The 72,089-nt window shown below is 41.4% G+C and overlaps 2 protein-coding genes and 1 long non-coding RNA gene across 12 annotated transcripts in view; 2 read left to right on the top strand and 1 right to left on the bottom strand.

The window, feature by feature from the left end:
- Positions 1–16,519: 16,519 nt before the first annotated feature.
- On the bottom strand, positions 16,520–28,469 carry xkr9 (XK, Kell blood group complex subunit-related family, member 9). 10 transcript variants are annotated; one of them, XM_048265694.1, is made up of 6 exons: positions 28,335–28,469; positions 26,015–26,121; positions 23,180–23,688; positions 22,219–22,640; positions 20,612–20,823; positions 16,520–17,841 (listed from the first exon to the last, which is right to left on the bottom strand). In XM_048265694.1, the coding sequence occupies exons 4-6, from the start codon at positions 22,539–22,541 to the stop codon at positions 17,201–17,203; spliced, it is 1,176 nt and encodes a 391-aa protein (XP_048121651.1). In that variant the 5' UTR covers positions 22,542–22,640; positions 23,180–23,688; positions 26,015–26,121; positions 28,335–28,469; the 3' UTR covers positions 16,520–17,200. The 10 variants fall into 10 exon arrangements, with proteins under 10 accessions (XP_048121651.1, XP_048121656.1, XP_048121658.1 ...); XM_048265699.1 differs by lacking the exon at positions 28,335–28,469 and having other exon boundaries at positions 23,180–23,239; positions 23,550–23,688; positions 26,015–26,160; XM_048265701.1 differs by lacking the exon at positions 28,335–28,469 and having other exon boundaries at positions 22,219–22,637; positions 23,180–23,239; positions 23,545–23,688; positions 26,015–26,160.
- Positions 28,470–34,821: 6,352 nt separating this feature from the next.
- LOC125309044 lies at positions 34,822–40,857 on the top strand. The gene is made up of 4 exons (XR_007196051.1): positions 34,822–34,962; positions 36,599–36,752; positions 40,463–40,527; positions 40,641–40,857. It is a non-coding gene; the product is annotated as an uncharacterized LOC125309044 (long non-coding RNA).
- Positions 40,858–70,803: 29,946 nt separating this feature from the next.
- Positions 70,804–72,089, top strand: part of LOC125309141 (leucine-rich repeat transmembrane neuronal protein 1-like) — a 5,815-nt gene continuing 4,529 nt past the window's right edge. Inside the window, exon 1 of the mRNA XM_048265872.1 lies at positions 70,804–71,344. Within this exon, the coding sequence (XP_048121829.1) occupies positions 70,804–71,344 (541 nt within the window). The remainder of the gene's footprint in view (positions 71,345–72,089) is intronic.

Below are 72,089 nucleotides of genomic sequence, written 5' to 3' on the forward strand. Positions count from 1 at the left end.
CACACCAACCCACCCCCCTCCCGCTGCACCCCGGCACAGCACACAAACAGCCACAAGGTAGCCATCGTTACAAAGACGTTATTTTATTCCGGCGGGGCTGACAGCGAATGGTCTAATCACAGTGCGGGGCTATAAGCAGAAGGGACTAAACCCCTGTTCCGTTCTAACCTTTTGTTGATTTATGTGGCCAGGGAGCCAGGGCTATTTGGAGGGAGGGGTGGGAGAGGAATGAAAGTGTTAACACCGGCTGTTGAAGAGGTGTGTGTGCGTGTGTGTGGAAGGGGACAGAGCGAGAGAGAGAGAGTTATGGGTTTTCTCAGCTGAGTCCCAAGCCAAGCTCTCTGGGCTTTTTGGATCACCACTCAGGGAGAACAAGAGAGAGAGAGAGAGATAGGGAGAGAGAGAGAGAGACAGGCCGGAGCGGCGACGGGGCCGACAGGTTTGAACCCCGCAGCTGAACCGCTGACCCCGACCATCCATCAGCCCCGCCTGGCCTCTGACAGGGGAGAGCCACTCAGAGACGCGCGGGGGAGGGGACACCTTTGAGTGACAGGTGAGGGGGACCGTGACGGCCACGAGTGGCTGGAATGTGGAACCCACACTCCCAATTCTCGCCCCCTCACTTTTTTTCCCTCTCCGGTAACGGCTCAGGAGCGGGCACTCTCTCTCACTTCTCTCTCTCTCTCTCTCTCACTTCTCTCTCTCTCTCTCAAAGTTTAATGTACTCCACGATTTAGCCCCCTGAGACTCCCGACTGTGCAGCCATAATCCACGCTTAGACGCCCCCTACCAATCTCAATTCACCTCAGCTGTTCTGAAGGCCTCACTGTCAACCTCCATTCTCAGCCCAAGACATCGTTGGGGGAAAAAAAAACCTTCCTGCTGCCACAAAAGAATCATTGCTCTCAGCTAGCAAGTTATCAGGGCTCACTGCACCTTCACAACACCAATAGTCCGGTCATTTCCACCAGTTAAACGAGAACGGGACAAACAAAAATACTATTGTGCGGCAATAATATGATCCAGCCAGTGGTTCCATTTTAACAGCTGTCCCTCTTTCACAAGTGCAGGGAAAGGAGTGAGCATAGGCTTCATAAATGGTTATTGGGGTGACAGTGTTTGTCTGTTTGACACACTGTAAAAGGGGGTCAGTGCTTTACGTGCCGAGGGGAGACGGTGCTCCCCAGCTCTCTTCCAACATGTATCACCACACCACCAACCCCCCCATCCACACCCAAGCCATTCATCCCAGGTCTGACAGAGGCATACAGTAAGATAAAGAGAGAGAGAGAATGGAATAACAGAGTGATAGAGAGGAAGGGAAGTGGGATGAAAAGATGGAGGTGGAATGAAACAGAGAGAGGGGGAAAGAAAGTGAGAGAGAGTTGAAGGGAGAGAGATATATAGAAATACAGATAGAGAGAGAGAGAAAGAAAGAGAGAGAGAGAGAGAGGTAAAGCCATGAGCCAGCGAAAGCAGCGTTTTTAAATAGCAGGTATCTGGTGTCGGTCCACAGAGCCCCTCTCTGCTCCATCAATATGTTCCTTTGCCCTTGTCTGCGCCTGATATCTTTATCTTGTCAGGAACCCTCCCCTGCATTTTCCACCTCAGTGACTTCCGTCGAGGATCACTTGGTTCGGACCAGACGGGCCAGTAGCACTCTGGAGCACTCGCCCTGTAAAGCTCACAGAGCTATGTCAAATGTTACCTCCCACACACACACACACACACACACACACACACACTTAGCCAAACCTTCCTTATCATGCTCCTTCCCCACCAATACACCCCACACATCTACCCACTGTGGTCTTCAGAGGCTTTGTTATGAAGCTATCACTGGAGTACTTTCATCTACAGCTGCACTGTTGCAGGCTATTTGGGTTAAAGTGGGTTCCTGCGTAAAAAAGTGTGTTGTTTTTTCGTCTTTTTTAAAGTGCTGTATTTGTAAGACGTGTTTTTGTTTCACTGCGTGTATATTTTGCCTGCCCCACACTCGGCCTGCCCTGAGTCAAGGTGTTATTGAAAGTCTGGTAGTGTTCGCCCTGCTAGGCTACAATCATGTAATTTCAGCGTCTGTTTTGCGATTCTTCTGTTCAGACGATGGCGAGGTGAAAATTGAAAGTAACATAACACTTAAATCAATGTTTTCACAACATTAAAGGAACATTTATGGCGACTTGGGCAAAGGCCTGAATGTATGTATGTGTGTGTTTGTGTGTGTGTGTGTGGGGGCATAATTATGGTGTCATCTGGATAAATGGGCTTTTGCTGAATGTGACCACTGTACAAATGTGAATATAAGTGGCTCGAATGTGGCAGTGGTGCCAGCAAATTCAAACCTCTAGGAACACCACTTTTGCTTACTCTGCGCTTTTTACTGACTCCTCTGGAGATTGCACACAAATTAGCACACAGCAGAACAGGCAAGAGTACACAGAAATGATACCAGGGGACTGAGGGCAGTGACATGGGTGCTGTGATTTTTTCGGGTGGGTGTGGGCTGTCGATTGAATCTCCCAGCAGCCCTGGTTCACATCAGCACTCCCCCAGTCCATGGGAGCCTGGCTAAAGGCTGTATAATTGAACCTGGGCTAGACTGAGGAAGACATCCTCCATCCCTTCCTGTAATTTCAGGCTTACACACATGGTGAGGTGGGGTGTGTGAGTGTGTGTGTGTGGGGGGTTGGTTGGGGGGTCTAGGGAGGCATTGTGGGATGACAGATGTGGAGCTTAGGCGGGCATTGAGGAGGAGGCCGCATGTCATCGCAGGGTCATCCGCGACTCCTGTGGCGGGGGAAAAGGGGGCTTTGGCGGGCGTGGGAGAGACACCTGAGAGAGACGCGCCACTAAACAACCCCCCCAACCTCACTCTGCCCCCAAACCCACCCCCACCCACCCATTGATCAGGGCTAGGCCGTGTCTCTCCTTCCCTGCGACAAGAAGACGGACACCTGTGAGACGGCTGGCTCTCTGTCCTGGACAGGCCCCTGGTGGGCAGGATAATCATACAAATTCTACTACCCACACACCACCATCACTACTTTATATAAGTTACAGAGTTTGTGTGAGTGACTTTGTTTATGCATGTTGTGATTTTGTAGTTGGAAGATTATGGTTCCTTGTGTGCATGCATGAATGAATGTACTTGTGCATGTACACAGATGTGATGTATATGCATTCATGCATATGCATGTCTGGGTATGTGTGCATGAACTGTGTTCATGTAAAAATATGTGTGCATGCATGTACATGTATGTCTGCCTCAGCGTGTGTGCATATGAGAGAGAGATAGAGAGAAAAAGAAAGAGGGAGAGAGAGAGTGTGTGTGTGTGTGTGTGTGTGTGACCGAGATAAAGTGTGAATGAGTCATGGGGTGCAGTGGCAAGGCAGATTGTATGCATTTTAACAGCAGTCAGTCAGTTACCTGTTCATATCCGATGGCTCAGTCCGGCTTGCCTTGTGCCGATGGCTATCACTTTCCCGTTGTGAAAATCAAGCTTATGCAAACACTGAGCAGGACGCATTGACTTTCATATCACGGTGGATATATTTGAGTTTGTGTGTGTGTGTGTGTGTGTGTGTAGGCAGATCCTTTAGAAATGTCTGTCAAGGTCCAGTGCTCCTGTGAAAATCATTAAAATTGAGCATTAGGCCGTCACTTCCTGACTGATGGGCAGGTGATCACCTTTTCTTTACTTTCCCTTTCATTCAGACTTTTTATTCCATTTCTGAACATACACAGCCTAATGCCTGCCACTGAAATACCCTTCTGAATAGCAAAATAGCTACATGTATTACACTGAAGCAATTGACAATATTTCCTCAAAAGGTGGTAAATATATTTGATTCAATTTAAGTAAAGACCGTGGTTTTGGGGTAGATTCATTTTAGATACAATTAATAAGTGCAAGTTTGAAGTTAGGTGTGCCCTGCTGTTCCTGCTGTACTGTACATTGTTTTCAACTCACAAAACAAACACATCTGTTAATGCAGAATGCATTGAAAAACAAAGTTTTCATTTTACAAATTGGATGATGTCTTGTTTCCGTGCGTTGCTTATATGTCAAGCATTTGTATGTTTTCTTATGCTCCGTTTATAATCGAGATATTTTATTATGGTCTGAAGATGGGAACTTGAACTGAACTCAATCAAGCGTCCTGAAATTCAATATTCTTTGTGCGACCAGAGATTTGCTCTCGCCGACTCCCTTATGGAATTTGTCATCATGTGATTTGAGTCCCTCATCCTAAGCCACCATGATTATTGATCTGTCTTCTATGACGTTGGGTAGCTGTAACATGGCGAACACGGGCAAGGATGGTTTGTAAACCACAAAACGTCTTCTGTGTCTTTTATTTTGTCAGGACACTGAGAGGGTTGTATTTTTGCCGGTTTACAAAGAACAACATCAACATTATTATTATTATTATTATTATTATTATTATTATTATTATTATTGTTGTTAATAATAATAATAATAATAATAATAATAATAATAATAATAAAGGTTAATAACAATAGGCTAAGCTATGCTATATGCAATTACATAGTTTGCATATATGGACATTTTTAACAACATATTTTATTATCGCCTTTTGTCCATTTTTTAAATTATTATTTTGGTAGGCTCCACGCCTTATTATGCAACAAGAAACCATTGAGAACTGGGATACACGCAAAATATTTCCCTTCATAATTAACTCTTTCCTTTTATTAATATGAAATATCCATAATATTAGCAGTGTGTGTAACTATGTAACTTATTGAATAGGCAACGCGTGATTAAAATCATTTTTATTAATCATTTGGGAAAGAACTGTAACTGAATTAAGGTATATGAAACACATAAAAGGAAAAGAAAAGAATGCATTATAGTTTCTCAATTTAATTCTTGTCCAAAAACATGACACCCGATCCAAGTTGATGAGGGCAGCAAACTCATTTTCCTTTTTAAATGCATAGCGTAATTAAAATATGTAAAATATGTTTTAACTAATTTAACTTTAACTTTTTTGTTTAAACTAATTATCCAGAAAATTACTAATTATTCAGCATTGAAGAGAATTGACCAAAGCTGTCAGCTAGGCCTATAGCTTAGTATTTGTCACTCCGATGAATATCCAAATACCATTTTAAAGCATAATTTGAGATGACCCTTAGGCTAACGCACATATAGCCTACCCGTTCTTCCACATTCAATGTCCAACATTAAATATCCCCCACATAATTAATACTAATGTGAAGACAGGGAAATAAAATACATTTAAATCTAAAAATGTTTTTACATGGAGGTAAATTCTTGAAAAAATCAACAACGGGAGAAACAAATTGCACAAATGTACGCATAGTCCAACCAACTAATCAGGCAGCACGTTTGTAAACACCACCATGAAAAACCTCTCCACTAACCTATAGCCAAAAGATCTTATTATGATAATGAGGCTGTAAGCTATCGTCTTTCTTGCTTTCAATACACTGCCGATTCGTCTTCAGTCTCTGCTCAGAGATGCATGCATATGCACCGCCATCTGCCGGAAAGTTGAAGAAAATGAATCCACCTCTGCATGGACCGGTGTTGTAAACAAAATGGCCGGTGTGTCGTGAGTTTTGAGACCTAGTAAAATTTGAATGCAAGTTAATACGAGACTTAACAGAGTCGAGTTAAGATACTACTTTACATTTACGTTACAAAAATGTTGCGCCCTCATACTTGTTCAATCGAACGGCACATCCGACTGCAGTAAATTAAGAGTTCTCACAATAGGTTCTTAAATGGGGTGGAGAGAGACGTCGGGTGCATAGCTCAGATTGCATTTCATTGTTTAATGGTCTGAGTGCTATTCACTGGGCCACTGTGAAGCATATTCCTGGGAACTGTCCCTTAACCGAAACTCTTGCTGCCGCGACCCCATCTCGCCCCGCAGGCTAAAGTAATGATGCAGGGTCCTCACAGCCACATAAATAACCGAAAGCCCCAAAGGGCTGCTGCCTAGCGCACAGGTGCTATGGGAACTTCAGTAACGACCCCGCGAGCTGTTAAGGGCTCAGTTACGGACTGACCCCTGGGGTCCTTGTCTCTGGTAACGGGGAGCGAGGCCTCCATCAGGCCCAGAGTGGACCCAGGGGTGGCATTAATGATGCATGAGCTTCAAGAGGGTCCATAAATGATAAATAATCATCATAAGTCATGCAGGCCTCGGCCTGGGCCTGTCCCGTAACGTTGCCCACTCCTTGGATGCGCTATCACAGGCTAATTTGTTAATACTGGGGCCCTTGAGAAAGCTGGTGGAACTCCCCGGAGGCCCTTGAAAAACAAGCGCTCCGTCAACGGGAGGATATCCCAGCGCCCCCTGCGTCAGCGGTCAATGAGAAGGCTGTGAGGTCCGTGACATTAGGGCCTCTGGAGGATATGGGGATGGTGTGAGTTTAGTGCATGTGTGTGTGAGTGAGTAAAGTGTGTGCGTGTGTGAATGACAGCGTGAGTGAGTGTGCATGCATGTTTTGAATGTGAGTGTGTGTGTGTGTGCACAAGTTTTGAATGAAGGAGTGCATGTTTGTGTGTCTATATGTGCCAGTGAGTGTTTTGGTCTGGGGGTTCTGGTGGTCAGTGCTCAGGCCTGACATCCCTGTCCAGGGAACTTCAGCCGTGTGTGTGTCAGCTTCAAAGCCTGGGCCTGTGAGCAGAGAGGCCCTGTCTGTCTGTCTGCAGCCCCCACCCCGAGTCCCAGTCCCAGCCCCAGCCCCCCCTTCAGAAGCCCGGGGAGATCAGTGTGGGACGCCGGGGGCAGCTTGTCTGGAAGTGTGGGCTGACGTATGAGGACAGAGTCTGAAACTGCCGTCTGCCTCCTGATTCCCACATGAACCCCAGCTTCTCTCTTTCCTTCAGTCTCACTCTCGCTCGCTCTGTCTGTCTCTCTCGCCCTCTCCCTCTTTCGCCCAGCCTCTGTGTGTCCACTTTCTCTCCATATCACTTTTTCAGTAGTTGCACTCTCCTATTCCTCTCTCTCTCTTTCTTTCTCTCCCTCTCTCTTTCTCTCCCTTTGTCTGGGATCCCTTCACTTTTTTGTCCATCACACACTCACACATTTCCCTCTCCCTGGATAGCCCATAGCAGTCATGATGAACAGCAACAGACTTGAGTGTTCAGTCTATTCTACAGAACATGAGAAAAACAGATATTCTCTCATCCTCAATAATGTGCTGGATGGCACCATTTGCTCTTCCCCCCTCTCTCTCTCTCTCTCTCTCTCTCTCTCTCTCTCTCTCTCTCTCACTTACTCTCTCTCTCTCTCACTCCCACTGTTGTTTTCCCATGTTTTTCAGACTTACAGGTCTAGGCGCTGTGAATGAAAAATGTCTCCCTGTCCAAATTATAGCCTCGGCCCTTCTGGCGTGCACAGCATTCAAACGAAAACCCAGTTAATTGTGGTGCTCCGACCGTCATCCTCCTGATTCGTATTTTGCTTGGCTGCACGGGCACTGCAGCGGTCGAAGCCCAATTGCCCGGTGCGGAGTAGAATACATGATTATTATTCAGATGGCCTGGCCTGGTCAAGGGCCCAGGCTACCAGGGGAACGTCGGGGATTTTTTCCTGGTTGGTGATGTCATGGCGGGTGTTTTCTATCTCAGCGCAGATCAGCACCGTGACATTTCCTCCCCTGGCTTAGCGTGTGTGTGTGTGTGTGTGTGTGTGTGTGTGTGTGTGTGTGTGTGTGTGTGTGTGTGTTGGGGGGTGCTGGCAGGGTAATGATTTTTCAGAGCCCGCACACTCTCTTTCCCGGGGTCGGCATTATTGCAGGAGGCATTTCTTTCTTGTTTTCGAGGGATTAGCAAAGCGCCACATCTTTGTTGTATTACATTCCTGAATAGCAATAAGCCGGTCGAGGTCCCACTGAGACCCCACACTGTCAGCGCGGCGCTCGCAACGCCAGCGTAGAGGGCAAATGCCTGCCTGCACGGGGACGATCAGGAATGCGCTGAACCGCCCCCTGCCGACCCTACCCTGCTCTGCCCTGCTCCGCCATCTCTTTCTGACGACCAACAAAAAATGCCCCACGTTGGGACAACTCCGTTTGAGATGGTTTTAAAGTTATTTGAATACTCCCACAACATGATGCTATGCACGATAAATACAGGGCAGCTAGTCTGAATGTTTTGTTTTAGTGCTTAATAGTATGATACAGTAAGACTAATGTATGCACAAAAACAAGACCGAGAATACCTAGCTCGCCATTTGAGACCGTCCTACGTCTTCCGCTGTTGACAGCAGACTTTGTTGTGTGATGTAGGCTAGGCGGCATGCAAATCACTTGACCTCATGTGACAAATTCTTCTTGCGGCCACCTAAGAACATCTTAAGACAGAGAGACATCCCATAATATGTCAGCTTAGGAGCTCCTAGAAGACAGCAGGGTGATAAGCTGCGAGGAGAACTCCAGTAGGTTATCTACCAACCCGTCAGAACAACCCTCCACATTAGAAAAAAAAAAACTATTTGGCATGCTCTATGCTGACAAGTTTAAAGAAGTAAAGCATCAGCCAGGGGTTTGTTACCTGACTCAGGTGAAGGGGAAGTGACAGCAGTGGTCCTCGTTGGTCCTGGGAGGAAACCAGCCTTTGTCCCGTGGCCGGATGCACCCCTGGCGAGACGCAGGGAGTTTGGTTTTATTGCCCCCCGATAAAACAGTGCAGCAGGGGGGGGTGAAATGGACTGAGTCAGACAGGCAGCCTCCTTGTCTCATGCCTAAGCTTATGAAGAACAATCGGAGAGAGAGAGAGAGAGAAAGCGATCAGAGAGAGAGAGAGAGAAATCACACATCTCATTTCTCACACCCGCCTTTCTCTTCATGGTCAAAATTGCATTTTATGTACATTCCCCCCTTCTCTTCTGCAGATGGGTTAAATATGACATCAAAGGCCCTTTAATGTTTCACAGTTACTCTCAGGTTTCGTGCTGGTATTGAGTTCAAACTAGTGCACAGTGCATTTTTACAGTAGATTTAATGGATCACAATCCATAATCAGATTATCACTGGCTTAATGTATAACAAATTTCACTAGGTAAAAAAACACATTATTCCCGGAGAAGAGGATCTTTTTAAAATTCAATATTTGTACCAGAATTGAAGTAGGGCAGACTACTGGTATGGCAGGCTTGTAACAGATTAAACAGGATATGGAGTAGTCTCATAAGAGGAGAGAAGAGAGTTAGACATACTTTTTGTAAGCAGTTACACATGCAGGCACATGTCTTGACCCCCCCCCAAATGTTTTTAATGTGGAATTTTTACAGACATAATGTCGCAATTTAAGACTCATTTCCTGTAGGGGATTCACTGTACAGTATGTATGCAGGGTCATCCGCATTACGCTGAGTCGAAGCGTGCACACATATCTTCAGAGGATGGTAATAAATGCAGAGGGATAAATAGTGGGCGATCTCCTACGAGCTCTGTGGGAAAATATCACTAATGGTTTGTTTTATCACGGCCTCGTTCGCTATGCAGAGCGGGCCACCCCAGCGGTGCTTGTGTGCGCTCCTCGCTCCTGCTAACAGATGTGCGGTGAGACAATACAGCCAGTTTAATTAGCCGCTCAATTTCCGATCACTCCAACTTCCAACGCCAGCTGCCAAAATGTCGGTTAAAAAACACTTCTAGGCTGAAAACGCCCTTAATTATCTGTTGTCGTTATTTTAATGGACAATACAGCAAAACTTGTCTCAGGAGGAGCATAGCCTACAAATACAGACAACCTCTCCTTTCCAGACCGTGCAAGGCTAAAGTGGTTGTCATGACAATGATCCATAGATCATCACTCACCTAGCAACATGTGGGCTGCCTTCCCTTTAAAACAGATAGATCTGCCTTGACCCTTTTTTTACATGCAGGCCTATAAACATGCTGTAAAATAGTGGGCTAGTGATAGTTTGCCTTCGTCACTCGTGTTAGGCTGGGATGAGCCAGAGTGTTGTGGTGTAAATTGGAAACACGGTGGGAGGATGGATGGCTTCCATGAGTCTGGGGCTGAGGGGGCTGAGGGGGCAGGCTTCCTCTATTGGGACAGGGAGGCAGCATGCATCTCTCTCTCTCTCTCTCTCTCTCTCTCTCTCTCTCTCTCTCTCACACACCCCATCTCTCCTCTGCTGTTTCCCGGTCTGTTACACACATAGACTCACTCTTTTGCCCTAATTATACACACTTGCACTCATACGCTCTCTCCCTCTACTCAACTTCTCTCTCTCTCTCTCTCTCTCTCTCTCTCTCTCTCTCTCTCTCTCTCTCTCTCTCTCTCTCTCTCTCACACACACACACACACATTAACACACATACAACATTTTTCCTTATAACTTGGTGGGTTGCTCTCCCTCTACTCATCTTCTCCCTCTCTCTCTCCCTCTCTCTCTCTCTCTCTCTCTCTCTCTCTCTCTCTATGTTCACCATTTCCCACCTCCTTCAGCCTCCCCTTCATTGGCCCATCGCTCATACATAATCTCTAATCTCATTTAGGTGCTGATTGTGTGTGCACTCCTCGTGGGCAGGATGACATGGGTGGTGATAGTGTTGGTAGTGTGTGTGTGTGTGTGTGTGGGGTGGGGTGGGGGGTGGTGGGCACATGTGAAATCTCTCCATCGTCCCTGCGCTCTCTGCCCCTTGCATAAATAAACAGGAATGTCCCATCATCCATCATGATCCTGATTCCACCACACAGCACAGCAGGAGCATGCCCAACAAAAACAAGGCTTCTGTTTTCCATCTGAGGGAGTGTGTGTGTGTGTGTATGTGTGTGTCTTTTTCTCTCTCTCTCTTTCTGTCTGTCTGTATGTGTATGTGTGTGTGTGTGTGTGTGTGTGTGTGTGTGTATGGGTGTGTGTCATGCAGGGACTGTGTCAAATGCAGAAAACAGGAGGATGTCATAGAGTACTTCAGGTGGCACGCTTTGATAGTCACGGCACTGAAACACAAAACCACAGCTTCTAAACTAGGATTATACAAATTAGTTTCTTTTTTCCCCCTTTCTCTTTCTCCCTCTTTCTCTCCACCTCCGTCTTTCTGAGCTTGTAATTAAGGCTTAATGTACACCCTACTTACAAACATTTACTGTCATTCTGCATTTTAACATTCTTCAGGGGTGTCCACACTGCTCGCCCAGGCTTCAGAAGTGGTGGTTATTTCGAACGTAAGTGGCAGTGATTATGGTCTGCGATTCGGAACGGGTATTTGCGGAGGACTCCCGGGATAGCTGCCTTGGCCAAGGGATTGTTTGGTTTGTCACCAGCCGTCTAACCATCTGAGCGGCGTTTTGCCACAGCCTCCAGGTGCATGACATCTGACTTGTGCTACGAAATTAGCTCTCTTCTGCCATGTCATTCGATGCTAATTCAATGTATATCTGGCTCATGCAAAGCACGGTTCATTTTATCGTGCATTGATGCCAGTGCATTACTGACTTTTGTAATTTACATGAAATCAGATTCGGCTTTATTGGCACTGAGCAAAGTGCAGATACATAAGAAATGAAATGCAGTTGCGATCTAACCAGATGTGCATAAGGAAAACATTATTTAGTGATTAAGAGTGAGGTGTATAAAGTCAATATGTGTACTGTATCCCACAGTAGGCTATGTGTTAAGAGGTAAAGCAGCTTGCGCAAAACAGATCTGAGAGTGTACAGAGTAACTGTAGCTGTGATGTGGAAACAAGAATAATGCATATAGATATGTCCAAATGTACATTTTGTAAATCAGTTTTACAACATTACATTGTCATAGGAAAGGTTTTCTTGTACATATTTACAAACATATGTGTGTAGTAGCCATGAATTTGTTTGTTATTATGTAGTTTTCAATACAGTTTGATGCAGAATTACAGTGTGCTGCAGATTTATATGACTTTAGGCAGGCTGTTTGTGGTGTTTAAAGCATAAGCTATATTCAAGGAGCAACAATCTTTGGATTTGTACTCACTGCAAAGACCATGCTTCATCAAGCCCGTGGCTAGGCCACAACATCTCAACAACCACTATATTTCTCCAGCATCTTTCATCAGCAATTTCCTTTCACGTTTACTGGCCAGAACACAGACATTAAAGAGCTGTACCGCTCCTAGTGGTTGGATGTATAACAGCATGGGATTCAAATGGGGACACATCTAAAAGTATTTTTGCAATGGAACACTATGTATTTTTTTAAACTTCGTTCACTAAGGTACACCAAATACACAATCTATCTTTGAACTTTTTCATAATTATACTCTACAAACAGAATAAACCTATAATAACACTTTTGCTTTTTTTGGCTTACATGATAAAGGTGAAGTCATGGAAACACTAATTAATCTGGCATTATAGTTTATCATGATACATCAGAGTAGCGTTGTTAATTAGTCTAGGAAAATAAACTGTATAAGAACACTTAGTCTTTTAATGTCCATTTGGAAAGGGTAGATATATTTTAATTTATTCTGCAATTAGAATTGTTGAAAACATGAATGTGAAGTCAAAGTGCCTAATTCATAGACCTTATTGCGGAGTGCATCTGATAAAGGATTTAATATAAATTTAAAGCACCATAACAACATTAATGTGTGGTCTGTCACTGTGCAGTTATACTCTTTTAAATCACACAGACACACACACATAAACACACCCACAGAACCCTCCTCACTCATCCATTATGCACACTCGTGGCCAGGATTACATATCTACATATGGACAAAATCTCACACAATAACAGTCTGCACCAGTCTGCTTATTTGTGTGATACTGATCTCTCTCTCTCTCTCTCTCTCTCTCTCTCTCTCTCTCTCTCTCTCTCTCTCTGTGTGTGTGTGTGTGTGTATTTGTTACTGAGAGAGATAGTTGATAAGTTGATTAAACACTGGTTAAATGTGTCCATCATGTGTTTGGACACCTCTCCCACCCACACCCTTCCCACCATAGATGTGTCCTACCGACAGTCCACTCAAACAGTCCTCTCAGACCTTTATGGCACAGAAAGTAGCCTCATGTCTGGGCCGTTGCAGTGACTGATCTCCCCAGATTTCTGTAACACTGCAGGCTTCCTTCCCTCTTCACCCTGAAAGGATGCCAGTTCTTGAAATTCTTTGTAATGATCTGGTTAAGATATCACAGCTGCCACCACTGCTGGGCCATTGTACAGCTATGGGTCCATAAAACAGTATATAAAAGGAGGGAAAACAGTCTGCAGTTCTTCGGCCCTTGCATGTGGACTTTATTTGGAGAACCTCCGAGAGAGGAGAAAAAGAAAGAAAAGAAACAAAAAAAATGCCATGCCACTCTCTGATCAGCTCGGAACGGATTGGATTTAATTAAAGCTCTCCTCATCGTACAATCTGTCACTGACTGCGTTCATTTACCAGCATGTGCTCTGTGATTAAAGAACTCCCTGTGCCCCTCGCTCCTGCGCCGACGAGTGCTGACTACATGCACACACACGCACACGCACACACACACACATATACACACACACACACACACACACACACACACATATGTATACACATACACACACATGCACACACATACACACAGACATGCACATACACATAGAAACACGCATACACATACCCACACACACACAAACACACACATGCATGCATACACACACACAAGCACGCACACACACATGCATACACACAGGCATACACACACGTGTACATGCATATGCAGCATACACATGCACATACTGTATATACAGACATACACACACTCACACATACTGTACAAGCACACTCATACATACACAAAATCAGACAACAAACGCAGCTGCCTCAGCTTGGTTCTGAGGGAATTCTTCAGCAGTGAGGCAAATCCCCACATCATGTTCCGTCGTGTCCCATCATGTTCCGGTTCTGCTCGGCCGACGTGTACAGATCGCTGGTGCCGCTAATGTATCTCTGCCTGCTTCGACAATCTCAGCCATAATAATTAAAGATACGCTGCATCTTGGCCCCTCATTAATCATGGCTTATATGGACTTTGAAGCCATAATGAAAAACAGCCTGACCAAAGGCCAAAGCGCTGGTTTATTGTGTCTATACAAATTGAGGGAAGTGCAAGGCGGTATGCCCCATTTCTGACCAAACCCCTCACCCCCCCAAACACACAAACTCTGTGCACACACACACACACACACACACACTCACACACACACACACACACACACACACACACACACACACACACACACACACACACACACACACACACAGGAAACGAACATGAAAAGCCAAAAAGATAAGACTTGTTGTTTCTCTGAGTGGAAGGGAGTAGTTTGGGGGTAGCATGTTTTATGTTAATGAAAACCATTAAGAGCTTGCGGTCGGAGTTGTGTGCTGTGCTGTTTGGGATGTGTTAATGATGAGACACAGTGCTGCAGCTGTCTTCAGCACCGAGTAAAGTTGGGTCCCGTAACATCAATTGCTGGTGTAATATAGATTTGTGCTTATTCATGAGAGAGATCCATAGGTGATTGATGACAGAAGAAATGCGTAGCGACACAAAGCCCAGTTTTGGTGAGTGGCCAATTCTGGAGAGCCTCGCAATTATTACGCTCAGCCTGGGGATTCTCTGCTATTAAGAAGCATATATTACCCGACAGGGTTGTTGAATATAAAAGGCTCAGGTTTATAACTGCAGAATTAAGTGTTGCTGTCTTTTAGTGGCTCAATGTTTTATCCTCCCAAAACACTGCTTTCCTACTGTCAAAGGACTGACTGAGGCTGTGCTTCACATAACAACAACTGTGCCGCTGTTCGAAATGACTGAAATCTGGCACACACATCGGAATGACTGTAAAAAAATGCATGGGAGACGTATCAGGAAGATGCGGCAGAGAGAGAGAGAGAGAACAGAGACACTGTGTCTTCTCTGTCACCCGTAAAACGTGATATATCGGCTTTTTGTGAGGGCTTTTATTTTGCCGTGCTGCTGATGAAGATGTACAGCACAGTGGTGTGGGGGGCATGGGCCTAAAGGCTCAGAAGGAGATTCTTTAGAGTTACTATGAGTCTGAAGCTACAGAAATAATCTACATTTAATCATTTACTGGACAGCTATCCATGTTGCCTGCTAGTGTTGGTTTGTCCAAATTTCCAGATAAGCGGGCACCTTCATCGAGACCATAACTATCACAGATAGTTTCCCCAAAGGTTGGGTATAGCTCATGAGAACACCATTTGCTTGAAGCAATGAAAATAGCAAAGATGTACATTTGCAGGTATTGGGGAACATGACTTTGGACTGTAATCATTACAGTGAGTTTCCTCCACACCCACCTCCCAGTTGTATGTGTGTAGAGGCCAGTTGGACTCACTCAGAGGCCCAGAGGCTCTGTGAAGTGGGGATCTATTCCATTATAGGGGGGGCACTGTGACCACTTGGTTCTGGCTGTGTGAAGCACCTAGGCCTGCACTGCCTCGGAGCCGAAAAAAGCCTCACAGCCAAAGACAACTGCGTTAACCTCTAGAAAAGGCCAGCGGGCCAGAAGCAGCCAGCGTGAGGGATGTGGCGAAAATACACACAGACGAAAAGGCAGACCTCTCCTCCGAAATTTGGCATGGGCCTGAGAATAAACAAGAGATGAAGGAGGTGTTTTTTTTCTCTCTCTTCATTTCCCTCATTTTGAACATGGATGGAAAAGACATAAGCCCTTCGGCCCGCTCCGCAACAGCCGCGCGCCAAAACCAAGAGCGAGCCGTCGTCGCAACAATTTGCTGGTGGTTTGCCATGGCACCGTTTCTTCATCAAGGCCCCGCCATTTTATAGAGTGATTCTGACAGGAGACAACGGTCAGATGAAAGTTTAAGTGCTGTGCAATTCTTTTTTTCCCTCTCTCTCTCTCCCCCTCTATTCCTCTCTCTTCCTTAAATAAACAAGGAAAAGGCTGCCATCGTGCGCTGGAAAAATGCGGGTGTTTATTTGAAGGCTAACTACTGTTTCAGGAATCTGTGGTTTGTCAGCGTGCCTCGCAGGTGAGCTCACCCACCACCACCGCACATGTCAGGATGGAGGCCAGAGTGAGACCAGTGCCCAGCTCTTTCTCTCCCTTTCTTTCTCTTTCTTTCTCTTTCTTTCTTTCTTTCTTTCTCTTTATTTCTTTCTTTCTTTTCCCTCTCTCATTTTTTTGCCTTCTTCTCCTTCACCACTTTCTCTTTCCTTTTCTCTCTCCTCTTTCCTTCTCCCTCACTCCCTGATTCTCTCTCTTCCACCTTCCCTTTCTCTCACTACCCCCCCCCCTATTTAGCTGGCTCATACAATATTTTGCTGGTAGTCAAAACAAAATTAGATGGGTTTGTTATCTTAAAAATTAGCTCAGGACTCAGAAGAGATCCAGGTCAGCATGGCGAGCTGGTAAGGTCATGTGTTTGTCCATGAACTCACTCTTGTCATCATGAATACACTTTTTTGTGGCCGGTTTCATGGGCCAGTTATAAAGTCATGAGACGCCACACATTCAACACTGTAGAAAACCTCTATTTTCAACCCATAGAGGAATTTATAGATAATACAGACTGAAGGAAAACAAATAAATAAGTAAACACAGTTACTATACACAGAATAAACTTTAAATAAACTTTCTGTAAAAAAAACTACATCCACATAAAGAGTGTCCATGTCGAATTTCATCTGAACCTGGCATATCAGTCCAGAAAGGTGACCAAAACTTCCGATAGTAATTATTGTCTTTAAACAATGCCGCCATCTAGTGGAAACTGGATCTGTAGTCTTGTATTATGCTACAGTTGAGAGTAAGCACCAACAAAACCTGCACTAAAAGTTGATATCATGGGATTTGAAAGTATGTTTTCCAGTAAGCCTGTATGAGAACCACAGAAACAAGTTGAGGTACACGTTCAAAGGAATGAATTCACATTTCGTTATCTTATTGGGTCACAGATGGTTTAGATAGTTATATAGTGCTATTAAGATCCATGTGAACCAAAGCTGATATGAACAGTGCTGAAGTCCTTCAATCCAGCCGTAAACAGTGCCATCAGTCACATGTTGAATACAAGTGCCGAATTAGTCAGAATACTTTAGGAAGTGTGCTTGTAGGTAAGGGAGAAGTAAAAAGTGCCTTTAAAATGCTGCTTAATAAATATAAAGAAATGTACAGTTCAACCCAATAACTGTCACACAATGCATTAAAGTGCTTAGAAAACTGTTTGAGCCTATCAGATCTGTAGAAAGCGTTTCATTCGTGGTGATATGACCAACTTAGGCCCCTGTCTCTCCATGTTGTCCACCTCATCAGCCACTCGCTCCTCTGTCTTCACCTCTTCCCCCTGGTGTAAGCGGCCGTAGTACACACACAGCAGGCCCAGCCCCACGCACAGGCCCGCGCTGATGATCCCAGTGCTGTACTCGTACCTCAGCACCTTTGGCTTCCACATGCACAAGAGTAACGGGGCTGAGAGGCTCTGGAAGACGTAGAAGATGTAGTAGATGGTCATAGGCGCCCTGGTCGCCTGGCCCTGGATGTTGAAGAAGGTGAAGACGAGGATGATGCCGACGATGGCGCGGTACAAGACCTCCAGGGCTTTCGATGTGCAGAAGTCGGTGCGCTGGAAGAAGGCCCACGCCGTGCTGAGGAGCCACACCAGGGCCATGTACAAGATACTGAAGGGATTCAGCACCAGGAGCAAGCTGAGACTGAAGATACGCGTGGTGATGGCGAAGAGCTTGTAGAGGAGGTAAATGATGGTGGGCAGACCGTTGGGCATCTCCTTCAGCTGGGGGAGAGACCTCCGGAGGCAGCGACGGTAGTCTACCACGGCCCAGGCAACGTTGAAGAAGGATGCAGCCATGGAGAAATCTGCACAAATAACACACACCAAAACATAATCAGCTATAAAGTCACTGTGTCCTATGTGTAAGAAATATCTTGCATAGTGTCACTACTTCTCATGTGCTCAGGTTGATATCTGTTCAGTTACTGGTGATTAGAAATAAGAAATAACTAAATATGTCATGGAAAGCACCCAATGCCGTAAACATGATGTCAACATTGGGGGGGACCAAATCTGTGGTGCGGTGTGAATTTCAATAACAGAATTTCAATTCACATTTCCTGCCATGCAAAAATATTATTAAAATCACAAACAAGTCATTAGTTAAGTCAGTCAATTAGGATATACCAAACTTTTGAGGGACATAGGCACGGATGGATTATGAACCTCTGGGCATAGATGCAAAAAAAAACCTCCCCTGTTAAGATAGGGGCGCCCGGGGGCATACTTCCCCGGAAGACTTAAAAAAAATGACCCTTTATAATTATGACGACTTGTGAGTTTTGTGGAAATAGAAGAGAGGGGCAGAGAAGCAACTTCACACAGTCTTAGGCTTCAGGGCCCCCTGAGCTCTTGGGCCCAGTAGGTCCATTCAATAATCCATCCCTGGATATAGACCTGTGGTATGACTCCATTTGTCCAAAATGTATATTTTAAAAGAAAATACAAACAAGAGTATCTTTGATAACCTCTATATATTACACTGAATGCTTACTCATAGGTTTGGACCTATAGCCCAATCATATTTTGTATTTTGATTGTATTATTCTGGCAGCTAATCACACAATTTTAAGGTAGTTTGAAAGGGATGGGATTCAAGATAGGCTAGCCTACTAAGTCAGGTCCCTCTTCTGTCTGACTCACCTCAAGTTACCCTATGCATTATAGGCTGGTTCCTGACAGAAATTACGTTTTGTGTTAACATGTAGAAACACAGCCTTTATTTGGTGAATGGAGGTGGAAATTCCTTTCTTTGGTTATTGTCCGCGATTCACATTAACTGTAGGCTATCACCGCCATTGTAAAAGTTTTTTCAACTTTTGTGCCATCGCCACATTTGAGTGCTATGTTTTGCCTGCATGGATGCGCGATTGAGCGCGCATCTAAATGTAACATGCAAGATGCTATGTAGGGTCTGGGCACTCACCGTTCGCAGTGCTCAGTCCGAGGGGCGGGATAATCAGTTGTATTTCAAATTACCTCTGCACGCAATAGGACGCAATAGGATATTTGTTTTCAAGTAGCAGGGAATTCAAGCCAAACCGTTGCAACTCTGCCATCAATCGTTATGTTAAGCCCACCAAACGACTCTAAACACGATTTCATTGGCCTGATTAAGTTTCGATTTCTGGAGCTCACAAGCCAACGGAGAGTTGCTAGACTAGCCCTAGCAGCAAATTTAATTTGCTGCCGCTAGGGGCGCGTCTAGATTTCTAGGCTAGCAAGATGCAACAACCATTTCTAAGAGGCTTATAAACCGGTTCATTTCTGACATTACTACTAGCATATGAATGCATTATTTATGTTGTAAGACATGTGAAAGAAATTAATGACACAGGCACGCACAAATTCAAATAAAAGGACACATTTCGCTTTTTCACTTTTGCTATCATTGCGAGACAATAGGCTACAATATGGAATTGCTTCAAAGTTCCCTTTGAGTCTGATCAGCTTCAAAAATGAATGGGGTTTCCTTAGACAATGCTACACCTTTCCAACAAGTTTTGTGAGAATTGTACCGTATCTTTTGCGATATTGTTGACAGCCCGCGCAGGGTGCAGGAAGCTTTTGATCGCCTCAAACGATAAACGCAAAATCTCCAGGACAAACCACTCACAGTGTAGGCTACTCTCTCTGAAACCATCAACAGGTCACTAATTTGTGCGTTATTTACATTTGATTGCATTTCAGATGGCGGGACTTGTTGGTTTCCTGTAATAGCCTATAGCGTTTTTTTCTTTATTTATTTTTCTATGTCCGAATATAGAATTCTGTGCTAGCCATAGACTTAGCGCTTTTGAGTCTGTGCCTGTGTTGCTTTGCCACTCAAACTCAAGTTTTAGTTTATACTGTAGCTTCTGCAAATATTTTTTTATATGTAGTCAAGTGGGGGAAAGCACTGTATAAGTGCTGTTTTAAAATCAGTTGACAGTTCACTGTTTTTTATTTATTATTTGATTCTTCTGAGTTCTGTGCTTCTTTCTCACATGAGGCCCAAAGTTTGTTATATGTACAATGCATGCTCTCTTTCTTTTTACCGATTATCTGTCCTATTTTATTTTTGTTAAGCACATTGAATTGTCTGTGTATAAAATATACAAATAAACTTGTCTGCCTTGTCAAAACAGAAGTGTTTCCTACTTTATATGCACCGGTGAGTACAAGAAGTGACTATATATGAAGTGGATGCATATTATATTATATGTAATATGTAAGTTTCTTGGTGTTTTATGCCCCCAATGTTGTCTTCAAGGCAGCGCTGCCTGGAAGGCACTAGGGTTAGCCATGGGTTAAGGTTAGGGTTGGGGTTAGGTTTAGGATTAGGTGAATTTAAGTCAGTGGTGGCAGCGCTGCCTGGATGACGACGTTGGGGGCATAAAACACCATCGGGCTTGTATGTAATAGTGTACTGCATAAATGCATTTAACTCCAACTGAGCGCATTATTTGTCATTTGCTGGTCTTCACTGCAAAGCTGAGTCAAGTTCTGCCGATGTTTCTTTCTCACACAAGGCCCAGGTGTGTGTGTGTGTGTGTGTGTGTGTGTGTGTGTGTGTGTGTGTGTGTGTTTCCTTACAGTGAATGACTGAGTTGTCTCCATGCCCCAGGAGGAAGATGTAGAGCTGGAGCAACAACTGCGGAACGCTCTCCAAGAAGGCCTCAAACAGACGGAGCATGCTCAGATCTGTGGCCTGGCCAAACAACTTGAGGTGGTCCCAAATGTCGTTGCCAACTGTGGTGGATTTGCACCAAACCAACTTGAAGCTTTTTCTGAGCAGCTTGTAATACCTTCAGGTGATAAGTCAGAAGCACACACATTGTTATGCACTGCACATGGAAGAATGCGCCTTTGCACAAGTAGAACAACAAACATCAGATCATTAAAATTACAGTCCATGATTTTAACTCGCTATTAGTCAAATTCAGATCTTTGCTCCACATTCTTCTTTACAGTAAGTGCTTTTAGTATGTACATTCTATATTCTTATACAGTTCTAGATTTGTATGTGGGTAAAAGCATAAGGTATGAGTTTGGCAGTCATGTGTCCTCAACAAATATGGTAAAGCATGCATGGTTTGATAGTTTGAAAAATGAAGTAAAACCTTTCTGAACTCCAAATATCAATTCAGCAAATTACTTTAATGATATAATGACATAATAACCACCACATCCTACTATCATATTCTCAAAAGTACACTCCTGGTTTGAATCCTAGCTCACTGAGCGATTGTTCAATGTGTCATGGCTAGGACAAACATCTGCATCTCACAGTCTCACCACAAGGGGTGCCCCAAGGCTTGGTGCTGAGGCCCCTTCTCTTAGCCGTGTGCGTCACCTAATTGGGCCCAATTATATGCTTGCATCATGGCTTTTTATATCACTGGTACACAGATGATACCCAACTATATCAGTCCTGAAACCCTGACAACCCCACAGTCTAAGCATGGATCTTCGATTGGATGGATAAGCATGGATCTAAGCATGGATCTTCGATATCCCAACACCACCCAGTTCTTGGTACAGACTACGGTTATCTCTTGCCTCGACTACTGTAATGCCTTCCTAATGGGTTATATACTGAAGCACTCTCATCCTCTGGTAGTCTTGTGGTATTTGTATATAGTCTTAACTTTTACCTAAGGTCTCCTTTGCAGTTAATGTCTGAATCTTAATACTCATTTTGTAATTTGCTTAAGGTAAGTGTGCTAAATGGAGACATTTAAATGTAAATCAATGACACTTTTGCTGAAATAGTGGAGTGTACCTTTAACAGACTTCATTTTAGTCCACAGTAGTGCAGAGGCTAAGTAGACCTGTATTGTGTGTTGTGATCACTTTTGACAAATGTTCTTTTGAGCACTACAAGTGGCTGTGTTAAATCAGCGTTACAACATTTGTCCTGAGTTTGAATGGGAAGTCAAGGCTTCCAGTGTGTCACCACGTAAACCACAACATTTTTCACATGCCTGTCTGCCTTCTTCAGTGACATACCAAACGAGCATGTGATGACACATACAGAAGCACTCGTGAGTTATGCAATAGTGTGATGTCAGCATGCCTAACACTTATCTGACTTTTTCATAGTTATATAATGAAACTTTTGACGTTCCACTGACAATGAAACCTGAATAATTCAGTAGTCCCTTTACAAGTCCTAGCCCAGTCTTTCTGAAGTACTGTACCTGGTGAAGATGCCCATGTGTATAAGGTGTAGTCCAATAATAGTGCCACCTCCAGAATCGTCATCTCTGAACCACATGTAGCTGAATATTTGTGTACATACTGACGCACAAAGGACAAATGCCAACGTCAGAATGCCCCAGTTGTGCCCATTATTTATATGCTTGACTCCCAGACAGATATCAAGCACAATGTCCGCGGTGTAGAGGAGACTTCCAATCAGTGTTAGAATCCATCGTTTTTTTGTGAATTGGCTCTCCACATTCATTTTCACTTCTGCGTTGGTTGCTTCCTTTTTGAGAATCGAGATCTCAGCAGTTCCCATCAGATGTCAGAGTCTTTCACGTATAGCTATAACTGTAATTTCTCCCAGAGTCGCAGGCACCTTGCTCTTGCTGTAGATCAATTCGCACAACGTCTGCTGCTGAACACAGAAATGCATTATAAAACTCCTTCCTCAAAATTTCAATTTAAGTCAAGTATTGCATGAAGATGTATGCCTACATAGAGTCAGTACTAATTTCAGAATATTATATCACACATGACTGCATCAAAGACACACTTTACAATATCCAAAGTACAGGGGTAGGTATGTTTGCCCTGTACACAGTAACCTCTTGACGGCAGTAGATAGAATGCCATAAACCACCATAACACAAGGCTTGCATGATTGCATTTATATAACACCCTCAAAGAGAAGGGCACAGCAACAGTTTACACAGTTCAGAATGCATTTGTGCATATAAACTCATATGCATAAACATGTGAATGAATATGGGAAATATGACATTACTATAGTTACCAAGATTTCTTAAGCTAAATTTTGTTATATTCTCCTTTTGAATAATCAGATGCTGGGACTGTTATGTTAAGGTACAGTGCAATATGTAATGTTTAAATAATCTATAGCACATTTGATCACAATCATTAATTTAGACACCAATCATTTCAGAGTTCACTTACCACTTTGTACAGTCTCTCCGAAAATACACTTCTTCACTTCTTCAGTCTAGGGGTGTGTTTCTGTCAGCAATAGGTGAAAAAAAAGTTTTTGATTCGTTCATGGTCCCAGACACAAAATAATGTCTCTTCTCAGAAATCACCTGTCGCTCAAGCCGCACCCTCTCAGTGCTGCTCCCACAAGACATAATTAAACACAGTCTTTGTCTGACAACTGCTATAAAACTAATGATCCATGCACTTGGACAGGCATAATGCTATCTAACAGCCATCTATTTAAATACATGGCATTATTCATAGCTACTGTAGATAAATATCCTGACTGTATTTTCAAACTACAGCCTAAACATCAGCACAGGTAAACTAACCTTACATGTGAGAGTGTGAGAGCATTCTGTCCGGTACAGTGTTCAGGGCACATGGGAGGGGTTACAGGATTCCTTGTTACCACTAGACGGAAACCCTTTTAAGGCGCGCTGTTAAGGAAATCCTGTTAAAGTATGTTGTCTGTCCTGTTCATCATAGAATGGATTTAAAGGAATTACTTCTGACTGTTATGACTCTGTTATTTAGCAATTCCAACGTATATCCTCCCAAAACACTGTCTGTGTGCTTTCAGGCAAGGGTTTCTACGCAACACTGTTGAACAAATCCACCCCAACAACAGTCCACTTCTAAATGGCATGTAAATTAATGTGTGGACAAGAGCCATTCTTTTGGATTGACTTCTTTTGATTAGCCACTCAAGATCAAGATGAAGCCACTTAAGATAAATACTAGGGCTGTCAAAATAACTGATTAATTTCGATTAATTAATTTGAGAAAAAATAACTGATTAAAAAAATTTGTGCAGATTAATCGATTCCTTATGACCTTTGACCCGAGCCGTTCTAGTCAGTAAAAATGAGACTGTAAAATGAAGGAGAGAGAAGAAAATGTGCTGCCTGGATCATTGATTGGAACATTTACTTTTAAAAAACGCCCCGATGGTGTTGAAAATAAAGTCCTTTGCAATATCTACAGCAAGGAATTTGCATATCACCGGAGTTCATCAACTCTATAGTCGCACATCAATGCAAAGGAATAAGTGTTGACATTGAGGGGAGTGTTAATTTATTTTCATTGTGTCCCCTAGGTTATATGTGTGGCCTGAAATGCCTTGTATGTGAAGAAAAAACTTCTTCCCGAAGCAGTTTTGAATTTATTTCCTCAGCATCATATCATAGATTATTATGGTCAGGTCATATCATAGATTATTATGGCCGTTATTTGAACAGTGAAAATAATAATAAGAGTTTTTGAACTTTAATGTCACTAATGCTGATTATTCAATGATTCATTTGAATTTAAATATTTAAAATACTTTCACAGCAAAAATTATATATGGGATTAATTTAGATTAATTAATCACAGAGTATGTAATTAATTAGATCATTTTTTTTAATCGATTGACAGCCCTAATAAATACTATACAATATGTATACTATGTAGGCTATGTGTATAATTACTGTTACTGAAGTGGGAAATTCTCTATTTCTGTGTGTTTAAAGGCCTGCTTTCCTACTCTCTCTCTCTCTCTCTCTCTCTCTGTCTCTCTCTCTATCTCACACACACACACACACACACACACACACACACACACACACACACACACACACACACACTTACACACTCACACACACATACTCTAAGGTTCTCTCTTGTGCTGCTGACACACAAACTCTCTAGGTTACAGAAATCCTTATCTTTGTATTTGATTTGTTCTTTGTGTCATTATAAGTTGCATGTGGAGTACATTGTTTCCAGATGGGAAGCAAGATTTACTTACAAAATGTGTTACTTTCATTTATGTGTTATACAATGATTCTGATATGTACTGATATGCCTGACTGTTCTCTTTGTTAGATGTTCTTCTCCATGTTGATAGATCCAAATGTCCAGCATGATATTACTGTAATACATGCAAAGGTCAATCATTCTGCTATATAAGAGCTATATTCGGAATGCAACTGTGTATTCATTTTCAATTCCAATTTGGTTTCCAAAATGTTATATCCTCCATTTTTATGAAATTTTCATAAATCTTTTTTCTACATTTTGTGTTCCAAGTAGGCTAATTTCAGTAAAACTGTAATCGAGTATTGTTGTTTGATTTATCTTTACTCAATCAAAACAACACAATTGCTATTGTATTGATTATTACCTGAAATACACAATTAAATTACATGACTTTTTAATGTTTTTAAAAAAGGAGATATTGTGTTTTGGAACCAAAGTCTTGAATTACTATTGTTATTATTAGTTGATCGTTATAGAGGCAGTTGTGGCCTACTGGTTATCAACTCGGACTTGTAACCGGAGGGTTGCTGGTTCGAACCCCGACCAGTAGGAATGGCTGAAGTGCCCTTGAGCAAGGCACCTAACACCTCACTGCTCCCAGAGCACCGCTGTAGCAGGCAGCTCACTGCGTTGGGATTAGTGTGTGCTTCACCTCACTGTGTGCTGAGTGAGTTTCACTAATTCATGGATTGGGATACATGCAGAGACCAAATGTCCCTCACAGGATCAAAAGAGTTTATACTTATACTTATATTGGTATTGTCTTTATTTAAGCCTTGTCCATGCAGTTCTATTCACATAATTTGTATTCTGGCGATTTTCAGTTTATCACCATAAACATGCAGTACACGGAGATCTAATCTACTGCACCTGTCCCATAGGATTAACTCAGCCGTTTTTAGCATTTGAAATAAATTGTCCTATAATTCTGTCTGGGTTAAGAAAGAGAAACACCAACTAGACATGAATTTTAAAGACTTGAAAGAAATGTGTACTCACTGTTCTGGAGTTTGTATGTTGTCCACTATGGAGGAAAAACTATCCTGTCTTCTGTTTCTGGGTTGAGGTATTTCAGATTCCAGCCCAGTAGTTCTGAGAAACCTGTACTATGGGACCAAACTCAAGCAGCTGAGTAGAGATGCCAAAGTGTGTCTCTACGCGGAGAAGGTAAAGTACTTTAAAACAGAATTGCACATTATTTATAACAGGGAAGGGCTCCGTCTATGGAGGGTGGTATTAGCTTTCTATTCATCTTCCCTATGGGCGTATGTCATTGTTATGTACTGATTTGCTGGACTTTAAACCTACGTCACTGCAGAATGAGATAAATAGTGGTCAGAAAAAGAGCAGTGTGTGTGTGTGGGGTGGTCATATCTCTAACACAAGACATTTGGAGAAGTGTATGTGTGTGAGCAGGCCTTCTTGAAGAGTGGGTTTGTTGGTGAAGTTGAGGTCAGGTGAAGATATGTATGTGCACCACGGGAAGCATCATTCATTTGAACGCCTTTGTCACATGTCCGCTGGATTTTACCGCAATCCATTAAATACTTCTACTTTCCCATAAATCATAGATCCCAATAAATACATTTCTTTATACACAAAGTTGGGGAGAAGGTGGTCTAACGTTTCTGGAATTTGAAATGGAACACCTAAAGGTTGTGAGTTTGTTCCCCAATGCCACTGTGCCACTGACCAAGGCACCTTACCCTGAGTTTCTCCAGGGGGGACTGTCCCTGTAGATCATTCAAATCATTTTGTATAACAACATTTAGATAAATAACAAATAAATAAAATAATGTAAAGATTTAGTAGATATCCTTCCACAGTAGCTTTGCTTGACAACTAAAATACACCCATGTTGATTTTTGTAGGCTTCTCTAGAATTTATTCATTGGGTGGTGGAGAATAGACAAATAAGGAAATAAGAGAGAGAGAGATGCAGAGGGGGATTGAGAAATGACCTCAGGTCAGACTTGAACCAGGTCACTTGTGCCACAGCTCCCCCCACATGTCTAGTCGTTGATCAGAAGTCACATGCAACAGCTGTAAGATTACTTTGTATGCATGACAAAGCCATCTTGGGTTTGAGGAAGAAGTTAAGATCAGGTGAAGATTTGCATAAGAAGTAATGAGTAAGTAGGAGGAGAAAAGGTGAGTAGGTGTATCTGCAAAATGACTTATAACTATAACATAACATCAGTTGTTATTTCTACTTCTTTGTCACATGGGGCAGTCATGGCCTACCAGTCAGGGGTATCAGACTTTTAACCTAAGGGTCACCTGTGTGATTTCCTAACCGGCAGGAAAAATGTTGAAGGTGGGTATGATTGAACAGCGCTCTTCTACGTCCACATCCAAGTCACGTAAGTCCCCTATAGGCTCCCCTATAGAAATGCTAACCCACTGTTTCAAGTGTGTGTGTGTGTGTGTGTGTGTGTGTGTGTCTGTGTGTGTGTGTGTGTGTGTGTGTGTGTCACACTGGCCAGCTGCTAGGACGTATTTAGTCTACATTTACCTGCACCCTGGAGTCATTAAGCACTTCTACTTTCCAGTAAATCAGAGATTGGATTCATATTGTTCAGGCTTTGTCAGTATGTCTATATTAGTTGAACTTCTTGCATTTCAAGCCTTTGGTTCCTAATAGATACATTCGTCTTACTTCTTTCGTCTTTCGTAAGTTACTCCAAATGAGAATGTCAACTAAATGACAAATAATACAAATAGGGTAAAAAGTCAGTAGATAGGCCTCGACAGCAATTTCACATGCCAGGTGCAAGTCACTTGAAAGGCACTTATGTAGCCTTTTCTCAGAAGTCAGTCACATGCTAAAGCTAAAGCTGTATCATTGTGTAGTAGCATTATGCAACAGCTGTAATAATGAGCGCATGCATTAGCAGGCCATCTAGTGTGGGTTTGTGGGAGAAGCTAAGGTCAGGTGAAGATCCTCATTATTTAAACGTCTTTATCACATGCACCCTGGGCTTCAATGGAATCAAACACTTCTACTTTCCTGTAAATCAGATTGGATTCCTCTTAGTACTGTTTTGTTCATATTTTAAGTGCAGGCTCTTAACTGTTCATATAAATTAGTTTAACTACTAACAGTTATACATCTCAAGCCTTTAAATGTGGTTCCCAATTGCACCCACATTGTGCCCTGCCCTGTGTAAGGCACTTGAAATGTAGTTACTAATAGAGGGTTGTTCCTGCTGTTACACTGTATGTTGCTCTGGATAACAACATCACCTATATGGCAACGAATTTAAAATAATGTATAAAGTTGCAAGATATCCTTCCATGACAGTTTCGATATACTTACTTATTGATCCCTCTGCTACGGTTGGAGCTAGTGGTGTAGTACTTGAGTCTGGTCTTGGTCTCGAGACCATTTTTGCTTACTTGGTCTTGTCTCAGAATTGAAAGCAAAAATACTCGGTCTTTCTTGACTCGGTCTCAGCCTACATTGGAAGGAGGCAGACGCATAATTTTAGAGTGGGACCACAGCGGGAAATATATTGACTATATTTCATGGTATATTCAAAAATATCCACCATTACAAATATTCTTATCTTAATAAAAAATATAATATGGACTGCCATTAAATTATATCCCATGGTGCTATGCTGCGTAGTGTAAAGGTTTTGAAAGATCCGATCTTTGTCCGGATGGCACAGCAGTTATTCTGGAGAGGGTTGAAGTAGCCTGACCTATGGTTTTTGCCTACTCTGTCATTCCAATGAGTGCCTCTGGTTGTGCTAATCGACAAGATGAGTGAGCAATCCACAATAATTAAATTTGGTTACTTGAACCACAATTCAACACCTTTAACTTTAATGAAATGTTGACATCATGCCATACTAAATTTTCACTCCAGCTGAGCTCCTAGTCTTAAAGTATTGTTCAGAAAAGAAGTTTGGTAGACAAGTGTGTGCTAGACTGCTCATAGCTAACAATCCCCATTCTACCCTTAGGGAAGTCATGTCACGTTTTTATTTCTGATCTCTGAAGACTTATAGTGAAGTCAAGTCAAGACAAATCTTCATCTCTGATCAGTGAAGGCTTACAGTCAAGTCAAGTCAAGTCAAGTTTTCATCTCTGATGGGACACTAGAAAGGCCCCTACGTAGTCTTTTCTCAGAAGTCTGTCACATGCTAAATGTCATGTCAAAGGTGTAGGAGTGCACTCTCAGTTTCAGTTCAGTACTCTCTTCGTGTAGTGTAGTATCATGAACCACAGCCTTTGGTCAACAGTCATAATGTGAACGCAATCATTAGCCTGGTCATTCATACGGTGGGAAAAAATACTAGCTGAGATCAAAGACTAAATGCACACTTCAAGTTCCTCAGTCTTTTCCCAGAGGGATGTGAAATGTACCATATTCAGCACACTGTTCAGTGTTCACACATACTGTGCATGTGCATAATGTTGCATAATCTGCGTAATGTTACAGTTATGATGTGTCTGAACAGGCCATCTTGTTCAGTGTGTTTAGTGGGTTTGGTCTAATCATTCAAAACGAAACATGAAATGGAATCTCTGTTGTGGCATGTTGCTCAGCCTGATAAGGTAAGAAGTGGCTCTGTGACTTCTGCTGTTTGGTTAGTGTGTACATGATCTCTCTCTCTCTCTCTCTCTCGTTTTTTTGGGGGGCAGCTGTGGCCTACTGGTTAGCGCTTCGGACTTGTAACCAGAGGGTTGCCGGTAGGCCACGGCTGAAGTGCCCTTGAACAAGACACCTAACCCCTCACTGCTCCCCGAGCGCCGCTGTTGTTGCAGGCAGCTCACTGCGCTGGGATTTGTGTGTGCTTCACCTCACTGTGTGCAGTGTGTTTCACTAATTCACGGATTTGGATAAATGCAGAGACCAAATTTCCCTCACGGGATCAAAAGAGTATACATGTATATACTTACTTATAATTACTATACCTTCACCTGACTTGTGTATATTCTCTCTCCTTTTTATTTCTTTATTGATTTGGACTTTTTACTGGTGCATAAATAAAGAAGTGTGATAAAGCAAAGATGGGAGCAGCCTTAAAAAAAACATTAAGTATAGAATCACACGTTTAAATATCAGGGCTGGGAATCACAGAGTAGCTCACAAATCTATACTGTCACAAAGCTTTGCCCACAATAGCGATACTATCACGACAGAGCATTCTCCAATACTCAATACAATGCAAACGATAAATCTATGATACCACGATATCTCTGTAAATGAAGAAAAAGAAAAGGGCAAAAAGTGGAATTATGCCTATTTATTCACTATGTTTCATATCTCAATTGAAACAATGTTTAAAGTGCATAGAGTTTTAACTTAGTGCCTCATTTCCTAATGTGTAGATGATCACCTGCATTCATTTGAATTTGAAGCACAGTTGGGATGAGTCCATTTAGAATATAAATTGTAAATGTCATGTTCTATATTGATATTGGACACCAGCGAATTGATAATGTATCGAAAAAAGAAGTTATACAATATACAGCGGTATCAATATGTTGTGCAACCCTACTAAATGTTACTTAACTAGATGTACCGCAGAACGGTACAAAATAAATCACGCTTGTTAATTTATCAACATCTCCTACTCCATCTCCTACTTTTGTGTGTGTAAATTAGTGTGTGTATAGTGTGTGTTTGGGTTTGCTTATGAGTGTGATTGTGGGGTAATGGGGTGTGTGTGTGTGTGTGTGTGTGTGTGTGTGCATGTGCCTGATTGCCTGCATTTCCAAGAAAGACTAAAAAGGCTGCACGAAACTTGGTGGGCATGTAGCCCCACAAGGATGCCCATTGTTTTACGTCCCCCCAAAAAGAGGGTAGGCCGAACACAGTTTTCTGTGAATATCTCGAGAACCATAGGGCCTAGGATGACCATTTTCTTGTATCAACCCAATCAACCCTAGGACCGTAGGACCTAGGATTTATTTTTTGTATGTTGGTCTCCAGGGGCTTTGTCAACACATCCCATATCCACTCATTTAAGGTATAGCGCCACCTAGTTAAAAATGAAAAGGCAAAAACGAGGCATTGTAATCGTAGGTATCTTTGGCTGACAGGTTCAAAACTGCACAAAATTTAAAGTGTAGGATCATTATGACACCCTCTGAATGCATGCATGCAAGTTTTGTGGGGGGCCATATCAGCTACTTACACGCACGCGTACACACACACACACACAAACACACGCATGTACGCGCACACACACACACACACACATAAAGACACACAGTACACATGCACACACATTTCTGGGTCATTCCACGTCAATTCAACCAGGGCCCACGCAGGGCCCTGACAACTCCAGGGAGGAGTATTGATGTCAATGGGGCATTTTGCCCATGTTCAGGGTGGAAAATAAAAAAGAAAGATTTGCATAAGACAAGTCAAATTGGTGTTTTTAAAAAGAAGGGATCATGGAGAATAAAGAAAAACATATTAAAAAAATCTTTGTATATTCCCACAAGGTGTTTGGGTGCTCTGAAAATGATAACAAATATTGTTGAATATTGTTTAAAATATAATCCAAAGTAAAAAAGATGGAGGTCAGATAGAGAAAAAAGTTTGGTGGGGAGTCATAGTTGATGACAACTGACAGTTGGAATGGCTGAACAGTTAAATAGTTGAGTAGCCTAGTTTAAATAGTTAAATTATTTACAAAGATGAAAAATGCATTCCACCCCTGTCCTAAGTAAGACCCCACGTATACGCCCAGTTTGAATGAAGTTTCTCACGTTACAAGGTTGAACTTAAATCTTGGGAAAAAGCGTTAGAAGAAAAATAATACGAAGAAGAAATCGGATAACAGTGCACTAATAAGTCAGTGAATAAGTCTCACAGTAGATTAGTTACAGTGTATAAAGTCAATAAATAACTAAATACTATTCACATACACAATCTAAGACACAATCCAATACTGCAGGAGATACTTCATACAAAATGGGCCTTACACACACACTGACACGGGCGTTTCACACTTCACACTAGTGAACACTGCATCTGAGAAACTATCCCCATATGACCGCTGTCCGTCATCCGAAAAATAATCTTTGGTCACCGCTATTGGCGATTTCCGGCTCCCATTGACTGACATTGAACACATGTAGCCTAAACAAAACGTCAATTAGGTGCTCAAACTAACCCTGCTGACTTATGCCAGCAACCATTCCACTTTTGATAAGAAACTGCATTTTATTTAACATATATACAGCAAAAATAACAGAATTTGGATCAAACAACATGGAGAAATCTCAGGAGGAAGAAAATTAACGCTGCATGACGGGGAGTGCTTTGCATTTCCCCTTGTCCATGAGTCACGTATAACAGGTTCTGGCGGCCGTTATTCCTTACTTTTCAGAGTAATTACATTCAAAAACATACCTTCATATTACATTACAATTTATAAATAAAGGAAATTTAAAAGAATAACACAATACATCAGAGGGATTATACAAATAATAAGGAAAAACAAGATTTCTACCACAATTTCCTGTTAAATTCAATATTTCATGGCGCTGTTGAGCTGCACAGCCATCAGATGACGCCGTTTTAGTGCTTGCTTTTCCATCCAAAAAAGGCCCGAAGTGCAGTGAAATGCCGCCATCTAGTGGCATGAAATATGTAATGTAGCCCATTACATTTATTGGCACAAAATTTTAAGTGTAAGACCATTATGTCATCCTCACACACACACACACACATAAAGACACACAGTACACATGCACACACATTTCTGGGTCATTCCACGTCAATTCAACCAGGGCCCACGCAGGGCCCTGACAACTCCAGGGAGGAGTATTGATGTCAATGGGGCATTTTGCCCATGTTCAGGGTGGAAAATAAAAAAGAAAGATTTGCATAAGACAAGTCAAATTGGTGTTTTTTAAAAGAAGGGATCATGGAGAATAAAGAAAAACATATTAAAAAAATCTTTGTATATTCCCACAAGGTGTTTGGGTGCTCTGAAAATGATAACAAATATTGTTGAATATTGTTTAAAATATAATCCAAGTAAAAAGATGGAGGTCAGATAGAGAAAAAAGTTTGGTGGGGAGTCATAGTTGATGACAACTGACAGTTGGAATGGCTGAACAGTTAAATAGTTGAGTAGCCTAGTTTAAATAGTTAAATTATTTACAAAGATGAAAAATGCATTCCACCCCTGTCCTAAGTAAGACCTACGTAACGCAGTTTGAATGAAGTTTCTACGTTACAAGGTTGAACTTAAATGCGGAAAAAGCGTTAGAAGAAAAATAATACGAAGAAGAAATCGGATAACAGTGCACTAATAAGTCAGTGAATAAGTCTCACAGTAGATTAGTTACAGTGTATAAAGTCGAATAAATAACTAAATACTATTCACATACACAATCTAAGACACAATCCAATACTGCAGGAGATACTTCATACAAAATGGGCCTTACACACACACTGACACGGCGTTTCACACTTCACACTAGTGAACACTGCATACGAAGCACTATCCCCATATGACCGCTGTCACGTCATCCGGAAAAATAATCTTTGGTCACCGCTATTGGCCGATTTCCGGCTCCCATTGACTGACATTGAACACATGTAGCCTAAACAAAACGTCAATTAGGTGCTCAAACTAACCCTGCTGACTTATGCCAGCAACCATTCCACTTTGATAAGAAACTGCATTTTCGTACAACATATATACAGCAAAAATAACAGAATTTGGATCAAACAACATGGAGAAATCTCAGGAGGAAGAAAATTAACGCTGCATGACGGGGAGTGCTTTGCATTTCCCCTTGTCCATGAGTCACGTATAACAGGTTCTGGCGGCCGTTATTCCTTACTTTTCAGAGTAATTACATTCAAAAACATACCTTCATATTACATTACAATTTATAAATAAAGGAAATTTAAAAAGAATAACACAATACATCAGAGGGATTATACAAATAATAAGGAAAAACAAGATTTCTACCACAATTTCCTGTTAAATTCAATATTTCATGGCGCTGTTGAGCTGCACAGCCATCAGATGACGCCGTTTTAGTGCTTGCTTTTCCATCCAAAAAAGGCCCGAAGTGCAGTGAAATGCCGCCATCTAGTGGCATGAAATATGTAATGTAGCCCATTACATTTATTGGCACAAAATTTTAAGTGTAAGACCATTATGTCATCCTCTAAATGTATACCAAGTTTTGTGAAATTCTGTTCATGGGGACCATACAATAAATGAATATATGTGTACATTTAGTGACTGTACACTATGCATGTACACACACACACACACACACACACGAAAAAGCACACATAAAGATGGCATGCATGCACAGACTCACACACACAGGCATGCACACAAGCACACACATAAAAACACACACATGTAGGCGAGCAGGTACACGCACACACACACACACACATACACACACACACTCACTCACGAGCACACACATAAAACACACACACATGCAGGCAAGCAGATGCACAAACACGCACACACATACACCCCATTACCCCCCCCACACACACACACAGAAGCACACATAAAGCAAACGTACACATGCACAGTTATTAGCTTTTCCAGGCGAAATGTCTTCCATATTTGCAGATCCAGGAAAAGAGATTGCTTTTGTGCTGGATGGCTCTGGCAGTGTTGATCCTCCTGACTTTGAATTGGCTAAACAATTTATTGCTGATGTAATGACAACAGTTTGGTCAAAATGTTTTAATGTAAGTATGAAGCTTATTTTAGCTGTGGATGAAGTAAACAAATAGACAAATGAATGGGGTTTAATGTAATACTGCCTTTTTAACTGCAGTGCAAGTTTGCAGTTGTGCAATATGGAAACTTTGTCAAAACTGAACTTTCACTGAAGGAAAATGACAACAGAACCAAAGCCTTGACTACAGTTGCAGACATAAAGCAAATCAAACAGGTCACCATGACAGCTTCAGCAATCAATCACGTTCTGTAAGTCCTTCTGAAATCATAATCATATTCACAATCAAGCATCTAATTCCTAATCTGATATGCAACCCCAAAACAGAAAAAGTTGGGACGTTGTGTAAAATGCAAATAAAAACAGAATGTGATAATATACAACTCTCGTAAACCCATATTTAGCAGCAAAAATGACATAGACAGCATATCAAATGTTGAAAATGAAAATGTGGACTATTTCATGGAAAATATATGTTAATTATGAATTTGATGCCAGCAACATGTCTCAAAAAAAGTTGGGACGAGAGCATGTTTACCACTGTGCTGCTTCACTTCTCCATTTCTGTAAATGTTTAGAAACTGAGGAAATCATTTGCTAGAGTTTTGAGAATGAAATGTTGTCCCATTACTCCCCAATATAGGATTTCAGTTGCTCAACAGTATGGGGTATTCTTAGCCATGTTTTTCATTCCATTATGCACCTCATTTGACAAATCTGGACTGCAGACAGTCCATCTTAGCACTTGGGCTCTTCCTCTATGGAAAAATACTATTTAAATATGTGCAGAATTCATTTTGGCATTGTTTTCCTGAAATAGTCAAAGTCTTCCCTGGAAAAGACATTGCCTAGATGGCAGTATACAGTATGTTGCTCAAAACCTGTACACGTCATTCAGAATTGATTGTGCTTTGCCAAATGTGCAAGATACCCATGCTGTAGGCACTAATGCTCCTCCACACCGTCATAGAGGTTGGGTTTCGAACTGAGCACTAAAACAAGTTGGATAGGTTGGATACTTGGTTGGGCCTCTCCTCTTTACCCCAGATGAGTCCATGATTTCCAAAAAGAATGGCACATTTACTGGTCTAACCACAGGACCTTTTTCCATGTTACCTCAGTCCATTTTAAACAAGCTCAGGCCCAGACGGTGGTATTTTCTGTATCATGTCTCAATACAATTTTAGCTGTTACAATTTTGGCTGCAGTTTTTTTTAATTGAGTATCAAACATAGACAGTGGTTATCAGAGGAAACAGGTCTGGTGTTGATGCAGTGCCATCTGAGGTCCAAAACACCACAACCATCCAATTTGTTTTTCAGCTCTTTCCCTCGTTTGCAAAGATTTCTCTGGATTCTCTGAATGTTTTAATCATATTATGTCATGTAGATGATGAACTCCCCAAATACTTCACAATTTCATGTTAAGAAGCATTAAAATGACATTGTTTCATTTTTGCACATAGGTTTACACAGAGTGATGAATAGCCCTACATCTTTACTTCTAAGAGACCCTGCCTCTCTGGGAAGCTCTTTTTCCTAACCAATTGTGTCACTAATTACCCTAATTAGTTGTGAAACATTCCTCCCTTTGTTTTCTTTATCATTACACAACTTTTCCAGCATTTTGTTAACCCCGCCCCAACTTTTTGAAACATATTGCTGGTATCAAATTAAAAAATCTATTTTCCTTGAAATAGTCAAACTTGTCTTTTTCAACATTTGATATGTTGTCTGTGTCTTTTTCAACTAAATATGAGTTTAAGGGATTTGCAGATTATTACATTCTGTTTTTATTCACATTTTACACAATGTCCCAACTTTTTCTGTTTTGGGGTTGTATGTGCATGACATCAAAGGATTTCAACAAATTTCATTTCATTTACAGAGAACACATTTTTGTCAAAGAAGATGGATCAAATGAGAATTCTAAAAAATATATAATTGTGATAACTGATGGACGTATATATATGGACAGAATGACACTGAAAGAGGTTTTGCAAAACCCCAAAATAGAAAAGATCACCCGCTTTGCTATTGGGGTGAGTATCTTTTGAACAAACTTGCAACAAACTTGAACAAACCTGCATCGCTATGTTGCATTTGCCATTGTGCATCAAGTACAGTTGGCCGTTACTGGGATAGATGGTAAATGACTTCTGTAATATGCTTTGTGCACAATCTAACATTTATATAGGTTTTACAATGACTGTTTTATTTATTATGACCGCCGCGCAGCGAAGCGGCGGTCATATAGGTTTAGTCAGATTTTTTTTTTTTTTTTTTTTTTTTTTTTTTTTCGTGATGCCCAAATTTCCGTCAATGATTCCCGGACACTGAAAGACCGGGGTACACGGAAACTTGGTGGACATGTAACCCCACATGGATAGCATGGAACCATCGTTTTTCGTTTTTGATCTGTAGCCCCTCCGCTGAATTGGACCCCGAAAGGAGGGTAGGGCAGACACAGTTTTCTGTGAATATCTCGAAAACCGTAGGGTTTAGGAGGACCATTTTTTTTTTGTATGTTGATCTCAAGGGGCCATGTCAACCCATTCCATAACCACTCATTTCATGTATAGCGCCACCTAGTTAAACACAAAAAAGTAAAAAAGTGGTGTAATTGAAGGTATCTGTGACCTAACATAGTCAAAACTGCACAAAATTGGAAGTGTAGGATCATTATGACACCCTATGTATGCACGCCAAGTTTTGTGGAATTCCGTTCATGGGGGCCACACAATAAATTAATTTATGTTACTATACACCAACTGGCCTGTAGGTGGCCGAAGACAGTTTTCTGTGAATATCTCGAGAACCGTAGGGCCTAGGAGGTCCACCTATTTTTTTGTATGTTGGTCTTAAGGGGGCATGTCAACCCATCCCATTACCACTTATTTCATGTATAGCGCCACCTAGTTAAAAATTAAAAAGCAAAAAATGAGGTGTTTTCATCTCAATATCTCTGGCTGACAAGGTCAAAACTGCACGAAATTAAAAGAGTAGGATCATTATGACACCCTCTGAATGCATGCCAAGTTTTGTGTACTTTCGTTCATGGGGGGCCTTACAATAAAATAATTTATGTGTACATTTAGTGACGTACACCAACAAGGATTCCCGGACACTGAAAGACCGGGTACACAAAACTTGGTGAGCATGTACCCCCACATGGATAGCATGGAACCGTCATTTTTCGTTTTCATCTGCAGCCCCCCCCCCCGCTGGACTGGACCCCCCGAAAGGAGGGCAGACACAGTTCTCTGTGAATCTTTTATGGTATGTTGGTCTCAAGGGCCCACATCAACCTGGCTCATAATCACTCATTTGTGATTTGCCCCCCCCCCGGTAAAAAATGAAAATCAGTAGGATTAAAAGAAAGCCAAAATAAATATTCATCATCATCATCATGGCTGCATTTTCAGTATTGGCGAAGTAGTCGCTTGTCCACTAGATGGCGATCGTTGCAGTGAGACGTAATTTTGTTGGAAGTTAAAAGTGGGTTGGAAAAAACAATGGACGCTTCATACAAGGACTGTAATTTACCGCAGCGAACATCTAATAAGGATAGGACGATGTTCACATGAAGTGTAATTCCCATTTCTTCTTGAAGCCGAAATAAATCTGAGGATGTTTATCGGACATGCTTGGTTTTTACTGCAGGCAATGTTAATCTTGTAATATCAATAAGGACCTAGGTAATGTTACCGTTAAGCGTTGGTTGAGTGATGGAGGCATTTGATTTATTGCATTTGTAGAAAACTATAAATGCGGTTATACCAAGCAAATGTATAGCAGCACTGTTTGTATCTTTCGACTGTCATTTATTGCACGTGCTACAAAATCATTCTGTGCAATGGAAGATTTACCAACGTTACACCGGGTCTGATACAGTTTTGCCTATACATGCGTGAGACTGAGACGCCTGTTTATTTTGTTTTAAGTCGTGCAGGGTGTGAGAGGGGGAATCGATGTGCTTTGATTACAGCTTGGTAGTTGTAGTCTGTGAAATTAAAAAGCACGCGTGTGTGTGAAGTATCCAAACAATGACACCTTCATTTCATTATGGCTGCTTTAGCAAAACACCTTAAGCTACTGTGTAGTGGGTCCCATTTAGAAGTGGCTACTTCATTCGGCGCTTTCCTTGACTCATGGAGCTGCGTGAATGTTATTACAACTTTTCGCCACGATATGACAGTTTAAGTCCGCTTGATACTGTAAGGCGAAGCCATTGGTTTCCAAAGGAGATTTTATTTGTGTCGCCAGCATAGCCTATTGACAATTTATGTTGTCAATAGGCCTACCTTATAATCCTACCTGTAGCTTAGGGAAGCTAACAACTTTCTATTAGGATCTAGTTTGTTAGTTACCGTTTTGTCATAACTCCCTGATGCATTTTTGCATTTAGAATAGCCAGAGCGTGTATATCTCAATCGAAAATTAAACAATATCGGGTGCCTATGGACTAGGCTGGGTGAACCCAGCCTGATCTGCCCGCTATTTATTTTTGATTTCTTAAAAGATTGAGCTTGGTCTGATGAAAGCCAGACTAGCCATGGACCTCAGTTAAACAATGCAAGGGAACATGAATCAGCCTATATTTGCACTAACAATAACGGACAAAAGCTCTTCAACTTTGGCCCGTTAAAATGTGTATGAACAGTCTAGCTTACGCATTTTATCAAGGCCCATTTGGACATGTCAGTTATTTGCACCACTGGTTAGATGTAAAACAGCATTTCGTTTCAGACTAGGCTACTGTTACTTAATTTGTGCATTAACAATAACATTTCAGACTACTGTTACTTAATTTGTGCATTGACAATAAAGTATTACATGAACTAAAGATGACTAAAATCTTATGTAGAAGAAGAAACATTCACAAAAAAAATCCATCCATCCAAAAAAATGACCTTTGTTTTTGATAGCTGTTGAAAACGGCATGGAACTGACAGAGATGTTTTTGTTTATAAATACATAAAAAAAAATAAATAAATAAATAACATTATGCTGATACCTTTTGCTTTTCCCAAATACAATGTAGCCTACAGGTGTAAGTGACCTTTCATCAATCCAGTTGCAATGGATGAACTGTGATGAACTGCCCTACTTGTGATTGTTTAGAGATTTTAAAGGTTTTATAACAATTCTACATCTTCTTTGGCTATTCTACAATCTATTCACCTTTTCAGCACCAGTAGGGTACTTTCTGTGCAGCCGACACACACACTCAGGCATGCCAAACAAGCATACACAAAAGTTTCAAGAGTGGGGGGATGGAGTAAAATATGGAGACAAATTGAAGTGTGATTTATTTTCGCGGAACGGATGTACAGGACTGAGCGGCGGTCATATTTTGTACCGCTATGCGGTACATCTAGTTTTTTTACGTCCGGTTGTAAGCCATATGAATTAGTCCTATTCAAATCTATCCGCCTACTGGTTAGCACTTCAGACTTGTAGCCGGAGGGTTGCTTGTTCGAACCCCGACCAGTAGGCAAGGCTGAAGTGCCCTTGAGCAAAGCACCTAACCCCTCACTGCTCCCCGAGCGCCGCTGTTGTTGCAGGCAGCTCACTGCGCCGGGATTAGTGTGTGCTTCACCTCACTGTGTGCTGTGTGTGTTTCACTAATTCACGGATTGGGATAAATGCAGAGACCAAATTTCCCTCACGGGATCAAAAGAGTATATATACTGTACTACTACTACTACTATACTATACTTTTTAAATGTGTCCATGATTTCCCTTTTAGAGAACAATGCACATCAACAATCTTTCCCATCCCTTCCACCTCACAGACACCAATAAGGACAGATGGTAAATTTGATCATGTTTTGAATACAATGTTGACAACTGAAACATAAACCCATAAAACAATCCTTTCAGAAAAATGAAAGCTCTTACAATATCTCTCTATTTTTTCCCCTCAGATGTGGGTGATGATGATGAAGATGATGATGAAGACGAAGAGGAGAAATAAGTTTGTCCATGATTTCCCTTTTAGAGAACAATGCACATCATCAAGCTATGAATAAGGACTGATGGTAAATCTTATCATGTTTTCAATACAATGTAATGCATTTGACAACGTAAACCCATAAAACAATCCTTTTGTTGTGGGTGGGTGGTGTGGGTGAAGATGATGATGAAGACGAAGAGGAGAAATAAGTTTGGCTCCAGGGCTTTTGTTTACCTGGTCACAGATGACCAGATCCCACAATGTGTTTAACAGCATATTGTTTGGATTTGTGCCAATATGATGAAGCATTCAATGTATCATTTTAGAGCTTAATTTTCATTTTATTCATAAATTGTTTTCAAGAGATTTTATCTCATAATGTACACTTCAACTTCTCTTGCATGTATGACCACTTTTATCTGTTTTAAGTACCAGCACCGGTACCAGTTACCAGCTTAAAACCTTTTTTGAGACCATTGAGGCTCATTGAGACACAATACACACACACACACACACACACACACACACACACACACACACACACAGACATCTGTTGTTAGTTGTAAAGATAGTATGCTAGCTTGACTTGCTACATATGAATTTGTGCTTTCTCAATTACTGTAACGTTACTATCCTATAATTTAAAATTATTATTTGTTTAAATAAACTTGAGTTTTCAATTAATGTTTTGGGGAGTCATTTGTGCATTGTGAAATGTTTTAGATATTATCTGATATTTTATTGTCCCTCAGAAATGTGACATTTATAAAGCCTGTATAATTTGTCTAATTTGGGACATTCTCAGTGCATTTCTCCTGGTGTATTATGATAACACAGTAAATTAATGTTACCACATCATCAGAGAGAGCCAACAAGTCTTCTCACATGTTTGCTAAAATGTAACAAACAGGTCAAGAATGTTGACATAAGGAACTAAAAGACATCTAGTCATATCCTAAGCAATTATTTCCTTATAGGCTACCAAGCTAGCCTAGAAATCTAGACGTGCACCTAGCGGCAGCAAATTACATTTGCTGCCAGGGCTAGTCTAGCAACTCTCCGTTGGCTTGTGAGCTCCAGAAATCGAAACTTAATCAGGACATTGAAATCGTGTATAGAGTCGTTTGGTGGGCTTAACATAATGATTGATGGCAGAGTTGCAACGGTTTGGCTTGAATTCCCTGCTACTTAGAAACAAATATCCTATTGTGTCCTATTGCGTGCAGAGGGAATTTGAAAGACAACTGATTATCCCTCCCCTCGGACTGAGCACTGCGAACGGTGAGTGCCCAGACCCAACATTTTAATGTGGGTCTGGCTCGCCAGGCTACTACCAAGCAATCCCATCCAATGTTTCATTTTTGTCCACTACAGGGCTCCCCCTACAGAGTATTTGTCATAACTGTCATAAATAGCTTGCAAATAGCTTACACTGTAGGCCTACACATGGATTTGACTGACAAGGTAATAGGCTATTATAATTTGTGATTCTCCTGGTTGGGGGAGAGTGAAGTTTGTTCTAAGTAGAATGTTGAAATAAGGAACTGAAAGACATCATATTATGCAATTAATTATGACTCCCCGCTAGCGTAGTGGTCATAGGGATCGTCAAAGTTTTTGTTCGTCATCTAACTTGGTGGGCATGTAGCCCCACTAGACTTTTACAGAAAAAAATTGTTTGGGCCCCGGGGGCCACTCCCTACAGGAATGTGATGTCACACTTTAGTACTCTATTAAGATTAATGGCAGAATTTAACAAGCGGTCAAGTTTATTTATTTTGGACAATGGATTTGTGGGTATTGACGTTTATGTGAGCTGCGTTGTGTTCATTAATTAGTTTAGGACACACTCTGTGATAGCCAAGAAGACTCTACTTTCGTTTTGACATGCTATCTGCAACAACGTGTAACATGACGATGCGTTGATTGTCTCGTCGGCTATTTGTACTTAATAAATGAAATGAAACTTGAAGAAGAAAAATACAGAGGACATGACCTCGGTGTACTCTATGGTAGCTACGGCCAAGTATCTCACACACATTCTCTCACAAACACACACACACATAAACACACACTAGGGGCTCTATCTTGCGTCCCAGCGCAATTGACTTTGTACACTCGCGCTTTTGTCTTTCCTATTTTGCAATCAGCGCATATTGAATTTTCCCTCCACAGGTACATGCCTGTAAATTAGGGAATTGATTATACGGGCGGTTCAGCTTAAAAGACGGGCATGTTCGAGCAAACTTTCACTGTTGATATTTTGCAGTTTCAGAAAACAATTCCGCCACAGACCAGGAACTCCCTGGTCTAAAGTCTGTGGCGCAAATTCAGATGCTATTTTAAGGGCGCATGCATGACCACAGGCCTGCATGAATGAATGCGTTGCACACCAATCTACAGACACCCCCGTGCACAGACGGAAACATTCAAAGCCTTGATAATATTTGTCCATTTCCCGGTTTTGTTCGTGCATTGGTGACCTAAACATTTTGTAGCCTATATAGTACAACATCTACATGCAATATCTTTACAACAACAACGCCTAATTACGACCTATTAATTTGGACAACTTTATACAGCCCTATAAAGGCTAAAGTTACCTTTAGTTTTGTTCCAATTTACCGTTGTGCATGGCTTTAACATCAGCCTAAGCATTATTCCAGCTGCGCTAAGGTTTTAAGCACCATAATTTTGCCTATCTTGTTGTAGCCCATCTGAAATAACTCCAAGCTTTGCTATGTTCCCTCCATCCTTTCGTTATTTTCACAAAAACGTTTTATATCCATGATGGCCTTGAAGTCTTAAGTTAGTGAATTAGCTTAACCCTTTCGGACCCCACGTCCATTGGAATGGAGATGATATATTTCTGGGTCTAAACCAATGAAAATCTGTGGTTTCACCATTTTAATTATGCTTTGCTACTTATTGGATCCTGATGACCCAATCAGAATGCAGTTATGACCTGTAACTAGCCTAGAAATCTAGACGCACCCCTTGCTGCCAGGGCTAGTCTAGCAACTCTCCGTTGGCTTGTGAGCTCCAGAAATCGAAACTTAATCAGGCCATTGAAATCGTGTATAGAGTCGTTAGGTGGGCTTAACATAATGATTGATGGCAGAGTTGCAACGGTTTGGCTTGAATTCCCAGCTACTTGAAAACAAATAAGATGGATGTTGCTGCTGGCGAACAGTGTGACACGAGTTAAGCTTTTATTATGTTGGCAAACGTTTGAACTAGCCAACTAGCTCCGCTGGTGGGAAACGCATGGGACTCATAGCGCTGCCTCTGTCCTATTGCGTGCAGAGGGAATTTGAAAGACAACTGATTATCCCGCCCCTCGGACTGAGCACTGCGAACGGTTAGAGTGCCCAGACCCTACATTTTAATGTGGGTCTGGCTCGCCAGGCTAACCTGTAACTTGATCTGAGAGCACTTCAGACATCAAACAACACAAGCATGGCTCTGAAGCTAGATCAGGAAGGAACAGGAGTAAGCATCTTTTTTCCCTCATCAATATGAATTTATGTTTATGATAGCCTAACCAATTTGCACTCAGTATAATTCTAACAGCTGAGCTATTCACACCCTGTTACGTAACAACAAAAAAACATGTTGCTTGTTTTTAAAAAAATATATTATTACATTGTGTGATCAATATGCCAGAATAAATGAACACATAATAGAACACATTGCTGTGTGCACCGGGGTACGAATAGCATACATTGATATTTGTACCAGACTGGGTACTAATAGAACACATTGCTGTGTGCACTGGGGTACGAATAGCATACATTGATATTTGTATCAGACTGGGTACTAATAGAACACATTGCTGTGTGCACCGGGGTACGAATAGCATACATTGATATTTGTACCAGACGGGGTACAAATAGAACACATTGCTGTGTGCACCAGGGTACAAATAGAATTCACTTCTTATTGCACCAGGGTACGAATAGCATACACTGCTAATTGTACCAGGGGTGCAAATAGCCTTACCCAAACAAAAATGCAGAAAGCAAGTTTTTTTTATTGTGCATCAAGTGAAATTTTCGTCAGTAAGCGGCACTGTACTGTAGATTGACGAAGTTCAGGTTTACGACTGTATAAGGCAATTTGCACTCAGTGTTGCAACTGTGCAGGCAACACTGTGTGGCAGTCGTCCCCCGACCTCCTAATTCTGGGGGAGCACAAATGCAAATCAGGGTAGCAGGGGGAGTGCACTGTGCATGGTGGCATGACTGTGGCCTTTTCTTTGGTCTTGCTTAAACAGTGGATGTGTTAATGTGTCAATAATAATAATAATCCAACGAGACTATTTGGGTCATTCCAATAAGACTATTTGGTCATTCGACAATTTTGGAAAACCTTTCCGCTGGACCTGATCACATTTTCTTTATTCACTGATATTTTGTGCCTCTACATCTCGATTTAAGGAAGGTCTGCAAAGTTATGCCTCCCATCTCAGCAACTACTTCAGACTCTTTGTTTTTGGTTTGCACATAGCCTATACTTGTACAGACATTTGACACCTGTCAAACGACAGCCTAGATATTTATCTGTAAACACACCAATCTTTATGACCCTCCTGGAAGAACTGTACAGTAGGGAGCACATACAGATGCCATGTATAGGTTATTCAACTGAATACACTTCCGTCTTGATATTCTAATCTAATCCAATCAGAATACAGAGAATTTATAGGCTATTCATCACAATGAGTCATTAATGAACGTTATCGATCAAATTCCACATGATCGACAAAATTCTTAACTATCAATTATGGATAATCAATTTATCAAACTCATACGCTCGTCCACGAGTGCAGAATGCATGGAGGTCTATGGAGCTGTACCCCTCAAAATCCACTTTTCTCGGGATATAATTTTTTCCCAAGTAATTTGAGTATTGTATTCGAAAGGGGAGGCAAAGAAAATACACTTGGTTGAGTATTATATTTTTTAAAGTCACTTAATTGTTCTTAAAAGCCTTTCAAATGTGTCAATGACGTCATTCATTAACACAATGCTAGCGTGTTATGTGCAACAACGACCCAACCTGTAAGAAATCAAAAGGACATAAGTACTCGTTCATTCAACTTTTGACCTATAACCCATGTTGAAGTTATACAAACTACAATCAAATCTAAGATTTGTCAACGACAATCAGGTGAAAGAGACAATTTTAGCCGTCTAGCTCCATTGACTCCCATTCATTCTGCACTCATGGCGATCGCCCCCAGTGGAACTCTGGTGGAACTGCATCCAAAATTCGGTACAATGGGACTTAATACGGAGTGGCAAGGCTCTCCGTAGACGGGCTCTGGTCTTGCCATGTCTCAGTTCCCTGTGTCTCCGCCCCTCACCTGTTCCACATTATTAGTCTGCTTGTTCTTGCTGTGTCTTGTTCCTTGTTCACCTGTGCCCAGTAGAAATTCGAATGTTGCAGTCGAAAGATGGGGCAGAGAAAATACAAACCGCTGAGTAGGCCTATTATATATTTTGAGTCACGTATTTGTTCTAAAAAGCCTTTCAAATGCGTCAATGACGTCATTCATTAGCAGAAAGCTAGTGTATTGTGGGCAACAACGACCCAACCTGTAAAAAATTGAAAGGACGTGACTACTCGTTTATTCAACTTTTGACCTATAATCCATATTGAGCTTGCAGAAACCATAATCAAATTATCGATTTCTCAACGACAACCAGGTGAAAGAGACACATTTAGCCCTCTAGCTCCATAGACCCCCATTGTTTTTGCACTTGATCGCCCCTAGCGGAACTGCAACAGATTGCAGGTACAATGGAGTTAATAGGGAGTGATCCACCGCTCCGTAAACGAGGAGCCTCTCGCTGCAGCCTGCGGGAAGGTGGGGCTTGACATCAAGCCCAGCCCACATCCAAGTCAGCCATGTTTTTTTGCATTACGTCACGCAGTTTGAAATTGCTGGCGGCGAGAGGGAGGCAGTCAGCAGAGAGAGCCAGGACTCGCAACGAGACTGAGCGAGCTGATAGTGCTACATTCTACAAACCAGCAACTTACTGCAAAACACGTTTTATTGTGTAATTCAACACGTAAACTGTGGATTCAAACCAGTGCATCAATTCGCAACAGCACCAACGTTTCCATAAGAACGCCGTTGTCACACTACTCGTTCGTCAGATAGGAATAGCTAGCTGGCTAGTTAGCTAGCAAAGTTAACCACGCAGATGGCAAGAGGCTGGCGGCGGCCCACCGGTTTCGCTGTCGCCGGCGGACCGCTGAGTTTTTGCATATCGGTTCTACCGCGGTTTGTTGGGCTAACAAGCCGCAGCTTTGACCACCTTTTCTTTATTTATTTATACGGCGGACTGCCGGTGGCCTAACGTTACCATCGCGGGTTGCTTAAAAGTAGCCTATCTACCAGCAAGATAGCTGCTTGCTATCTGGGCAGTAGCCTATATTTGAGATGAGGATATGTCTAGCTTGATCTAACCGGTTAACATTACAGAAATAAATGCTTCTGGTTCACCTGTTAATAAAGCAAAATCGCCCCTTTGTAGGCTAAATTTGGTTGTAATGGAGAATACTTGCTGTTAAACTGATAGTCCATGATAATGAAACAACACACCATTCTACTTTTGAGGGCTAAATTAAATGAAATATGGCTCGTTTTCCATTTGAACACATTGTCAATCAATATTTAAAATGACCATTTTTTATGAATGTGCATGTTATTGTTTCAAAACCGGAAATTAAATGAACAAAAAAGTACACAAACCCAATTACAATAACTAGCCTAGGCCTACATGAAAAATTCACTGTGGTTGCATGAAATGTCATTTGTGTTTAGCCTACATCATCAGTTTCTATCATCTAATATGAAACAATATACTATATAATTCGCTACCGGGCTGTCGGTAGCATAGATTGTATGTCTATGGTCGGTAGTAAAGCCAAAGCATATGGGGAGTGACGTAGGCAAAGAAAACATGGCTGAGTTGGATGTGGGTGGGGCTTGATGTCAAGCCACGCCTTCCCGCAGGCTGCAGCAAGGTGTACTTGGGGGGCCGTAAACGGGCTCTGCTGCTACTATACCGCTGCGTCGACGTTACTTCTGTGATTTGGGAAAAGCCCGTAAAAGTCCTGGCAGGAAGCATGGAGAAGGATGTAGATCCAGGAATGCACTAATATTTTGTTCGTAGTACCAGTTTGCAACAATTATTAGTTAACACTAAGTTGTAAATATTAAAAACTGGATATACCAAAAAAACGTTGATGTAATCGCTGCCAGGACTTTTACGGGCTTTTCCCAAATCACGGAAGTAACGTCGACGCAGCAGTATAGTAGCAGATAGTAGCATCCATCAGGCAAGTGTTATTTAAATAAACTCCTGGTGTATTTACAAACTTTTCAATGTCTCGTTTTATGAGCAAAGAACATAGTTGTACTAGCCTACTGTAGATGTTGCGTACCATTCAGGGCATTATTAGTGGGATAATTTACGAGATAAAAGTTGGTACCATTACGACTGCAGAAACTCATTAGGGATGGGCAAAGCGGGGCTTTATGAAACAGTGAAGCGTTCGAAGCAATTCCGACACCTCAGAGCGGTTTAGGGTAAAACAAATCTGTCAAATGCTTCGTATAGGAGAAGTAGTCTTTAAAGTTTGTGTGGAGTATTTGAAAATTCCAATCTATCCCACCTAAGTATCAAAAGTTATTTCTACTGACATGCTTCCTGGTGACATAAAAACACAAATGGTTTCCCCTTGATATAAAGGTTGACATAAGAGACATAATGCAAGATGGGTACAAATCTACGGAGCCCCGGATATGTCTTTGGGAAAAAAAATAATAAGTTGTGGCCACAAAATAGCAATTAGTTCCCACAAAGTACTAATTTGTGGCCACGAAATATTAATTCGTTCCCACGAAATAGGTCATTTGTGGCCACGAAATATTAATTCGTTCCCACGAAATAGTAATTTGTGGCCACGAAATATGTGAAGGAGAAATTTTGGATTACTAACATTTTTATGTATTAGAAGTGATTATTAATAATTTTACATGTATTAGAAGTGAATACTAATCTACATTTATTACATAGAAGTGATTAACATTTCATTTTCTTATATTCTTTGTATGCTTTCTATACATTCAATACTGTGCATCAACTTTGCTTTGTCTGTCATTTGTTCTCTCCATGTCATGATTTTCTAATAAAGGTCATGCGACCCCCTTTTTGTCACGAGTTAAGGGTATTCTGCCTTAGGCAGTAATATTAGGAATATCCCGACAGGAACTAGACTATGGCAAGAGAATGCTGAAGGATGTATATGTATTGTATTGACCAATTATCTACTTACTTGGAGTAGCCCCATGACTTATGCATGATGGCGATGGATCACATGCTATGTCCAAGAAGTGTATACAGTATGTATTGTTGTATTTCTGTATGTATGAGGATTTTTTGGAAAAGACCATTGTACTCATGTGATTTGTATTACCAATGTAATTAACATGTATAAGATGGGGCTTTGCCCTAGAGAACTTTGAGTTGTGTTACTGGAACATGCTGTTGCTAGTGACCTGCTCCCGGTATCGTGAATAAACCTGCAGTGGTTCCTCACACCTGAGTGTTGCCTGGATATTTTTGACCACGTTTTGGTGGCAGCGGATGGGATACCTAACTCCGAGAAGCAGCGATAAAACCTGGAAGGCGAGGGACCCGGATAAAGTCGACTGGACGGAGATCTCTTTTGTGATCTTGGGACAATACCGTGGAAAAAAGGCAACATCGCCCGCGGGACCCATCCTTGCCGGAAGGGAGTCATCCTGTGTCTCGGATACGGTATTACCGTATTGTGGTCACAGGCACCTAGGTGGTGAGTGGGAAGCGATTTTTTTCTACCGCTTTGTAGTTAAAAGTTGGCTTGTGTGCCGGGGTGCCACCGAAGCAATCTGCTCTACTTGTAGGAAGGTAGAAAGGTTGGTTGGAATGGTTGCTGGAATTGTGGAGACGTAGAATAGCGAGATATTGTCCGAAGCAGGGTGATTGGAGACAAGACGGGGATAAATCATCACAACGACGCCCTCAGGGTCTGGTCTGGACACAGAATGGAAATTCTGAATAGGACAGGGAGGACTCTGAACAGGGGACTCCGGGACCCCTCACCAACACTTCTGTATCACCCTATGAACTTTATCCCCAACTGACTTTGAATGCTGCCGCACAACCTAAGCTAACTCTTTCTCTGAATGGTAATGATGTATCTTTTTTAGTTGATACAGGAGCGGATGTTAGTACACTTGGAAGGAAAGATAGTTGTAAGTTTGTAACATTAAAAAGCAATAGAGTTATATATGTAACAGGAGCTTCAGGCCAATCAGTGGCAGAACCAGTTTCTATCCCTTTAGTGGTTCAATATGAACATCAGACAGTAGAACATTCTTTTCTCTTGAGCAGTGTTTGCCCTGAAAATTTACTAGGCCGAGATCTAATGTGTAAATTAAATCTTACACTTTTTCTTTCTCCTGACGGAGTAGGTCTAGAAGGGCCCATTTATCTGTATTGTCAGAAAGTTAACCCCACATGGATAGGATATGAGTGTAAAGACATTAGTTTAGCATTAAAATCTCTGATCTCGGTTCTAGAAAAGACAGAAACCCCTGAGCAATTTCAGTGTACAATCGCATGTTTTCAAGGCTCTCCAGATCAGCTGTATGTGAAAGAGTGGTACCAGATAGGAAATAGTATTGAGACTATTGATGTAGCCGGCATATTGACCTCTAAAATCTACTCTGCAGTAGTAGTAGACCTGTCTCCAAGTCTGAAATATTGGTTTGCAAACCCAAATTCTTATACACATGTTGCATTGGTAAAAGCCCAAGAAAATTGGATTGATTTAGGGCCGTTTGTGAAAGCGTGTGTGAATGCTAAAGATTGGACAGTGGTCCGAGATACCCCAAATTTGTTTCATTCACCATCGCAAGATGCATATTTTTTCCAACAATGGTGTTCTTTGAAAGTTACTCCTGTGCAGAAAGAGCTCTCTGCATGTTTAATACCCTCATTAACCCAACCCGATGAATGGAGGGTTCTCTCTTTAAAAGAGAAAGCAGATCTGTTAGCCGCGGTTCCAGATAATCTCTGGGCAACTGATAGTTATGACTTTGGGACTCTATCTACTGCTCAACCATTAAAAATATGCGCAAAAACATTGCATTACCCGTCGAAAGCCCAATATCCGTTGTCGAAAGAGGCTGAGCAGGGGATAGAGCCCGTATTCAAATCATTATTGGACAGCCTGTTTTACCAAAATCCTGTTTTACCAAAATCATGTTTTCATATAGTTGCTAAAGTTACTCATGGTTTAGATCATGCGAGTGCAACAGCTATGGTAAAAACAATAGAACAACTTTATTTTGCACCAGGATTCACCACCGCGGCAGCTGCTTACTGTGATAGGTGCATTACCTGTCTTAAAAATAACACCGCACCCACAGTGAGAGCCCGTTTGAACATATTATGATGGATTTTATTCAATTGACAAAATGCAGAGGTTATGAATATTGCCTTGTAATTGTGGATATGTTTTCTAAATGGCCAGAATGTTATCCTGTTAAACATGTTAATGCTTTATCAGTGGCTAAAGCCTTGATAAGAGATGTCATACCCAGATGGGGTGTACCTAAAAAGCTTACTTCAGATAACGGTCCACATTTTGTGAACAAAGTAATAGTGGCCTTGTCAGAAAAATTACAAATTAACTTTAGGACTCATTGTGCATATCACCCACAGAGTGGAGGTGCCGTAGAAAAAGTTAATGGAGTATTGAAATCTAAATTGACTAAAATAACTACTACAACTGGGATGGATTGGGTGACTGCTCTGCCTTTGGCTCTCCTCTACCTCAGAGGCCGTGCATCAAGATCAAAAGGTTTAAGCCCATTTGAGATTTTGACTGCCCGTCCCATGCCAATTCCAGGTTTACCTTATCCCCCTAACCTGGAAGATGTAGATGGTACCTTGTCTGGTTACATGCGAGAACTGATTGCTGCTCTCTCTTCTGTTTCTCAACAGGTGGCGTCAGCTTTGCCTCAAAGTTTTCTGGATACATACCCAGTGGAACCAGGCTCTTGGGTGCTTGTTAAGGACTTTCGAAGAAAACGCTGGAATGAAGAACGGTGGCGCGGACCATATCAAGTTCTGTTGTCTACACCTACTGCAGTGAGAATTGCAGAAAGAGACTCTTGGATTCATCTGTCACACTGCAGAGTGGTGAAAGAACCGGAACATTATCTCAACGGATTGTGACTTTATGCTTGAGGTTGACCAGTGGAGGTTTTGGCAAACTTCGCCAGTAGGCCTTTGGATATATGTTCCATCGGGGATAAGGGAAGTGTTGCAAGACCCTGTTGTTTTAACCTGCATTACAACTAGAAAGTATTGGACTGCAAATGAAGGGAAGTATGCTCTGATTGTTACACATTTTACTAAGTACACATGTGAAGTCATTCCTTTGAGGGTAGGGAAATCAATTAGTGTGGTACACCAGTGTCCATTAAAATTAGTGGATTCAACCATCCATCATCCAAATCAGTGGTGGATATTGAAAGTAGAAACAAGATATCAGTATGTATACTTAAATTTAATATGACAGAACTTGAACCTACCAGACCTACAACATTTCCATATAAATTCTTAACAATTGCCATTTTTTATAAGTGTGTGACACATGGACAGTCTGAATTCTGCTATTTGTCATCTACCCATACATTAAACTAGCACTGTTTTATTTCCAGTTTAGCTAGATATTTAATCATCGCTGGACAGTGACCTGGGGAGGGCCTAAAAACCCAAGCCAGCTCTGCTGTTGAAGATAGAATAGAGTGTTTGTTGTTTTATAACTTGGAGTAGAATGGGGCTAGTGTTGTTATTCTGCGTGTTCATACTGATTATGCCCACTTCTCCAGAGGAGGAGATCTGTGGTACTAATAAAGCCTGTCAACTGGCTTTCCAAGCTAGAACAACTGTGGCAGGGACGAATGAGACCTGCTGGGTGTGCCAAGAAAAGTCTTTTCAAATGCGTGTTTTTCCCTACAGGACTTCGTACGATTCTGCATGCTCTGCATCTCGACTGTGTACTAGTAAAGATTGCCTTAACATAGTAGGTGTGACAGGGATAGAACAATTTTTAGGTGGTTCGTCCTTGAATATTATGTTAACATTAATGGATTATGTTTGGATAAATAGAACTGGACAAAAGATTTGATAGAATGATATTGAAATGTGAAATGAGTTTTACCCTGATATGATGACCCGGAAATGTTTTTGGATGATGTTATTGGAAATTGGATTTTTCTTTTTTTTTATTTCTTCTTGATTACTAAAATTTCTTTGTGGCCTTAAGCCCCAAAGGGGAGAAATGAAGGAGAAATTTTGGATTACTAACATTTTTATGTATTAGAAGTGATTATTAATAATTTTACATGTATTAGAAGTGAATACTAATCTACATTTATTACATAGAAGTGATTAACATTTAATTTTCTTATATTCTTTGTATGCTTTCTATACATTCAATACTGTGCATCAACTTTGCTTTGTCTGTCATTTGTTCTCTCCATGTCATGATTTTCTAATAAAGGTCATGTGACCCCCTTTTTGTCACGAGTTAAGGGTATTCTGCCTTAGGCAGTAATATTAGGAATATCCCGACAGGAACTAGACTATGGCAAGAGAATGCTGAAGGATGTATATGTATTGTATTGACCAATTATCTACTTACTTAGAGTAGCCCCATGACTTGCGTATGGCGCATGGATCACATGCTATGTCCAAGAAGTGTATACAGTATGTATTGTTGTATTTCTGTATGTATGAGGATTTTTTGGAAAAGACCATTGTACTCATGTGATTTGTATTACCAATGTAATTAACATGTATAAGATGGGGCTTCGCCCTAGAGAACTTTGAGTTGTGTTACTGGAACATGCTGTTGCTAGTGACCTGCTCCCGGTATCGTGAATAAACCTGCAGTGGTTCCTCACACCTGAGTGTTGCCTGGATATTTTTGACCACATATGTATTATCTAACGTGCACTGGACAGCTGGGTGAGCAAATCGAGCGCCAGTAGAAGCCTGTCGTGTCTTTTCTCATCACTCCCCACCAGCTCTCAATTCTCTGGTTTGCAGTAGGGTAGCCTACAACCGGGACGATTGAAACGGGGGACGAATGAAACATTCTGGTTTTCTCCGAGTGCAACGATGATAGACAGACATCATTTGGACAAAACATAGAGCATATTAACCTCCGTTGCTCAGCCAAATGCCTTCCTGTTACGTCCTGTTATCACGGAGTTACAGGCGATAAACGATTTCTGATGGTCACAAGTTTTTTTTTTTATTATTATTATTATTATTAAAGAGTGTTTTTCATTTGAAGGTTTGACTTCATGCTTATTCAGTAGAGCATTTAGTGCTCTCCCCAATCCCAGACGTTCACATTGCATGTTTGTTTGTAATGGATGCAAAACAGCCTATAATGCTAAATTTCTATGGGGGGACGATTGAAACACCTATTTGTCCCGACCAGGCAGTAAACCCCATTTATTCTAAGTCAATGCACACACATCTGTGTTTATACTATATTTTATGCAGGTGAGACATGGAAAAGCAGTTTTAGAAAGATGCAAATATATTTGGGGCTATCAGGTAGGGGTCGAGTTTTGCCATGTTAACCTATGGAGACTGACGGCCTGTGGGTCATGAAGGGCACTTATTTGGATGTGTGGTGGCTTTAACCACATAAAAACAGAGTGAAATAACATTTTGTACTATAGAAACATTATATAATTCGAAACATGCATTATTCTAGCTATATTAATGGCATAGTGCATGCTATTTCCATAACCGCGAAATACGCGCATCACCATGACGGCAATGAGTTGTAGATAGAGATAGATAGATAGATAGATAGATACTTTATTGATCCCCAGGGGAAATTCAAGGTCTCAGCAGCATACATACAACACAAACACATTCTTTAACAGCAGAAGAGTAATTAAAGTATATAATATAAAAACACAACTAAGCAGTAAGGACAGTAGAAGATAAAGAATATGCTAAATATACTAAAATACAAACTAGACTGCATTTCCGGCGGGAACTGCGAAAGTGTGCTTGCCCTGGTCCGGTCAGCAACGTGAGCAGACAGTGGCATACGCTATGCTGAACCTGGCTTAATCCAGGCATTGTAACGGTGTCTTTCAGTGTTGGAGCAGTGGCAATACCCCAAAAGCTCTAGGAGAGGGCTATTCAACTATTGGCTTGCGGGTTGAATGTGATTCGTTGGATTTTACCTTTGGCCTGCCTTCGAATTTAGCTTCTATGACTGAGATCAAATCAATAAAATAAAATGACAGCAGTGATTGGCTGCAAAAATAAATAATGTCACGTGTCTTGCGCCTCTCAAACTGGGCTATCAGGTAACCTACAGAGGAATTGAAATTATGAAATATGACGCCTATATGTAGCCTATCTCAGAATAAAGGAATACTTCATATTACTCTAAACCACCGTCTGTAAATCAACTGTATACTACTGTCTACATTGCACTATATTTCTTGACCTGTCTCTGTATGTTTCATCACCTTTCTATACTTTGCCTCACATTGCAACACAGCTCAGATCTTTGGTTGCTATGAAGGCCAGTCGTTCTAAATGGATGGTTGCTATGGCCAAAGGCCAGTTCTATCTCTGCCGTTGTCAAGCAGGCATATCGTAGAATTCTGATTAACCTTATCTTATTTAAAACATCTCTATTTTACTTATCCCACTTCCATACAGTGGGTCCCATTAAGAAGTGGCCACTTCATTCGCGCTTACCGTGATTCACACAGCAGCATTAATAAATTAATCTGTCACCATATGCCTATGCTTACGTTTGCAAAGAAAACATTTTAATTTGATCCACATGAAACGTTACATTTCATGTACATGTTGACAATGAGTAGGCTAGTTTTGGTTGTTGGTGGTGTTATTGCATCCCTTAGTTATGCCTACAATGCAAGTTCCCTCGCGATTGGAAGCTCCTGTAGACAATAGTAGACGCATTTCAAAACATCGCGTTAGGAGTCCTTGCCACTTCTTTTAAGCCGTCACAGACGTAGGTGCTACTTTTAGGGCTAAAGTGCTTCGTGAATTACTGTTAGTAAAAAAAAAATAGCAGTCCTAAAGTTACACGTGACGAAGTTACGAGTGCAAGCATCTCATATCAAATGACCATGGCATTACGCTAAACAACATAAATCCCAATTAGCAACATAGCACTACATCTCCTCCTCCCTATAGCTAGCCACACAAGAAATTAATGATACTAAATCTCTGCTTAGCATGCTTCTCCGCTTAGCATTCTAATAACAGAAGGGGCACATTTATGTTGACCACTACAACATGACTCATTATGTCTGTAACGTTAACTGTATAAAACACTTACTTTCATAAAGGACGCACACCATCCAGCACATGGAAACCGATATTTTAGGTTCTTGGCCACAAACTCAAAACGTGTCTCTCTGACGCCCTGTTCTAGAATCTTTGCTCTGAAGGCTGTGTTGCTAAGGCAACATCAAATAAACAATTATAGTCTTTCAGTATTAAATGTGTAATGCGTGTGATTCGAATGGATGTGTGTGGTTTGCAATTAGAATAAACAAGAAATAACATTTCCAATAATTTCCCATGATAAATTACATAATATTTGCACCTTCCTTACTTGGGAATCTCACACCGTATTTCAAGTAGGCTACACTAGTGAAATGTAATACAACGTTGCCACCTAAGCGTTCAGATAGTTCTAGGCTATTTAACATTAACGTGACATTGATTGTTTATTCTTTTCGTCAACTCCATGCTTTTAGGAAAACAATCTTTTTTATCATAGTACCCTCTTCAATGAGCGATTACCAGCTCGTTTTTGTAACAGAGATAGCTGTTTATTATCCCTAGGTTTACAGAAACACCTATTCATATTAATACGTAGCCTATGGAGTGCTGCCGACCACTGTTCATTACATGGCCCAGAATGCCTTGCATGTCTTTACAACAAAACAACACAGTAAAACCTAAATGCCCGTAAACATATGCATTTGCATACTTGTAACATTTTTAATAATACTCTCCCATCCTGATATGTAACAATAATGAAAAATTTAATTTGAATACCGTCAATGTGAAAACAACTCTATTATGTAAGCTATACATAGCTACTGTTCTCCTTACTCTTCCAGTTCGTAAGTCCATACTATTCCATGGCAGAGCAAGGATTTCATGATTGGGCAAGGTTTCCTGGAGACATTGTGTATGCTCTGAGACATTGTGCATACATGGAAGGCATTGGGATAGGAGGTGAATGGAGTTACCAAATACCCGTGGGTGGTTTGCCAAATGATGGAAACTTTTGGAATATTTCTTTTTTTTTTATGCACCCTCACACTGGAGTCCCCAGTTCATATACAAAATTTGGTATCGATATGTGACAGTGTTCCTGAGATATGGACGACTTCCTGTTTCGGAGCTTCGCCGCCGATTTCGTTTGGCTGTGACGGGCAAACGCTTTCGAAAATCAAAAATCCTTCCGCTAACATTTGTGAGGCTTGGTCCAAGGATAATGTACGTCAAATTTCGTGGCGTTCGGACCAAATTTGTGACCTGTGAAAATTTAGTTTCGCTTTCTGTTCAATCCAATATGGCGGACGAACGGCACGCCCACCTGACGTCATCTTCGCGACCAACTTACACCGGTACTGACCGGACGTTTTAAAGTTGGAACGGTGTCTCTGTCTCAAAGGGCCTAGGCGCTAGGGCTGACAAAAAATTAGGGAGACGGGAAAAATAATAATAAAACTTAAGAAGAACAATAAGTGTGCTGCTTTGCAAGCACACTTAATTATACTAACACTTAATACAATATATAAAAATATACTAAAATACAAATAACAAAATTACAAATTATACTAACACTTAATCTAAATGCAGTAAAAACAGTATCCACATAGTGGTGATTAATAAATCAGAGGCGCTTGCAATGACTGAGGCAGGGACTGAGCCTGTGATTCTCTGGGCATAGTAAGGTATGGTAAGGTGCTCTAAGGTGCTCTGTGTGAATGAGTGTCATGGTGGTAGTGCAATGGTGATAGTAGTCATGGTGATAGTGCAAATGAGTAAGTCAACAGTGCAACAATGCAGAAATAAAGTAAAGTCTATATATCTATATATTTAACTATTTAAGAAAATGTATAAGTGTGGCCACAGTTCGGCTGTGGCATGGAGGGGGGGGTGTTATGCATATGTGCTAATGTGCTAATATAGCACGCAAACAGTGAGGCATAAAGACAGTGGTACAAGTGGCTAGTGGACAGACAGTACCAAACATGGAGGGGATGAAGAGGCAGAGAGACTATGCAGAGAAGTCTATCTCTCCTCTTCCCTTAAGTGAGGCATTGAACAGTTCAATGGCCCTGGGGACAAGTTTTTCTCAGTCTGTCAGTTGTGCAAGGCAGTGAGCGAAGTCTCCAGCTGATCAGGCTCTTCTGTTTAACAATAGTGCTGTGGAGTGGGTGACACTCATTGTCCAAGATGTTGATCAGTTTGTTCAGGGTCCTTTTGTCAGATAGTGAAGTGATACACTCCAGTTCAGCTCCCACTACAGAGCCAGCTTTCCTTACCAGCCTGTCAATTCGCCCCACATCCTTCTTCCTTGTGCTTCCACCCCAGCATACTACTGCATAGAAGAGGACGCTGGCAACAACAGACTGGTAGAACATCCTGAGGAGCTTACTGCACACATTGAAGGACCGCAGCCTCCTCAGGAAGTACAGCCTGCTCTGCCCTTTCTTGTAGAGTGCATCAGTGTTGGCTGACCAGTCCAGTTTATTGTCCAGGTGGAGACCCAGATACTTGTAGGTGCTAACCACCTCCACATTGACCCCATCAATGTGAACTGGTAGCAGAGTGGGCTTAGACCTGCGAAATCCACCACCATCTCCTTGGTCTTTGAAGTGTTAAGTTGAAGATGATTGAGTTTGCACCATTGCACAAAGTCCTCCACCAGGCTCCTGTACTCCTCCTCCTGCCCGTTCCTGATACACCCCACAATTGCAGTATCATCAGAAAACTTCTGCATGTGGCATGACTCGGTGTTGTAGCAGAAGTCAGATGTGTACAGGGTGAACAGGACTGGAGAGAGCACAGTTCCCTGTGGCGCTCCGGTGCTGCAGATCACAGTGTCAGAGAGACAGTTCTTCAGTCTGACGAACTGTGGTCGCTCGGTCAGGTAATCTGTAATCCAGGTTACCAGGTGAGCGTCCACACCCATCTGCAAGAGCTTGTCTCCCAATCTGAGGGGCTGGATGGAGTTAAAAGCACTTGAGAACTCAAAGAACATGATTCTCACAGCACTTTTCCCCTTGTCCAGATGGGAATGTGTCCTGTGTAGAAGATAAGTGATGGCATCGTCCACGCCCACTTTCTCCTGGTAAGCAAACTGTAACGGGTCTAGTGCATAGCGTACCTGGGGTCTGAGCATGCCTAAGACCAATCGCTCCATTGTCTTCATCACATGTGATGTAAGAGCGACAGGTCTGTAGTCATTAAGCTCACTAGGGTGTGGCTTCTTAGGGACAGGGGTGAGACATGATGTCTTCCACAGTGTTGGAACTTGTCCAAGGCGTAGGCTCAAATTGAAGATGTGCTTCAGTGGTTCCCCCAGTTCAGCAGCACAGGCCTTGAGTAGCCTTGGGCACAGTCTGTCAGGCTGAACCAAGACATATAGCCCAGCAGCAATCTATCTAAAATAACACATACTTGAAGTACCATTCATGGTATGATGTCAAATATTGAAGTTGTGGGAAGTTTACATAATTTAAGCTGTATGTTTCATTCGTCCCCCATGCTGTTTCATTTGTCCCAGCCAGGAGGGACAGAATGAAACATAACGCGACGCTCGACTTCTCCTTAAATAACTCTTGAACGGTTTTGTTCAGAGCTGTAAATGCAACTGTATTTGACAGAGGACAGATGTAGGTTGCTAGTGACTAAATATTTTTCTTAACTTTCAGTTTTTTACAATGTCTTTGTAAATTACGTTTCATTCAATTCATTCATTTCATTCAAGTGTTTCATTTGTCCCGGTTCTCCATCAGCCTCAGCGTTGCTCCTGACCGTCCATCTATCTCGGCACAGGTCCTCGGGTCAGCGCACCTCTGCGACGCGACGTTTTACAAAAGATAGAAGTGCCCGATATATGATTTCATCAGCGCGCGGCGTATGCAAATAATAACTAAGAAATGGAACAGTGATGGGTGTGTGGGTAGAAGGCGTGAGATGAGATGAGGATGGGGAAAAAGTGAGCGTGAGGAGGGGGGTGAAGAGTCACCTCCAGCTATCTGATGCATGTTTTAATGGAAATGTTCACGGCCGCCTTATAAAAAAACACAAACGAGAGAGACACGTTCAAGTCGTACCTACGCCGGTGCAGCGACCTGGCTCTTAATAGTCTGTGGAGATGCCTCTCGCTAATAATGAATCCCTCTGTAGAATGTTATATCTGCATTGCATTGATGAGCTTTGATTGGCCCAATGAGCCACGTAGTCACGTGAGCAGGAGACCCCTGTTGGTTAGTTGGCTAGCGATGTTGGAACTGATAACATGTACTAGCTGTGCAATGTGAAATAAAACTTCATAAGAAAGCCTCCGTCTGAGCTATTCTACACCCTCCAATGCCAGGCTTTTCAAAATGTCTTTGTATTTCATTCCCAGCCTAAAATAGCACTCTACCATATCCCTGTCCATTGTGTGACAGCGACTGTTCCTGTTTGAGGAGTTGCGCTTGATTTGCTCATCCAGCTGTCCAGTGCACAGCCTATAGGCCTACCTATTTCGTGGCCACAAATTACTATTTCGTGGGAACGAATTAATATTTTGTGGCCACAAATTACCTATTTTGTGGGAACGAATTACTATTTCGTGGGAACGAATTAATATTTCGTGGCCACAAATTAGTACTTTGTGGGAACGAATTGCTATTTTGTGGCCACAACTTATTATTTTGTGGGACCGAATTGCTAATTCGTGGCCACAACTTATTATTTTTTTTCCCCATGACATATCCGGGGCTCTGTACAAATCCCTGTCCTAGAAAATAAACAAAAACCAAGATATAGGATGTATACAATGACAAATCTCAAAGTGTTAATCCTTCTTTCCAAAAATCTCACCAGAAGTTGTTATGTAAGGGGTTATTTTAAAAAAAAAATCTTCTGGGGGAGCATGCCCCCAGACCCAGACCTAACTAAGCTGAGTTACCAACCTTTTGAAGTGGGGGGCCCATTTCACATCTGATAATCCGCCCATGTGTGCACACCTTTTGCTACATAGTGCGCAAGTTTTACACACTTATTTTAATAAATGGTGCACTCATCTTAGTAAATAATGCACTTACTTTATTCAATTCTACACACAAGCGAAACATTTTAGTTTCTCACTCCAAGCTGAGCTCAAAACTTGAGAACCCTGATTGTGGTTTGATTCTATTCTATTTCCAAATTCTTGATGTTGACCTTTTGCAAGTGTGCATTTGTTGTGAAAAGCCTGCAATGTCTTATCTGTGAGGTACAGCACGGAAACATGATATTGCAAAGATGACTTTGCAAAGAGGAGTCTTCTTGCCCAAGGCTCTCGGACAGCTACTGAAGATGTGCTCAAGGGTCTCTTTTCAGGCACAGTAAGAGCAAGATGTTGACTCTGCCTTCACCCAGTAGAATAAAATAGATGGGCTTGGTAGGATGCTGTAGACTGCCTGGATTAGGAGTTTTAGCCGTTGGAGCTCAGCTTTCCAAAGCTCGGCCCAAGAGACATTTGCACTCCACTGCTTGCTTGCATCTCGTCCAGACTCCCTGCTGCCTCATTCCAATCATCCTGCTGGCTCGCTTCTCTTCTAACCAGCTGTCCTTCCCCTGGGCTCTATTGTAGTGAGGTGTAGAGCTGCATCCCTGTCCAGCACTAGCACGAGACACTGCAGCCACCAGAGCCCTATGCCTTTAGCCATGACTCAGCGACATCCACCCTCTCCATGTCAGACTCAGTCCTGTCCTGACCTCGATGCCTGCCTGAGAGACTTTTGGATTGCAGTACTCTTGGTATTTCAGCGCCTCCCTATAGTACATGTCACCCTGTACTCTTTATTCAGACTGTGGATGGGGAGCTCCAGCTTGTTGTTCTGCCCATACAAGCAGAGACTTTAAAATGAAGAGACACAGCACTCAAACGGCATGATTGACGTAATATTCCAAAATTGTTGCCTTTGTTGTAGCATTGCACTTCCATTAATGTAGGTAGTGTTACAGTATTACTGTAACTCTTCCTCTAATTCCATCCTCTCCTCTCAGTTGTGATTAGTTAGCCCGCACAGACACAGCTGGAATAGTGAAGAAGAGGGATGCATATGATGTTGTATGGTATTGGAAGTCAGGATTGGGCAAAAGGGATGTGGAGTTCATGGAGGTTAATAGTACTCATACTAAGGAGGGCGTTTGAAGAAAGTTCCTTAGTCGATCATCATGATATTTAACCATTAATTATCATTCATTCATATATTATAAATTATAGCCTGTAAAAAATATCAATGGAAGAAACACCGGTCACTGAAGTTTTAGTTTAACTTTTACTGTATATAGCAACTGTACAGTAGGGAGCACATACAGATGCCATGTATAGGTTATTCAACTGAAATATACACTTCCGTCTTGATATTCTAATCTAATCCAATCAGAATACAGAGAATTGATAGGCTATTCATCACAATGAGTCATTAATGATCGACACATGATCGACAAACTTCTTAAGTATAAATTACAGATAATTAATTTATCATACTCATACAGCAGTTCTTACACACGATATGTTTTAAAAACAATGATCAGCTTTTTATTGTTCGCCTTAATTAAAAATAAAAAGGGACTTTGGCACACCTCTTGTGGACATAGAAGACATAGAAGGTCTATGACCAGAAAAATAGCCATGAGCAGACCAAAGCTGTCCATCCAATGACCGCCGGCCTGTCTCAATGCTTCATCAGCCAAATAGCCTAGTCAGTGTCTAACTCTCTAAATAAATATGCTTCACTTAGGCCTATCAGTAGCCTCTGTCTATGTTATCATTTATCATGTATCATTACTGTATCATTACGTAAAAATGAATATGATACTTTCACTGGCATAGTATTATGAGACTGCATCATGATAGACAGCTAATATGTGTGTGCAAATTGGTAGTGGGCCTATTTGGAAGAGTGCAGGGCCTTTTTTAGTCCAAGTCTGCCCCTGTAGTTTATAATGAATTCATCATTTGCAAGTGAAACAGTGTGCAAGACTTGTTAGCCTAGAAAAAGCTCAATAATGCAGCTTTAGTGAAATTGTTGACTCATTTGCTCCAGGTATGTCTGCATTGGAAAATACTATAGATAGATAGATAGATAGATAGATAGATAGATAAGACTTTATTTAATCCCACCGTGTACTTGTTACAACAATCATGGAAGATGGATCCAGCAAAAACAAGAATAAATAGCAAAATATAAAACAAGAAGTTTTAAACTGAATTGTTAAAATCATGTATCAGGGCTGAAAATACTGTACTGTACAGACCATAAGGCATAAATAAAGGTCAGGAAAGTATTTCCTAATCCGTTTAAACTCTAGATGTTCTGTACATTCTGGGTGCATGAATTGTGAAAGATCTGCAATGTCTTATCTGTGGGGTGCAGCACTGAAACATGATTAGCAAAGATCACTGCAAGAGGAAACTCTTTGATTGCTTAAAAACAATTTTTAAAAAATAGGGCCCATTTTACCAAAACGTTACACACAATTAAAACAACCCCACACCCTAATAGCACAGCATCGCACATCTTTAACACATTAAACACTGGTGTGATTCTGTTTGCATCAATTACACATTTTGGATATTGATAGGTTTATTAACATGGACTGTTAACACTCAATATGTTCTGAAAAAGTCCAGACAACGACTCTACTTCCTTCGTCAGCTAAGGAAATTCAAAGTTTCTACATCCACCATGAAGGCCTTCTACACTTCAGCGGTTGAGAGTGTTCTAACTGGTAGCATCATCACCTGATATGGGAACTCCACAGTTAGAGATTGTAGTACTCTGCAGAGAGTAGTGCGCTCAGCTGAACGTACTATAAGAACTCAACTCCCTGCTCTACAATATATCTATTCCAGAAGAGTACTCCTAAGAGCCCAAAAGATTCTGAAGGACTCTTCTCATCCTAACAATGGATTATTCCTACCGCTGAAATCAAGAAGACGCCTATGTAGTCACAAAGCCACAAAGAAGTTTTTATCCCCAGGCCATCCGAACTCTGAACTCACACTATACTGACTTTGCACACATTCACTCCTCAGCACTCTCAAACATTTCCCAACTCTGAACTCACACTATACTGACTTTGCACTCATTCACTACTCAGCACTTATGACCCCCCCCCTACATACACAGCACATTGTCTTCAGGATCTTCTCCAACACACATCCTCTACATACTTACAGCACACTGCCCCCACCTACACACTACACACACCACACACACACACACACACAGTCACTGCTCCACTCCCCTCCCACACCCACACACACATCTTCACTGTCATCACTCACATACATCATACATACAGTACTCTGCTTGCAATAGTAAGTCCCTGCCCCCCACATACACAGCACATTATTTCATCAGGAAGCTTCTCCAACACACATCCCCAACATACTTACAGCACACTGCCCCCAATACACAGCACATTGTCTCATGAGGAAGCTTCCCCAACACACATATTGCACACTGCCCTCTCCCCCCACATACACAGCACACTATCCCATCTCCCCTGTCATCCCCCAACACACACACCAAGACCCCTGGCAGTTGGGTTAGCCCCTTGAGCCGTGGATCTGCCCAAGGTTTCTTCCTTGGTAAGGGAGTTTTTCCTTGCCCCTGTTGCTCCTGGGTGCTCCTTGTTGGAGCCCCCCACCCAATCCCAATCCTCCCCCCCACCTTTTTTTATGCAGCCCTTGCCACTTAATCTACTAAACCCCTCTTCTACTGCACTCTTTACTGCCCCCCATTAATGCACAAATAGGCTGACACCAGACATAATTTCACTGCATTTCTTACTTCCAGTAACTATATGCATGTGACAATAAACTTCCTTGTATCCTTGTATCCTTGTATCCTTATTATTTTTCAGAGATATTGTTAGAGTATTATAGTTTTGCCGATTGCTTGTACACTTTTTGCTCAATGTGTGCACAATTTGGCTCAATGTGTCAAACCTCTACATGCAAGCCAAATAAGACATAGCACTTAGATAAACAACTCACATCTATGACAAAATGAAAATCTGCAGTCAACACCTAACAATCCTTTTTCAAAATGTTGTTCTTGTAACAACACAAAAAATACATCAATTCCTCTCTCAAAAGTGTGTTTTTTTGTGTGTGTGTGCTGTAATATACTGTCACGACAGCAAAATATTTGGAATATTTGGTTTCAATATTGCTAACATGGTTACTGTGTTTATTTCTCTCTGCAGATGACTTTCACTCTTGTTTGGAATTATTATCGCCCATGAAATACAGAAAAGCTTAAAAAGGTTTTGAGCAACATGATGTAACAAAGAAATGTCATTATGACAAAGGTGTTTACAATGTGAGGCAAATGCTTGCTGTTGAGTTATTTTGAATGCTGTGTTTCATTTTGCAGGAGATATGAGGCATTTTGTGTGTGCAATAGTTGGATTTGTGTGTAGAGTTTTGAAAAGAAGACACAGAGCTTTGAAAATGTGTGTAAGCAGTTGTAAGAAACTGTAATTGTAAGGGATATAGGGTGGCAGGTCTATAGGTTCGCCTTCAATTGGGATCTGGCCATATATACTGAAGTAACTTCTACATCATCTACATCAGTGGTTCTCAAACTGTGGTATACGGGTACCACTGGTGGTATGCGAACTCTCACTAGTGGTACTCAGGGAGTCTCCAAGGTGTCTTTTCATAAAGACTTGACAACGCAAAACAGTATGTACAATGTAAAATATGTAGTTGAATTGGCCTATACGCACCTGTATTTTAATGCCGGTCATAATGGTGGTACTTGGAGAGCCAATTGTTTTTGTGGGTGGTACTCATTGTGAAAAGTTTGAGAACCACTGATCTACATCAAACAATTATATCCTCATAGACTAAGAAATAGGGAAAGTGTCACCCTGACCCCACAATGTCACTGCATGCCTCTTCCATTGCTTGTAGAGGAGGTATGTATGTGGTTGGTGATCATCATATACTTTCTATTGTCATGCTGAAAACAATTCTCCAGTAGGTTTTAGAAATGAGGAGTAAAGAGGCAATTACAATTATACGGGTAATATAAAACAGGGGTGTCCAAACTTTTTTATGAGGACCAGATTTTATAATGTGAAGATGCCCGTTGGCCAATGGTCCCTTCTGCCAATAAAAGTTACAAATGCACTGTTTGTTTTTTAAATGGCAATGTAACCAAATCTAAGCCACTCAGTCGTGACACATCTAAAAATAAAACTAAAAAACAATTCTGCCTTTCTTTCACATTTGGAGTCAGATAACAAATTAACAAATTAACTGTAGGACAACGTATGGAATACCTTGAACTTCCATGAAGTTGATAAAAAATCTTAACCTCATGTTCATTTTAAACATGAAACATATAACTCTTGCTCTTGTCTTTCACGAGATTATTCAAAAGTAATATTTTGAGTGACTGCAGATAGAAAACACAAAGTTATAGGCACACCTTATCTAATACAATAAGTGCCATAAGTCCAAGTGCATATTTATAATTGTGTGTTTGGCTTTTCATTGTATTTCTCAGTCGGTTTGGTGCATTTCTTGAATCATAATGCACATTTGCACAACGGTTAGTGCATTTCTCAAAACAATTAGTGCAAACTGCATCGCATAGTGGATAACCTGCAAAAGGCGTATCTTGCTCAAAATGTTTACTTTATGGCTCAAAAGCAAATATTTATACCAATGAAACAGTCAGTGTAATTAAAATGACAAGTCATGATGCCATTGTTTATGTCAAGATAGTCAGTCTGTTTTGTCTTATTGTCAATATGACAGATTACTCTGTAGGCTAAGTATTTAAGGAACAATGTGTGTGCAAGGTAGCACTATTTTCTATTTCAAAACTACAAAATTACACATTATTGTGTGTGGAGGGGGTTGATTGCAAGACAGTGGATACTGTTAGGAACAAAATTATCCATACCCCTGGCAAATATTGATTTAATTGTTAAATGGCATGTCCAAAATTATTCATACCCTTTTTTAATAAATAAATGGAAACTTTATTTATCTTTATTTGCATGCAAAGCTATCAAAATGGTTCTTATAATACCTACAGTACCAAGCCTATCTTTACCTTTTTAGCAGCAATTCGGGTTTTGAGGCAGGAATGATTCTTTGCCATCACTCCTGTGGCCTTGTGCTCACTTTTTTGACGAATTGAGGTCTGGACTCTGGCTGGGCCACTCTAAAATGTTGATATTGTTCTCTGTTAACCAGAAAGTCCAGACCTTGTTTGGCTGTATGTTTTGGATCATTGTGTGGCCTATTAGGGCAGTTCTCTCGGCAGACGGCCTGATCTGTTCCTCCAGAATCTTAATGTAGCCCCTTGTTTTAGTGTTACAATTTACTTTGAGAAAGTCAGCAGGTCCAGTGACGGACTGGACGGTCTGGCATTTGGGCAGATGCCAGAAAGGCCGCGGCCTCTCGTGGGCCGGCATGCTTGTCGGGTTTGCGCGGCCCCTTCATCATAAGGCCGGTTTCACATTATCTCTAGGCCCACTATCAAGTATCAATAGTGTTAAATAGCTTAAAATCAGCCATTTAAATCTAACTCCCTCTTCCTCCTGATGCAATGGGAAACTGATCAGTATTTATACCAGATATGAGTCTCTATACTACAGTCATGGTGACCCTCAATATTTACATCAGTCTACATTCTTTTGTAGCCTTATTCAATCAAATGTTTAAAAAGTGCATTGTTTGAAATTGAAATACAATAAATATGCCTGTATCTTTTATTTTATATTGGTTTACAAAAGTGATATGAAGCAATGACTTCTGGGAATTTCAAAACAGAATGCGTCTACTTCCTTCAGCACAAAGCTATAAACTGCCCCCAAATGCACTTCGAAACATAAGTGAATGTCTGCTTAAATTTAGTGAAGATGCTACGGTCAAAAATCTACAGTCGGAATTGACACACCTCGCTTCGTGCTGGGACAGCCTGAAAAAGTTTTCAGGTGAGCACATGAAAGTTTCAGGTGAGCACATGAAAGTTTCAGGTGAGCACATGAAAGTTTCAGGTGAGCACATGAAAGTTTCAGGTGAGCACATGAAAGTTTCAGGTGAGCACATGAAAGTTTCAGGTGAGCACATGAAAGTTTCAGGTGAGCACATGAAAGTTTCAGGTGAGCACATGAAAGTTTCAGGTGAGCACATGAAAGTTTCAGGTGAGCACATGAAAGTTTCAGGTGAGCACATGAAAGTTTCAGGTGAGCACATGAAAGTTTCAGGTGAGCACATGAAAGTTTCAGGTGAGCACATGAAAGTTTCAGGTGAGCACATGAAAGTTTCAGGTGAGCACATGAAAGTTTCAGGTGAGCACATGAAAGTTTCAGGTGAGCACATGAAAGTTTCAGGTGAGCACATGAAAGTTTCAGGTGAGCACATGAAAGTTTCAGGTGAGCACATGAAAGTTTCAGGTGAGCACATGAAAGTTTCAGGTGAGCACATGAAAGTTTCAGGTGAGCACATGAAAGTTTCAGGTGAGCACATGAAAGTTTCAGGTGAGCACATGAAAGTTTCAGGTGAGCACATGAAAGTTTCAGGTGAGCACATGAAAGTTTCAGGTGAGCACATGAAAGTTTCAGGTGAGCACATGAAAGTTTCAGGTGAGCACATGAAAGTTTCAGGTGAGCACATGAAAGTTTCAGGTGAGCACATGAAAGTTTCAGGTGAGCACATGAAAGTTTCAGGTGAGCACATGAAAGTTTCAGGTGAGCACATGAAAGTTTCAGGTGAGCACATGAAAGTTTCAGGTGAGCACATGAAAGTTTCAGGTGAGCACATGAAAGTTTCAGGTGAGCACATGAAAGTTTCAGGTGAGCACATGAAAGTTTCAGGTGAGCACATGAAAGTTTCAGGTGAGCACATGAAAGTTTCAGGTGAGCACATGAAAGTTTCAGGTGAGCACATGAAAGTTTCAGGTGAGCACATGAAAGTTTCAGGTGAGCACATGAAAGTTTCAGGTGAGCACATGAAAGTTTCAGGTGAGCACATGAAAGTTTCAGGTGAGCACATGAAAGTTTCAGGTGAGCACATGAAAGTTTCAGGTGAGCACATGAAAGTTTCAGGTGAGCACATGAAAGTTTCAGGTGAGCACATGAAAGTTTCAGGTGAGCACATGAAAGTTTCAGGTGAGCACATGAAAGTTTCAGGTGAGCACATGAAAGTTTCAGGTGAGCACATGAAAGTTTCAGGTGAGCACATGAAAGTTTCAGGTGAGCACATGAAAGTTTCAGGTGAGCACATGAAAGTTTCAGGTGAGCACATGAAAGTTTCAGGTGAGCACATGAAAGTTTCAGGTGAGCACATGAAAGTTTCAGGTGAGCACATGAAAGTTTCAGGTGAGCACATGAAAGTTTCAGGTGAGCACATGAAAGTTTCAGGTGAGCACATGAAAGTTTCAGGTGAGCACATGAAAGTTTCAGGTGAGCACATGAAAGTTTCAGGTGGCTGAAAGTTTCACGTCATTATGAAAGTTTCAGGTGAGCACATGAAAGTTTCGCCTGAGCACATGAAACTAAACTTTCAAATTTTTTTTGCTCATGTCCCCTTAGGGGCTCCGTACAGAAGGTATTTTCTCTGCAATGAGAAAAAAACTGTAACTGAATTGATGTGACGTTGTCAAGGGGAGGGGAGAAGTTGAGTGGACGTCCCCTCTGATGCTGGCTATTTAAGTGCATCAGCGCACCAACCATCTCAGAGCTTATTTCTTCAGCATACTGAGCACTAGGTATCTGGGTAAGATTTTTCTCTTTATACCTAAAAGCTAACAAAAAGACAAACAAATATATGTTGTTGAAGGTCCTAAGTGATGTTTAACAAACAAATTCTACAATAATGCAGTCTTGATATATTTACTTTTTCTTATAAATACATTGAGAATGTTTTAAATTATTTTGATTAAAGCCTTGGTCTTATGAAATATTATTTATTTTTTTTATTCTAGAAAAATGTACCATTTTGAAGACCCAGGAGTTTCGGAGAAGATCTGAAAATAACAAGGAGTACATGCCAACAGGTAGGCCCACAGTATATTTCTATTTCTTTTATTAGATCAAATGAAACAATCCATTCATATTCACCAAACACAACTTTCCATCTTTTCTTTCCTAGGATGGTGAGGCTGACAGCAGTGCTCGCCCTCACCGTGCTAAGTCTCTGTATGGGACCAGTCTCAACCATCAGAAGACTTAATCACATGTTAGATCTGACGAGCAGCTCATTTCAGAAGTTCCCCCACAATGGTCTCATGTTACTCTACTGGTTCACTGCACATACAGATTTTACCAGTGAAGATGCCATTGTGCCTAAAGATTTTAATCCCAGTATGGGCGACTATGGATGCACAATGTATGGCAACAGAGAGGGGCTTTTCCCAAAGATATCACCTTACACTAAAGATGAGACTATATCATTGGGAATGATATAGAGACTATATCATTGGGAATCTCAAAAATGCGGCAGCTAAATTTCCCACTTATGTTAACCAAGATTACTACAATGCTTACTGTAATTTGAAAGATAGTCAGTACAGCACCACCCAAGACAACACCAACAAGAACCAAGACCGAATCATATTCCGGCTGAAAGCTCTCTCTAGTGGTTTCCATATAATAGATGTCTACATCACGCAGACCACCGCCACAGGTCTCCGTTTGAGTCACACCCATACCTATGAGGTCACAATGCAACTTCTGAGGGAGATCACAGATATCATGCAGCACAAAGCAGCCATTCTCTGTCCATCTCTGAAGTTGAAGGAAGAGCAAGCTCACAGTATGTTTGAAGACCCGAACCTCGCGTGGTTCCTCACCCTTGCCGATTACGATGTCTCCTACCGAGAGCTTTGTCTCAGCAGCACCCACTGCTCTGACTACACCCAAGGAGTCGGGGGGTGCACAAACAGCCTGCACTGCATACCGGGCAATAAGTATGGCGAAGTTTGTGACTGGGACCCGATGAGCCTGAAGGTGGGAACCACAGAGGATGGCCACGCTGTACTGAACTGGACTAATATACCAGACACCAGAGTCGAAGAGGAGGGCATGGTGGTGGCACTGTTTGAAAACGACCACAGCTCAGACGCCCTCGCCGAAAAAGCTGTCGACGGCCTCACCTCGGGCTCTTTCCCCACTGAAATAAGTCTGGACGCGGGGCTTCAGGTGAGGCTCCTACTGAAGCCAAATAAAACTCTCTGGAGAGGCCCAGAGCTTGATGATGCCAACGGCAAGAATCAATTGATTTTAAACTCTTATGCCAGTGTGCAGCTTTTCGCAAGAAACGGAAGAGCCGGTGTACGATTATATGTCAAAAAGTCATACGACTGGAAGGTGAATTTTTTAAATTGGTATATAGGTTATTGTTTGAATACAGGGTCTTCGTATTCGGCTTGGGTGTATATACAGAATATTGTCCAAAAAGTTTATCAGTTTGCAGAATTTGACGTTTATGAGTACGTTTATGAACTCAAAATAAGATCCTCCTCCTGCCTTAAGGTTATGAACCAGGGAGGTTCTAAAGTAGCCACAACCAAGCCTTGGGATGAATAGATGAATCTGCAGGCCAGCGGTAAAGCCAGGGATACCATTGTCTTTCACCCTTGTTCTTCTTCAGCTTTTATTATAACACCTTATTTTCTCTATATGCCGGTAGTAAGCTTTTTTCTTCTTATCTCTGTTTAGAATGGCAATCAAGTGGATGTTATACACAAAATGTAATTGTTTCTGCAGGTTAATGTAACCAACAATCAATAAATGCAAGTGAAATGTTAATTAATGTGTCAATAATTGTTTCCAACATATATCAACAAGAAATCCAACGAGTATTTGGGTCATTCCAATAAGACTATTTGGTCATACCACATGAAATGAGCCAATTTTGGAAAACCTTCCCACAGGACCTGCTCATATTTTCTTTATTCACTGATATTTTGTGCCTCCACATTTAAATTTAAGGAAAGTCTGCAAAGTTA

This window comes from Alosa alosa, chromosome 16 (genome assembly GCF_017589495.1).
Source record: "Alosa alosa isolate M-15738 ecotype Scorff River chromosome 16, AALO_Geno_1.1, whole genome shotgun sequence".
In the NCBI taxonomy this organism is placed as follows: Eukaryota; Metazoa; Chordata; class Actinopteri; order Clupeiformes; family Clupeidae; genus Alosa; species Alosa alosa.

What these genes read in the sequence shown, in the direction of transcription:
- xkr9 (XM_048265694.1), bottom strand. Translation starts at nt 22,541, where the DNA reads ATGGGAACTGCTGAGATCTCGATTCTCAAAAAGGAAGCAACCAACGCA. An exon ending in CACATGGGCATCTTCACCAG is followed by an intron (nt 20,824 to 22,218) that starts GTACAGTACTTC and finishes TATCACCTGAAG; the next exon opens with GTATTACAAGCTGCTCAGAA. An exon ending in AGACAACTCAGTCATTCACT is followed by an intron (nt 17,842 to 20,611) that starts GTAAGGAAACAC and finishes TTATTTGTGCAG; the next exon opens with ATTTCTCCATGGCTGCATCC.